Raw genomic sequence first — 72,089 nt, 5'->3', positions numbered from 1 at the left:
AAATATATAAACAGAGATAACAATGATGCGCGGAGCAAGAGGGGTTCAGGTCTCCCTATTAAAATAAATAAATAAAAGGTGCTCAGGTCAAGCTTTTGTCCAATGGATGGATAGTCACTAGCTAGCATTATGGCATATAGTCAATAATAGCCCTAACTCATTGGCGAAAGTTTTTCCCATCGTCTTTCCATCAATGACGAAGAGGCTGTTTGGTGACTTGGTCTCCTAGGCATTTTTTTAATACATTCTGCGATCTCTTAGCGTTTGGGTTGATAAATGTTTATTGGGTTTAAAATCAATGTTTGGTGTGATATTTTATTAAGAAAACACTAATAAATGTTTTTTCATCAATTTTCGTGAAATGAGACATTGGGGGGGAAGCGTTAAATTATCACTTCCCCCGATGGTTAGACGTTTCGTGAAATGCATAGCTGATGTGGTGCTGACGTGTAAGTTGGTGTGGCACTTTGAGGCATCCGATCCGATGCATTGCGGATCAACCATTCTACAAGAAAGACAACCTGTGGCGAACCCCATCAAGAGAGGATAGCCACTGACAGTCTAGTTGCAGAGAGAGTGCTCTTCTCGCACTGACCGGAGGCTGTGCATGCCAGTAAGTTCGCCATTGACACTATCAATCCTCCACCATGACGCCGGCAAGGTGCTTCATACTAACCACTCAGCCATTTTTCTGGCAGCTTTGTAACACCCCGCAATGTGCTTCATACGTCGTTAACCCCCTGCAAGCTTTTGTTATTGTTTCTTACTAATTTGAACGATATGTTTGTCGTCCCCTTCCTCTAAACGTTGAGCTTCATTTTCCAAATTTTTTGGATGTTTTCAGAGGCTATGACTTCTCGTGTTTGGTATTTCAGTCCATGCTTAATTTCTCATGTTTCTCTCTTGTTCATGTTCTCATCAGTAAAACAAGCATCATCTTCTTCATCTACAGCTGTGTATTTACCTCATGATCATTGCTATTCTAATGTTCTTGATGACTTTTTATCTTTTATTACTATAGAGAAAATAAATGGTAGTTTTGTAATTCTATTGTATTTTATTGTTCTTTCCTGTAATGTAATAAGTGTATACATTAGTGCACAACTCTTTTATTTTCTCTACAAGGACAATCTTATCCATTCACTTGAGTTTAATATAAATACATATTTTCCGGGTTGGTTTGATTAGATTGATCAACCCTAACAGATCTGGACTTGTGTTTCTCTTCTAGCTCTTCCATCTTCTCATGAACTTACATGCGATTAGAGCAGGCTGCTCTCTTATCCATTTCTCTTATTTCCTGAATCATTTTGAGGGCTATTATCATTGTCGATTGGTTATGGACTATTTTGATCTTTATATGGACCATTTCTCTGTGTTTTGTGCATCTAGTAAGAGAGATTTCATTAGATCTCTCTCATATGACATCAGTTTGTAGTAAGATTTGAAAGGAAGTGTTGCCCAACCCTCCTCATCATATTATGAAATTTTTATTGAGATTCGAGAAGCTTTGAGAGAGATTTATACATCTCCTTTGGGCGGCCGTATCGAAACTTTCTTTTTCTGGACTGTGTCTAGTTTCCTCCTATTGTTGGATCTTGGACAATTTCTTGTGACTATAAGAGGTTACTTTTCTTAATTTTAGACTCTCTTAAATTTGATTATTGCTTATCTTGCCTGCTTCTATCAATTTTTATTTCGTATTTTTTTCGACATGGCTTTGGAAAAGAATGAAATTATTTTTGTTAAGTTCGATGGAAGCAACTATGTTATCTAGAAGTTCATTTCCAGTACTTTGTTGAAGGAAAATGTATGTGGGGTTATATTGATGGTTCCACTTTCATGCCTAACGCAAGTGATGTTAAAGGGCTGAAACAGTGGAGAACTAAGAATGCTCAGGTTACTTCATGGTTACTTGGCTCTATTTCCATGGATGTCAATATTCCGAAGAGAGAGGTATCAAATCAGCCCATGACATGTTCGAGTATTTTGAAAAGGTATATCAGCAATCGAATATGTCTAGGCAGTATCAAATTGAAATTGATATCTTCTCCTATATCCAATGGGAGAAGTGAGTTAAGGAACACTATGCAGGGTTTGTGAATCTTTGGACTGAATACGAACTGACACATTTTGGGGATTTGTCTACAGATTGTTGTGTAAAGACTATGAAGAAATATCTCATCAAGAGAAATGCCATGCACTTTTTGATGTACATCGAACCCGATTATGAGATTCTACGCTCTATTATACTTAGTAGAGAGCCAATACTTGATTTTGATGCAATTCTTGGAGAGTTGTTAAGGGAGGAACCTGACTTCTTACCTTGTATGCACTTGATTAGAAAAGGGAACATGGGATTGATACAGTGTTTTTGGTTACCAAACAGAAAGGTAAGAAAAACTTCTCGAAAATGCAGTGTTATGAATGCAAAGAATATGATCATGTGGCATCCCACTATAAAAGAAAAACTTTTGTACCTATTACAAACAGCAGGGACACATTATAGTAGAATTTCCAAGTAGGCCTCCTAAGAAAGAACAACATAAGGCTTACCAGGCCTCGACTGAACCTGTTTCTACTGATACTATCACCTCATCATCAGCTCACAATTCAAATGCACAGGGAAATTTAACTGAAAAAAAAAAAAGATTCGTGAGCTCATGTCTTTAGTTATTTCCTTTGTTTTTTCTGCTCTTGGACTAATTGGTAAATCTACTTATTTGTGTTCATCTCCTTCTCACATGTGGATTATTGATTATGGAGCCTCAAATCACATGATTGGGGCCTCCTTGGTCAATCTCCTAAACCTTACACCTCTGTCAACTATATTATTACTGTTAATGGTGATTCTTTAGCTGTATCTAGTTGTGATGATTTATTTTTTTCCACTTCCAAGTCCAAACCCTTTAATCTTCCCAAAACCTTCTTTGTACCTAAATTGACTACTAATCTTATATTTGTTGAGCAACTTGTTGATGATGGTAATAATGTCTTATTTACTTGTGTTGATTGTTTTATCTAGGACCAATACACTAGGGAACTTAAGGGAGAGGGGTGTAGACTTAAAAGGTTATTTGCTCTAAGTTTGACAATAAGAGAGCTTTATCGGATTCCTGTTTGTTGTCTATTACTCTTAGTTTTTCTATTTCCTCCTGTAATAAAGTGTGGCACTTATGGCACAGACATTTGGGTCACACTCATGCAAAAAATTTGGATTATTTATTTTATTTTAATTGTTTGCCTATGACTAATTTCATTTAAGGATGTTGATAAATCCAATTTAATTTGTTCTTATAGTAAAAGTCATGTTTTACCTTTTTCATCTTCTACTGAACATGCATATACACCTTTTTACCTCATTCATAGTGATGTGTGGTCGTCTCCAGTTATTTCATGCTTGAGCTATAAGTATTTTGTGTTATTCATTGAAGAATGTACTCGATACACATGGGTTTATTTCCTTCGGAAAAAAAAAGAAGCTTTATCCATGTTTAAGAACTTTCATGCTATGGTAATGCTCTAATTTAAAAGTACTATAAGCATTTTGAGGTCAAATTCAGGGGGAGAGTATTATAATGGTGAGGATGGTGAGTTTCAAACATGTCTTAAACAACATGGTATTTGATGAAGCGAAATTTGGCCCGACTTCGCAATCACCCGACACGTGGCAAAGGCAAGCAACTCGGGACAGTAGAGCGCCCGAAGCGAACATCGGAAGCAAGTCCAAGCTCACTACCGAGCCCGAACTCCAGACCGCTCTACTGAGACCGAGCTCCTTACCAAGAGTCCGAGCTCCCTACTAGGAGCCCGAGCTCCCTGTTAAGAGCGAGCTCCCTGTTAAGGGTCCGAGCTCCCTAAATAAGAACCCGAGCTCCCTACTGGGAGCCCGAGCTCCCTACTGAGTCCGAGCTCCCTATTAAGAGCAAGCTCCCTACTGGGAGTCCGAGCTCCCTATTAAGAGCGAGCTCCCTACTGAGAACCCGAGCTCCCTGCAAGGAGCACGAACTATATTGGGCCCCAAGCCTCACAAAGCTGACCCGAGCTGGCCCATGGCAGCTCGGAACACTCCAAACCGAACTCAAGACACCTCGCTCGCCACTCCAACACTTCGCTTCCGAAACATCAGGCTGACCAAACGTACCCGACACCGAGGACGTCCGTATCCAAGGGCGACGCACCTGACTGATTTGGGATCTGACGCCTGACAACCGCACTTCAAACGGCCTCCTGCAACCGTCGTCACTAGCCGCAGAGACGGCTCCAACAAAAGGAGCAGTGGCGGTTCTGTCCGGCCAGAGGAAATGACATCCGAACTGGCAGGGGTTCAGAAGTAATCATGCCCGATCTGACGGAAGCCTGGAAGTGAGTGCGCGAGGTGGTTATAAAAGGCTCCTACCCCCCAGGAACGAGGTATGCTAACTTTTGCGCTATCTGGTCTATCTTGCCTTTGAAAGACTCTAACTTGAGCTTCGGAGCCCTTACGCCAGGTTCTCCCCGGAGCTCCTCTTCTCCTTCCGTTTCAGGTCCCTGCCACTCAGTTCAGAGGCAAGATCGTTAACAGCTAAGATCGGCTGGATTGTGCATCATCAATTGGCGCCGTCTGTGGGAACGCTTCAAAAGGCCTCCCTCCAAAACTTTCATACCCCTTTCTTCTCCTTTGAACAACTCAATACTCATGGCCTCCTCCAGCAACGCCGGACGCGGCACAGAGACAAACACCACCGGGGAACAGCCTCAAGTTCCCATGGTGTGTGTTGGACAGTTCACCATCCCCCTCTCGGTGGACGGAATTCCCAATCTGAATACGCCACAAGCAGTGGCGCCTGCAAACCTACCTGCCACAAAACATCCCCTTTCCTCTCCCCATCGAAACTACCCTCACTGAACCAACCGCCATCCCCCTGGCAGCTAGCCAAAATCGGTTGGACGACCTAATGCAGTGCATGCGGGCAATGCAAGCCCAGATGCAACAATTCCAGCAACACCAGCTTCACCAGCACCAAGTGTTGCACAACCTCTCCCAATATCACTATCAACAGCAGTTCCCCCAACTGCCACCGAACCAACCATTACTTCCACCTCGCCACCCTGCTCCGAAGCCGGTCAAGGCCTCTCTGCAGGATGGACGCTTCCACCAAGGAAAGGCCTCCAGGCCCCAGATCCCCCCAAACAGCCAGGCCTCGTCCCCAGGTCGGAGAGAGAGAAAAGTCATCCCCGCCTCGCAGCTCGCAGGCGGGTCAGGAACCTCGCCCGCGAGATCGGCACCTCGGGGCTCCAAACCGGAGTTCCCACTCACGGAAAACCGATTTGGCGCACTGGCAGCAGCGGACTACCAGCACTCCGAGCCCATCGAGCTCGGCAACACGGAGGCCAGCAGCGCCAGTACACGGCCCACTCAGCAGCGAAGGCGCCATCGAGGTCGACGAACCACCACCCGCGTCCTTTCAGATCTCAGAGGCAAAGGCGAGACGAGCTCGGACGAGGTAGGAGTTGCCCCGATTCTCTCAGTTCCTTCCCCCCTCGCGTCAGAACTCCTGGTAGTCCCCCAGCCCAGAGATTTCAAGTTCCCGCCTCTAGACAAGTATGACGGGTCCTTCGATCCCAACGACCACGTTGACGCTTTCCAGTCCCAAATGCACCTCGCCAGAGCCAGCGAATCATGCATGTGCGTGGCTTTCACCACCACCCTCAAGGGGGTAGCCCGCACTTGGTACAGGAACCTGGCCCCCGGGTCGATAAAGTGTTGGGCTCAGTTCGTGCAGGTCTTCACTGCACACTTTGTCACCAGCAAACGGTGCCCGAGAGCAGAGGAAAGCATCTTCGGGGTAGTCCAAAGGGAAGGAGAACCCATACGGGGCTACATCAAACGATTCAAGGAAGCATGCTTACAGATACCGCGGTTAGACCCCGCGGTGCAGCTCGCCGCAGCAAAAAGAGGGGTGACGCACAAGGAGTTCAAATGGCATATGGTAGCCAACCAGCCCACGACCGTGGCCGAGTTCCTCAAGCTCGTGGACAAGTTCATGAGAACGGAGGAGGAAATCAACCAGCGAACCGAGGGCGGGAACGAGAAAAGAAAGAGGGATGGCGAGCCCTCTAACTCAACTGATCGAAAAAACCCGGCCCGGGACCTGAAACCGAACCAGTCGTTCCGAACTCCCCTGCTAGTTCGGACGGATTACACGCCACTGAACACGAGGCGGACCGAGATCTTAATGACGATTAAGGACGCCCCGTACGTGAAATGGCCACCTCGCCTAAAGGGAAATTCGAACGAAAGAAACAAGAATTTGTATTGTAGTTTCCATAGGGACCATGGTCACAGTACCGAGCAGTGCAATAACCTCCGAGACGAAATAGAGGGGCTCATCCGTCGCGGATACTTAAGGAACTTTGTACAGCACAACAATAATGGCAATAAAGCGGATCGGCCAGGCGAGCACGAAAAGGACGCCCCCGAGACTAGCAGCAGGCCTGCCGAACCAATGCAGCGACAGCCTCCGGCAGAGAGGCCAATTCGGGGAACCATCCATGTAATTGTGGGAGGTTCGATGGTAGCGGGGTGCACATCGGCGGCAGCCCGGACTTCAGTTCGCGAAGCGGTCCTCGAGGAGCGGAACCCTCCGAAAAGGCCAAAGACCGAAGAGCCAATCCTCTTCACAGAAGACGACGCGCGAGGAGTTCGCTACCCTCACGATGACGCGCTTGTCATTAAACTAAGGATCAGCGACTTCGAGGTTAGGCGCGTGCTCGTAGATTCGGGCAGCTCGACGGACATCCTCTTCAAATCGGCGTTTGATCGGCTACAGCTGCCAAGGAGCGAACTAAAGCCCGCAAGCACTCCCCTAGTGGGCTTCAGCGGAGAGGAAGTCAGGCCCCTTGGAAAAATAATGGTACCCGTGGAAGTCGGCACGTGGCCTTGTGCGGTCAGACTCAATCACGACTTCCTGGTGGTCGCGACCCCCTCCCCATACAATGCCATAATAGGGCGGCCAATCACGCATATCCTGCGGGCAGTGGTCTCCACCTACTATTTGGCCATGAAGTTCCCTACGGACTTCGGTGTGGGGGTAGCGCGGGGCGACCAGCTCGAGTCCCGCAAGTGCTACGTTGCCGCCCTGAAGGGAAAGACCAAGGCGGCCGGCGACCTCGATCTGGAGCGGCCCGCGGAGCAAGGCGAAGAACGAGCCTCGCCCACAGAAGAAACAGTCGCGATCCCGACCTCGCCTACGGACCCAGCTCGCGCACTCCAGATTGGTGCTTCTGTCAAAGAACCCCTACGGGCCGAACTGGTAAGTTTTTTACTCCAAAATTTAGATATTTTTGCATGGTCCGCGGCCGATATGCCCGTTATTGACCCTGGTCTTATAACTCACAGACTTAACACTGACCCTTTAATCAGACCCGTTAGACAGAAGAAACGGAACTTAGCCCCAGAGCGCTGGAAAGCGGTCGACGAGGAAGTTGAGAAGCTCCTCGCGGCAGACTTCATAAGGGAAGTCCATTACCCGAGCTGGGTGGCCAACCCTGTGCTGGTGAAAAAGGCGAACGACAAGTGGCGCATGTGCGTCGACTACACCGACCTGAACCGAGCTTGCCCGAAAGACTGCTTCCCCCTTCCTAGGATCGACCGCCTAGTGGACGCAACCTCGGGACATGAATTGCTAAGCTTCTTGGATGCCTACTCAGGCTACAACCAAATCCGGATGGACCAATCCGACGAGGAAAAAACCAGCTTCATAACCGAGTTCGGTCTATACTGTTACAAGGTCATGCCCTTCGGGTTAAAAAATGCCGGGGTGACCTTTCGAAGACTTGTAAATAGGCTGTTTCGGCCCCTGATCGGCAAAAAGATAGAGTGCTATGTAGACGACATGGTCGTCAAAACACAGTTTTCACAAGAATTAATACAAGACTTAGATTCTGTCTTCCAAATCCTGTGTCAGTATAACATGAAATTGAACCCCAACAAATGTGTCTTTGGCGCCACCTCGGGCAAATTCCTGGGCTACGTTGTCAATCGACGCGGTATCGAGGCCAACCAGGACAAAATAAAAGTCATCCTAAATATGAGACCACCTCGGAAAATAAAAGAAGTCCAGAGGCTAAACGGCCGCATAGCCGCTCTAAGCCGCTTCATGTCCAAGTCGGCAGATCGTTGCCTACCCTTCTTCAAAGCAATCAAAGGCAAAGGGTTCGAATGGACCCAAGACTGTCAGCTCGCGTTTGACGAGCTAAAAGGCTACCTCGCCAGTGTGCCAACCTTAGCTAGGCCCGAGGAAGGCGAAGTCTTAGAACTGTACCTCTTGGCTAGCGACGAGGTGGTCAGTTCGGTACTAGTAAAGGAAGCAGACCGGGTCCAACGACCCATATATTATGTTAGTAAAATCTTGCAGGGAGCAGAGACAAGGTACCCGCAGATAGAAAAGCTAGCGTATGCACTGGTGGTAGTAGCATGGAAACTCCGCCCGTACTTCCAGGCTCACACCGTCATCGTCCTGACCGACAAACCTCTGAGACAAGTTTTACTCAAACCCGAGGTTTCCGGCCGGCTGACGAAGTGGGCCATCGAACTCAGCGAGTATGATCTCCAGTACAAGCCAAGAACTACCATTAAGGCCCAAGCCTTGGCAGATTTTATCGCAGAATGCACGTTTAGCCTCGAAGCCCCCGAGCCGGTCGAGCCCGAGATCCCCAGTTCGGGCGAACTCGGAGCTCCCAAGCCAAACGAGTCTGAACCCCGTGAAGTAGCAGCCAGTGTGGCATCCCTCCTGGTTAGACCAAGCGCGAACTGGGATAAGGAGCCCTGGATCCTTCACATAGATGGCTCCTCGAACCAACAAGGCAGCGGGGCTGGAATAGTGCTACGTGGCCCGAGCGGAACAAAACTGGAATACGCACTACGCTTTGAGTTCGTGGCGTCCAACAACGAGGCGGAATACGAGGCACTGATAGCCAGGCTAAACCTAGCGCACAAGGTCGGAGCAAAGCAAATGGTTATCTGTAGTGATTCCCAGCTCGTGGTCAACCAAGTTACAGGGGAATACGAAGCGCGCGAGCTCACAATGATTGCATATTTGGCAAAGGTAAAGGAGGCTCTGCTCAACTTCCAGTCACACTTCATCAAGCAAATCCCGAGGTCAGAGAACGCTGAGGCCGACGCCCTGTCCCGACTGGCTAGCACGAGCCACAACGCCAGGAGAACCGTGTACATAGAGGACTTACCTCGGCCCAGCATTCTCGGTGGGGCAGAAGAGGTCGCTCCCGTCACCGAAGCAGAGCCGAGCTGGATCGACCCACTCGCGAGCTTCCTGTTAGACGGAACCCTCCCCGCGGACCGCAACGCAGCCAAGAGGGTGCAGCGCCAGGCTGCCAAATACGTCATGATAGACGAACGGTTGTACCGACGATCCTACACACTCCCCTATCTGCGATGCTTGCGCCCAGCCGAAGCCGAGCTGGTACTCCGCGACATCCATGAAGGCTTGTGCGGCGGACACCTGGGGGCAGAGCCCTCGCCCAAATGGCACTTCGACAAGGATACTACTGGCCGACAATGAAGACAGAGGCAATCGAGTTCGTTAGAAAATGCGACAAGTGTCAGAAGCATGCCAGCATCCACCATCAACCTGCTGCCGACCTCAAATACCTCACCAGCCCATGGCCCTTCGCCCAATGGGGCATCGACCTCCTGGGGCCATTCCCACCAGCGACAAGCGGGAGAAAATTCCTAGTGGTGGCAGTAGATTACTTCACAAAGTGGATAGAAGCTGAACCCCTGGCAATAGTTACAGCCCGAAACATACAGAACTTCTTTTGGAAGAACATTGTATGTCGCTTCGGGCTACCTCGGGTACTGATCTCTGACAACGGCAAACAGTTCGAATATATCAAGTTCCAAGAATGGTGCCAAAGTATGGGAATTAGTCAGAACTTCACGTCGGTCGCACACCCGCAGGCAAATGGCCAAACAGAAGTAATGAACAGAGCCATCCTCCGCGGACTGAAACTTAGGCGCGAGCTCAAGATGTACAACAGTAGCAAGGACGCCCCCCCCCCCGCGCGCTATTTATATCCACAGCGGCCGGAAAGCGACGGCCCAGATCGAAGCCAATCCAACGGCCCACAGCCGCGCTAAACCGCACGTCTTCCGAGACCAATCAGCGCACGTCTTTCCGAAATTGACGAAGCATCGCGCACGTCTTGTCAGAGGACGGGAGTCAGCACGCACCTTCTCGAAACTGACGGGGTGTCGGCGCACGTCTCCTCGCAATAAAAGCGTATGCAGCCCAACTCTCGAACGACTGCCGTCACATCTCCCAAACGCGCGCCCTTTTTTGAAAGTCAAATTAAATCGAGCGCCCTCAGCACGGACCAAAACCCTCCTGCTACCTTACGAACTCCCCACGCCAAGACAGGACCCTTGTCGCAGGGAGTGGGGGGCAATTGATGAAGGGAAATTTGGCCCGACTTCGCAATCACCCGACACGTGGCAAAGGCAAGCAACTCGGGACAGTAGAGCGCCCGAAGCGAACATCGGAAGAAAGTCCAAGCTCACTACCGAGCCCGAACTCCAGACCGCTCTACTAAGTCCGAGCTCCCTACCAAGAGTCCGAGCTCCCTACTAGGAGCCCGAGCTCCCTGTTAAGAGCGAGCTCCCTATTAAGGGTCCGAGCTCCCTAAATAAGAACCCGAGCTCCCTACTGGGAGCCCGAGCTCCCTACTGACTCCAAGCTCCCTATTAAGAGCAAGCTCCCTACTGGGAGTCCGAGCTCCCTATTAAGAGCGAGCTCCCTACTGAGAACCCGAGCTCCCTGCAAGGAGCACAAACTATACTGGGCCCCAAGCCTCACAAAGCTGACCCGAGCTGGCCCATGGCAGCTCATAACACTCCAAACCGAACTCAAGACACCTCGCTCGCCACTCCAACACTTCGCTTCCGAAACATCAAGTTGACCAAACGTACCCGACACCGAGGACGTCCGTATCCAAGGGCGACGCACCTGACTGATTTGGGATCTGACGCCTGACAGCCGCACTTCAAACGGCCTCCTGCTACCGCCACCTGCAACCGTCGTCACTAGCCGCAGAGACGGCTCCGACAAAAGGAGTAGTGGCGGTTCTGTCCGGCCAGAGGAAATGACATCCGAACTGGCAGGGGTTCAGAAGTAATCATGCCCGATCTGACGGAAGCCTGGAAGTGAGTGCGCGAGGTGGTTATAAAAGGCTCCTACCCCCCAGGAACGAGGTATGCTAACTTTTGCGCTATCTGGTCTATCTTGCCTTTGAAAGACTCTAACTTGAGCTTCGGAGCCCTTACGCCGGGTTCTCCCCGGAGCTCCTCTTCTCCTTCCGTTTCAAGTCCCTGCCACTCAGTTCAGAGGCAAGATCGTTGACAGCTAAGATCGGCTGGATTGTGCATCATCAGTATTCAATCCCAAAGATCTTATCCTGATACTCCTTAACATAATGGAGTATCGGAGCGCAAGAATCACCACATTGTTAGTATTGAGAGATCCTTGATTCAAAACTCTCATGCTCCTATTACTTTTGCATCTTACATCCATTGAAGGGTTTAATTTGTTTGTTCAAACGTAGTGATCTTCTATTTTTAACTCATTATCTTGAATGTTTTATATTACTATAAAAGGTATCGTGTGATTTGATCTTATTAGATATGCATGTCTAATATCTTTCTCTTTACTATATAAATAGATAGTAATGACTCATGACATGTATTACAAATACTTTGTTTACCAAATACAATGTCCTATAGGAAAGACCGACAAGTTAAATAACTTTGTTGTAAGGCATAAATTATAGGGTTAAGTCTTATTGTTTGGTTTAAATTTGGCATTTATAGCTACGAGTTAAGAAATATAAGATCTTGAACCTTATTGAGCCAAATAAATTATATTGTGAAAAAGAAGACAATTGAATGCATTATTGTACAAATCTAAGAAATTAATGATCAAGGGAAAAAAAAAGATAAATATAAAAATAAGAATTGGTATAAGTCTCACTAACATCAACATTGACAAGTGACCTAAGGTTGTTTGTTAACTATGATTATTTTGGGATGACTTTGTCATGCTATTGAGTGTTACAATTCGAAGAAAAAAGTATTATCAACCTACTAATATTCATTGATTACTTTGTCATGCTAATATTTTAGAATTTTCAAATCTTTAAAAATTGTTCATTTTCATCATTTTGAAGATAAGGTCAGAGGACACATGATTTTCTGAAATTTGGCCATATTAGATAGAATTGTCATCAAATTTTAATTTACAATATATCTTCTGTTTCTTAGTGTTGTTTATAGTATTTATTATATTTGTTTTGTACTGAACTGTTTATACTGAGTATAATCATAAGTCATCTTATGTTGAAAACTTGAGATGGATTAGTCCTCTAGTTTGTTATGCCATACACCCTATCTCTTTGGCATCATTACCTCATACTTGTCAAGACTATTGTTAAGTTTTCTAAATGCATTTATATATAGTTTCATCATTTCATATTTACCACTCTTCCATATTTTCATATTTTTTATGTGGTTTGCACCATTTTTATCTGTTTCATATTTCTTTTTCAAATTTATTCACTTATTATAAGTAACATTTAGTTAAAGCTTTCATCTTTTTGTTTGTCTTTATTCCCCATTAACCTAATTTTATAACAAGTACACTTTAGGAAGATTTTCATTGTTTGTTATTTTCACTAGTAATATGACCTTCAACCTTTATACATTTTGCCTTCAAGTTATCAAAATTAGGTTATTGTACTTGACAAGTATAAAATCCTCTCATTTCCTAAGATCAAAGAGAAAAAATGTGAAATACATTATAAATTCAGTGTTGCATAGCATAATCTCATTAAGGGCAGTAATATTATTACTTCCATTTAAAAGGCATGAAGACACTATATGTTTAAAAAAATAAAGAATATTATACATTGAATTGATGTGATTTGAACAATGGAGTGTGTCATGTGTCGTATATGTTCAATAGTTTGCTGAAATGGGCTATGTTAAGAAATTTAGACCCGATTTGCGATATATAAGAGTGATTATTGTTTAGTCACTATTTGAGTTATGATTAGGGAGATAATTTTCATACATAATTCGTCGAATTCTACAAACAAAGCAATTTTATACTAATTTATCAAGGAAATTGTTCAAATTGATAGTGGTTGGTAGACTCCAAGTAATTAGGACCATGGCTGATATGAGGTTAGGATAAAAAAAGGATAATCCACATATAACATACATAATTATATATCAATTACACTTTGAGAATCTATACCACATATTTTGACTGTTGGATGTGGTTTGCACCCAAGATTTACTGTCGGTTCTCAAAATCAGCTATTGTGTGCAAGCATGGGCAATTTGGGCCATTGGAGCGACTCAATGGTTCCTGAATATAAACTGATAGTGTCACACTGAACCACCCATATGGTTGTTTCTTAAAAAACACCACCAAAAAGCCAACTATGAGGAAACATTTATTTTTGCTTAGTTGTAAAACAACTTTATGGATTGTTTTTTGAAATGCCCAAAAAAAGGCCCAACCAAACAAATGAGCAAGAAAAACTTAGTAACTGTTTTTCTAATAAACGTTTGTTGAAAAAACACCCCCAATAAATACCAATAATACCAAACATATATAAAATCAAGTACAAATATATTCTCAATACATGGATCAATGGGAGGTTGGTATGAGGTGTGCTCCATGGGAGAAAATTTGAATTCTTATAAATGACAGCATTGCATTTAGTGGTTGGTCTTCATAAAATAAAGATTGTTTATATGTTTAGAGCCCATTTGGGATGGTTTGGCTAAGTTTAAGACTCTAAGTGGGGGTTTGGTGTTTTTTTTTTGTTTTTGGTGTTTGGTGGTGTTGCGTTTGTTATGATTATGTATTAATGATACTTACATATTGTTTCATAGGTTGATCAAGTACAAACGTTTTGTAATGTTTTATACATTTTCTTGTCATGGATTATGTGAAACTCATTTTTAGAAGAAATGCCATATTGATGTTTCCATTTCATCAAGGTGGCACGTAATGGCATTGGTGTGTATTAAAACAACAAATATTGTTGCATCGCATTTCGTGCCTACAGCATTTTTTTTTAATTTCCAAACCATAAAAGCAAGAGACACATAATGCATCCATACCAAACATTGTCTAAGATGGTGTTTGGTTCTATTGCTTTTTATTTGAAAAATGACACCATGTCATTACCATATTGGCATTTATTCTAAAATGCTCTTTGGTAAAGCATTTATTAAATAAATGTTTGCCTTGTTTTGTGTGAGAGCTAACCATCGGGGGAAGCTTCATATTAATGTTTCCCCCAACATCAATGTGTTTATTTACTATTTAGCTTATGTGGCATTTAATGGCATCCCATTTTCGTTCTTTAAAGAAACGCTTTGTTAGCAATCATAAACCATCAAACTAGGTCTACAAAACCACTATCATAGATGTTTACTAGTAGATTATCATGGAAACTTATGCTGACATACATTAAGTCAATTATCCGTAGGTAAACATCTACACTAATGGTTTTGGAGACTTGGGTTGGTAGTTTGTAACCATCAACACAAAGTTTTTTTGAAAAATGAAAAATGAACAATGTAAAGCATTTCCAATTTGAAAAGAAATTATTTTTTAGGAAAAAAATGTTTGATTCGTAGTAATATTTTCTTATTCTACCCATTTTTACCCATTCTTGTTCACTTTAGAATATCATCTTAGGTAAGAATGAGAAAGATTGAGAGTTGACCCAAATATGGCCTAAGTTGTTTAGTTATTTGTTGAAGTAAAGAACCCTTTAAGCAATAGATTGACAATTGATTTGGGTTATTTGAGACTTTCACCAAATATATATAATTGATACATTGTCCAAATGGGTTGTGAATCAAGTCATTTGGAGGGTTTTCCACTTCTGCCTATTTGAATAGCTTATTTGAGTGTTGCAAAGCAACTATTTGAGATTTTCACTGAATATAAGTGATAGGCTATTCAAATGGGTAGTTAGTTGAGTCATTTGAAAGGTTGTCTACTTTTTCCACTTTGATACATTGTCTAAATGGGTTGTCAATCAAGTCATTTGAAGGGTTTTCCACTTCAGCCTATTTGAATAGCTTATTTGAGTGTTGCAAAGCAATTATTTGAGATTTTCACTGAATACAAGTGATAGGCTATTCAAATGGGTAGTTAGTTGAGTCATTTGAAAGGTTGTCTACTTCTTCCACTTTGAATAGCTTATTTGGAGTGCTTCAAATTAGTTGAATCTTCAACTTAGTCCTCCTAAATGGGCCCTTAGGGGTGTATCTTAGTTTTCATTGGCTAAGAGTGCCCTTTTTTTGTGTAAAAATGCTTTATTTCATACTAAGGCATAAATCTAAAAAAGATCACTTGTGGGGTACGCGATACAATAACAAGAGTCTACAAAATGCTTAACCAATTGATAATCCCAAGTGTTATATGCGAACTCCCCATGATGGGATGACATATTGACTGCAATGGAATAAACAAATACATTATATTTTTGCTTGATATGAGCGCATATTGGATTCTAGAGTTGCTTTAGCTTAGCTTTTTATATTAGCAATGATACATAAATGAGGGTGATGCTCTAGTCGAGACGAATCTGGCACCAACTGTACCACCTAGGGAGAATTAGAGTAGACCGCCAACATTGAGATCCCTAGAGAAATGGCTACAAACAAACCTTGTTGCACAATTCGAAGCTCAACCTCCAAAACAGAGGAATGGTTCCAAAAAACTTTTTGTTGAAAGAAACTTGCCACTAGCATCCCAAGCGATATAGCCCAATAAAGCTAAATATATAGTTGGAAGGGTTAAAACCAACATCACAAAAAGAAAGAAAAGGCCCCTTCCTATCACTAATAACAGGAGGGGGTTTGTAATCTTTGGATAGGGGCAGCTCGTAGCCATCCAAACATCACCAAATAGGTAGTAGCTCCTATGTAATACTTCAAAGGATCTTTGAGAGACATTATTGAATAGCCTATAATTACAAATTTTCCAGATGCTCCAAAGAGTAATAGCCATTAAAGAGATTCAATAACCCACCTCCTAATCAATGTGACTGCCATTTTCAAACCAAGATGGCACCCAATTTACCAGGGATTGAAATATACCCCGACCAAATGCTAAAGCAGATGCCATCCACACCACACAAGCAAAACAATAGGATATAAACAAGTTATCAATCAACATGTTCATCAGCTTTGTCACACATGGGACAACAATTATTGGTTTGAATACCTCTCAAAGTCAAATTGTTTTTTATTGCAATGTCATTGACATTAATCCGCCAAAGGAAGAATTTCATTTTAGGTGGAACTTTAGTCTTCCAAAGCTTTGGCTATAGGGCTTTACAAGGGCTTGCATGAGAAGTTAGACACATTCACAACCACTGCCCTTTTCAATGGTATTGCATCTACCCACTTGGTAAAATAGTTACTGGCCACTAGGATGAATCAGAGCTTTCTAGACGGTGGCGTGCTTTATTTACACAAATTAAATGGCAATCCATTCTCATATATCATTGTTTTAATTTCTCGATGAACTATATTTCTTTCTTCATTTTTCCAATGTACATTAAATGTAGTTTGTTTCTCAAACTGTCTACTAGCATTTTGACCATGAGCTACAAACTGGTCCATAAGGCTCTATACTTCTCTTGATGTACACCTCCACTGGATGTATTTCTTGATGCCATTTTATAATTAAATATTGTAGGTATCTCACCAATAGATTCTCTTAAAATAGCACATACTTGATGAACTTTTTCCATTTCCTCAACTTTTTTTGTGCTTTCTGAATTTCTTCAAAAATTCTCTAATTTCTTCAACAACTTAGGATGAGCTTTTCTATATGGGGCTATATTTTCACGAGTCCCTGCAAGATGTGCATTCATCCTTTTTTTACACCCCCAAAACTTGCTTTATACAAAAAATTACTATTATTTTTTGGCATTTTATAATGAATTAAAATATATAAACCTAAAACAAATTAATTAAAAAATATAATAAGAGTATTTTATGTGCAAATTTAGAATCTAATAGTAATTAAATTAAATTAAAACTTATAACAAAAAAAAAGAATTATGACAAATCAAATATACAATATGTAAATGCCTCTAAGACAAACACAAAGCAAGTAATATCTCATCAACTAGTAAGTAGTGAATTAAAAGAAATCTAACTTGGACATTTTCTAACTATTTATAGTATTAGATTAATAAAAATGTAACAACTAGACATTAGCCCAATAGTATTTGTAACCAAGTATTTTTTTATTCTCATTTTAGTTGCCTAAGTCCCCCCCCCCCCCCCCCCAAAATCTTTCACTCAACAAGTACTATTTATTGTATTGAGTTGTTGCATGTCTTCCTATAACTTTTTGCAACTCTTTGTTAGACTTTAGGAGTTTTCCTTTTGCTTTTTCAACCTATATGAAAAAAAATACATCTAGTGTAATTAAGATTTCAAATTGTACGTGGCCCTAGAGAAGGAATGTTTGGGGTCATTGTATAGAATTTGAGCTCAAGACACGTTCAAGGTATATATCGATCATAACTTTGTGACTTTGGCACTCGATTGAGGTCATTGGATCAGGATGACTTCCTTTTTACAGCTATCTTGGTTTCTATGATTGTCCCAATCTCTTTATCTCTTCCTCCAGACTGAGACATCTGACCTGTCTTTTTTCTAAGACTCTATGGTGTGCTTGGCATTTTAGGCATTGATGCATTTTTCTACTCAGAGTAGGAGGTTGGTTGTACAATGTAGTGGCTTCTTCACTAAGTAAAAGCTGAATTCCTTGTGTTTAACACCATACATGAGTGCGGCAATCACAAGGGATGAGTTAGGATCCCTTACTCCCAATGCCTTGTCGATTCTCTTTACATAGGCTTGGAGCGATTAATCCTTTTGCTAGATCACCATTTGGGATGCCGATGTCTATTGGTATTCGACATTATTGGTGAAATGACTCATGAACATGTGTTGAATTGCTCACACAACTTGTTCAGTTCTGGTAACAAGCCAAAAAACCACTATTGAGCTGCACCCAAAAAATGTGGTATAGAAGGCATAATAGATGATCATATTGGTGTACTCATGAGGTCCTTAGTGCCATCATAGGCTTTTATGCTCAGCATCTTGAAATTTGCTATAAGTGGCTCGTTCGGATGTCCACTATGAAAGGTAGGTATATGGATAGTTACCATCCACATTTAAATTGCAACTTCTTTCCCTCGACCATTGAGAGTTGAGCTTGCATATCTTTAAGCTCCTCCTTGGGGTTTGGCTTCCGTTCTGGTTTTGGTGACTAGCTATGCCCATTTGTAACTGAGTTAGTCATGGTCTTGTTTACCATCATAGGAGGGTTCATGTCGGATAACCCCTCCAATGGTGGGTTTTGAGCATCATGTAGGGATTGTTGGTACTATTGCTGATCATATTGAGATCTAGACAATGGACCCACTCACTCAAGGGCTGAGGATGGTGATGGTCATTCTGGCGTTGTTGTTTTGCTCAATTGTTGGGATGAGTGGTTGGGCCCCGACCTTGTTGCTAAGGCGCTCTACGGTTGTAGGTCAGGAGAGTGAGGAGGTCATTGAATCAACATTAGAGGATTTGGAATTGTTGTTGAACAATGAGTTAGGTTTCCTATGCCAGTTATTAAGGATTCGTTGGTGGAAATTGGTTGTTATGTTGCTTGTGGAGATTTGTTGAGAGAGATACTGATTTTGGGAGTCCTTGTGGGTATTAGTGCATGTTTTCAAATGCATGATGATATGACTTCTTTGCTCGTTTGTCAATTGTCACAAACAATGCTAATATGTGTCGCTAGGGGAGAACTTTCTGATGCTTAAGTCACTATGTGAGTAAAAAATTGTCAAACCGAGCAGGGGGAGGTTGGTTAGCGAGGAAGGTAAGAAAGCAATGAGGCTAGAGGGTGCAATATTATTTGTATTCTTTTTTTTGAGGATGCCATACCTATATATAGAGAAGATGATGTGATTGCCAAAGAGTCTTAGTTATGTTTGCATGATGGTTGTTTGGGCCAACCCAGGATTCTTAGTTACATGTCCTTATTTGACTACCTTATAGGTGGACAGGTTAAACTTGTTAGTTCGGTGGTTAGGGCTGGTTTGGATCACTGGGGAGCTTCTTAGTCAACCTGGGACACATGGTGGTAGCATCCTAGGCTGCACATATGGGCCTTGTTAAGAACAAAAATTCAAAAGCATGCAAAGCAATCCAATGTGATGTCTAGCTCATGGATCCCCACCTTTTATTAAAGATCAGAGAATAAATGGATTCTTTGCTAACGACATTTCTTTTCAAAATTTTATACGGTTATACCCTTTATTTTCTTTGTAGTCCTTTATTAGACGTTAATGGCAACCTCCCCAAGTTAGGGTTTTGTGAGTTCCTACCCTACCCTTTGTTGTCTTTTGAACGGGGCAATTTGTTTTCGTATTTACTTTTTTTAGTTTGAAAAACATGCCATTGAAAAATTAATGGGGTATATTGGTCCATGAAATGATTCACACATGTGAATGAGGTATCATATGAAGTATGACATGCCACTAGTGCACCTCATCATACACACAAAACCGAGTCTAGAAAATCCAAATTCTTTTTAAGAAGTTCGAATCTTGTCCCAATACAAAGAAAATTGATTCAGTCAGTGCAAGACTTGTTCAAACAACCTTTATAGCTGCACTGGGAATATCTCAACATGAAATAAAACACAAAAGTATGAAGATATTTCCAACACAAGGCTGTAAAGGTTGTTGGAATAGTGTTAGAACGGGTCTTGCATTGCCTAAAGCCGACCTCCAATATGAGTTCAACTTCCATTAGGGCAACGCCCGTTCGAGCAACATTTACATCCTTGTATTGGGAATATCTCCACACTCATGTGCTTTATTTCATGGTGAGATATTCCTGATGCAAGGTTGAAAGAGGCTATTGGGATGGTGTAAGCACGGGCTTGCCCTGACTGAAGCCGATCTCCTCCATTACAAAGTCGTAGCAATCATTGTACTGTGCATCAGGAACATCTCGCCATGAGAGACACGGGAGATGTTCCCGAGCTACTGGGAATGGGTTTGGATCTATTGACCAGAACACTTTGCTAGGCATATTCACCCTACTGTACATAGCATATATAACATCAATTGTACTTTACATCGGTGTTTGGCATCGATGCCGTTGCTCCAAAAAAATGGTGACACATCAGTGCCATGTTGGAAAAAATCGGTGCTCCAGAAAATGGTAACATGTTTGGAACCATTTTTTCCATAAAAGAAATGGTACTCCAAACCATGCCTTGGAAAATGAAAAGGCGTGATTTAGGGAAATGCCGAATTTGACATTTTCTCAATTTGGAGCTCGTTGTTGCAATCAAGTACATGATGTGGCAATGAGGTGGGTTTACTATAATGGGTACAGTACTGAAAACAGATTTGGAGCAGCGGTACCAAATAGAATGTGTTGCTGTTGCCCTATGAAATATCCTACATGGCAACAATATTTTCAAACAAAAAAACACCATTTTCTGCTTCCAACCCACACATATGCAGCACTATACAACATTGATACTAAACATATACTAAATATGTGTTTGATTTCGTTTACGTTTTTTCATTCAATGTTTATAATTTATTTGTTTGCAAAATTGAAAAAGACAATAATTACAACGTGTGTTATCATTTGTGGATGCTTTAAAAAATAACTTCCCACGTCTATCATTCTTGAAAAAGAACAATAGAGGAAAACCGTTGAAGTGGCACTTATATGGCAGCAGCGTTTATTGAATAAACGCCGACGGAACCAAAGACCGTGCACATCATCGATATTTTCGATGCGCGGCTGGATGAATGTAATCAGCAATTGTTGGCTTTGTAGATCCGGACTGGTTGGGAACTTTTGTCGGGAGGAGATCAAACTCAGGATTTCTCGTTATCTCGTATGGGTCATCACCGTAGGAAGGGACGATTCTGAAATTCGGGTCTCTAATCGCACTCTCGACCCGACGCGATAACGTTGCCAATAAACTATCTAAAGGCGCGTCATATTTAAACTACATCCGTAAACCCTAAATGCCTGCTGCCTTGCCGGTCCATCCGTTGCTGATACCCTGCACCACGAGCCCAAGCTTCCACTCCAAAACTCTAAACCACAAGTCCCACGGAGCTCGAAGGTCGATCACAAGCACCACTGAGATCTCATACTATTCCATGTCTTCCAAGCTCTGAACCCTGAAGTACATGCACAGCTAAAATGGGGATTCCTGGTTTCTATGGATGGCTGGTCCGAAAATACTCAGATGTTAAACAAAAAGTGCGTGAAGAATTCCCTGTCACCATTGATGGAGTTACAATTCCTGTCGATACTAGCATACCGAATCCGAATGGCATTGAGTTTGACAATCTGTATATTGATATGAATGGAGTTATTCATCCTTGTTTCCACCCAGAAGATCAGGTACCTCCTGAATAATTTCATTTTTATTTACTGTATTGTTTTTGCATATGAGAATTGATTTTATTTTTTCGTGTAATTTGTATCCAGCCTTCTCCCAAAACGTATGAAGAGGTTTTTAAGGCTATTTTTAAGTATATTGATCGCATTTTCTCATTAATTCGACCACGGAAACTTCTCTACCTTGCAATTGGTGAGTGCGATAAGGATTTCTAAAACCATTATGAGATTATGTATTTTGATATTGTTCGTACTGACCACGTACAGATGGCGTTGCACCGCGAGCAAAGATGAATCATCAGCGTTCGAGGAGATTCAGAGCTGCTAAAGATGCGGCAGAGAAAGTGAGTTTACTGGCTTCCATATTAGTTTGGTAATAGAAAAATAGTAGTGCTATCATAATTAGTTTTAATTTGCTTATTTTTCTAGTAATGCTACCAGCACTGTTTGACTCTCTCTACCAAGCACATTTTCAAACCCGCAATGGTTAATATTAGGCTGCCAGGATGGATGAGCTGAAAGATGTTGGATCAGATTTGGGAACTTCATCTGGTCTGGAGGAAAACAACAAAATGGATTCAAATGTAATCACACCTGGAACTGAATTCATGGCTTCACTTTCTTCAGCTCTTCGATACTACATACATTTGAGAATGAACTCGGATCCTGGATGGCGTAGTATCAAGGTAAACCTGAAGATCCCTGGTGCAACTATCTCTTGCTAATTGCTACTTCTTCTTCCCCCCTACTTTCTGCCTGTTTATGTGTGTATTGTCAAGGATTGTGAGTACCTTTTGGTTTGAATGAGAATGCAATTGGATTTTTAAGGTCATTCTGTCTGATGCAAGTGTGCCTGGGGAGGGAGAGCACAAGATTATGTCTTACATACGTTTGCAAAGAAACCTTCCGGGGTTTAACCCAAACACAAGACATTGTTTGTATGGTTTGGTAAGTATCTTTCCCCTTGTGGTGTATAGTTTTATAAACAATTTTATTGCCTAGTTCTCTTTGTCTAATAATATGCGATTATGCATTTGCACTCATTGTTTTAGGATGCTGACTTAATCATGCTTGCACTGGCTACTCATGAAGTACACTTTTCAATTCTCAGAGAGGTTTGCTCGTGTGGAGATTTTAGAACAGTCTCCTTTTTGAATTCTATTAGTTTATCTTCAATTATTAGAAACAAGTGGAAGAACTAGGTAGCTTATTTCAATTATTGTGCAGGTTGTACGCAAGCCTCACGTGAAAGGTAATAAAAGTGTGACAGATAGGAGAAAGAAAATACGAAAAAGAGGCAGAGTGCAGGACAAGAATAAAACTTCAAGGTTTGAGGTTGGTGCTTCTTCTTTTTCTATTTTTAAATTTTCCTTTTCCTTTGCCATAAGTGTTAAACTAAAATGTTGATATCGTGAAACTGCAATTCTTGGTTGGTGCTTTTTCTTTATTTCTTTCTTCTTTTTAATCTTTGTAATAATTTGTACTTTATATGAAGGTAAAATCATATTCATGAACAATAGATTGAATTATGCATAAATATACACATTGACAACAGAAGTAATACATTGTAGACAATTAATGTTAATGGTTGAGGTATACATCACCATTTTTCTATTAAAAAGTCTTTTTAACATAAGAGCTGAGAAAAACAAATATCTTGTTTTCTAGAGAGAGGGAAACTAAGGTGTTGTTGGTCTTGGTGCTGGGGTAGACTTTTACTTTGTGCTTTTGAAAGCGCAAAACAGGTTTCTATCGTTTTATTATCTGTTTTCTTCTGTGAAACACATTTGGCAAAGCAGGCATTCAAAACATGCTTTTCAAAGTAAAAGTAAAATGTAGCATTTGGATGCAACATGTTATACACACGTAATTTATCAAAAAAACATGTTATACACGTGTAATACCCTATATTTCACATGCCAAAATCTATGTTAAGAATTATTGACTGTTGCATACGCAATTGGTCTTCCTACACACATGTGTCACTGAATATATTGATGTATCAAATGCCATGTTGCAATTGTCTATGATGCCATGTGGCATTGATTTTTGGTGCCAATTGGCCAAACAATTAATAAGAAATATGATATTGATATTGAAAAAAAATGTCAAATGACATTCCCACTTCTGACTATTGACAATATCCAAATGACAAGTTTGCCACATGTGCCCTACATATCACCTATCACACAATTAAATCTCAACCATATTCATGTGTACCACTTAACTGTAAATCTAATAGCAATTACATGGAAGATAGGAGACAAATATTAAAACACAGTTGAAAAAGTTCAAGTAACATCTATAAATGAACTGGCTGTCGGTCACTATCAGTCAGCATTAGTGGTAATCCTCTTAGTCCTTGCCCCATACCTGAAAATCATCTTCTCTTAATCAATAACAGTATTCCTCCTTCGGTGCTTCCCTTTCTTTCTTCTTCTCCCACTCCTCCATTGCCCTCTTTATTGCAATTCATTAATTGCCTTTTATAGGCCTTCAAAGGTGGACTCTTGCTTAATGCCACCATGATTTGGTGAGTGAGTTCTCCTACTTCTAACCTGTGAAGGTTCAGCTCATTGGTGTTGTTATTCATATCTGCATGTGGGTAAGCTGATTTATTGGATTTCCACTTCTGTGAAGTTCAGAAAACTAAGCTTGTCTTATTTGTTTCAGTCTTGTTCCTGGTGGAGGTTGTAACCCCGGCTGCTTTCAGACTGCCTTCTTGGGTCTGATTTCAGTCTGTATTTGAGTTTTGATTTGAATAAAGTTTCATTACCTTTTACAAAAAAAAGTTATTCATATCTGCATGTGGTTGCCAACAAGGTTTTAAATATTGATATGATATGTCCGATACGAGGGATATTGTATTGGTATTGGTCAATGGTGGCGTAGGATACTTTGTGAATAGAAGCATATTCCGTGAGTTGTATGTATCAAATCGATACAGGTGTATATCAGTCTATATCACATTGTATTGATAGATGCACATCGATACATTGTGTTTACTTTCTATATTTTATGGAAGACATTGATTATGAATATATTTTTTTGTGGGCTCTTTCCATTGTCTTAGTTGAGTTTACACATTTTCTAATGTCTGCTCACATTTTAATTCTCTTTATTTTTTTTTTTTATTACAGTTCCTCAACATTTGGGTTCTTAAGAGCTGTATAGCGAGTGAAATGAGAATACCAAATGGAACCATTCAGGCTGACTTGGAACGTTTGATTGATGATTTTGTTTTGATCTCTTTATTTGTTGGAAACGATTTTTTACCACAACTTCCAGGCTTAGAAATCTCTAAGGTCTGTGCAATTAAGATGCTTATGCTTTACTGATTAAGTTGGTCATCTGAATGATTTTCACCTATGCTAGGAAACTGTGTACCTCTGAGACGGATAGATTGGTTTACACCATTCTTACTTTTATATGCCTATTTTTCCAATTCATTGAAAGTGGTCCTTGTATGTGGTATAGCTGTGTTTCTTGCGAAAAATGTCTTTATAGTTACTATCTTCGTGATAGGGGGCAATAGAACTACTTATGGCTGTTTATAAAGAAGAATTTGAACGAATGGGAGGCTACCTAACAAATTCTTTTGAGGTATGTAATAATGTGGCCTCTGGCCATTTAGTGGTTCATTGTGTTAGATGTTTATGGTGCTAAGTTGCAATGCCTAATTTTGTTGTTATTCTGTTCAATGATTAAAAATACACTTCTCTGTTAATATCTTCCTAATTTTCTCCATTTGATGCTCTCCTTTTAAGGTTTAATGTATAACCAGTAAAATGTTAAGCCATTTGCTAAAAAAATTGTTTATTAGTAATTTAGTACCACAAGTTGATCCATGGAGGAAGAAAAATTCAATATGTTATGGTGGTATTCAGATGTGTATGTATACTTTACTTTTTGTGTTTATTATATATAATATCGAATATTCCATTTTATTCTTTATTTTGTATTGGATTTTATTTGGTGTTATAATCTAGGATGCCTGGGTACCTGTAAAAGGGTGCCATATTATGTTGGATACTTGAATTTTTAGTGTAAATTTTATATCCTACACACAGTTTCTGGCCACATCCTTTCCTTGTCCTGGTAACATTGGTTTTAAGTTTTCTGTTTATCATTTTCTGACGTGGTTTGTTTCTTGTTCTTTACTGTAGGTAAATTTGAAACGTGTGGAACACTTCATACAAGCTGTTGGATCCCATGAGAGTGCCATTTTCAGCAAACGTATCAAGGTTCTAATTTCTAACTTTATGGTTCTCATTCAACTCATTGGGGTATCCTAGTCTTTCAAGACTGTGCTTATGAAAATAGAAATGTCTTAGTGCCCTTCCAGAATATCTGTGTTTGTTCTCCAACCATTTTCCTTTCAGTGAGTGTGACTTTATTAAGTAGGTTAGTAAATAATGCTTCAGAAGCAAGGTTCAAAATATCGGTAGGGGCATATCGGCCTGTATCTTCTCCAACTGGTTCAGAGGGGTTGATTTAAGGCCCTTCTAGCCCCTGAACCAGGTCAGACCCCAAAACACCCCCTGTAGGGATGTATCCGGAAGCTGCTGATATGATACATATCGGCCGCTACAGCCTGATATGTATTGAAATTTTGAATTTTGTTCAGCAGATGCTATATTTTATCTGGCTTGCTACTAATATACCACTGCAACAATCTCAATGTTGTTCTGGTGCAGAAAGCTCAGATGGCCCGCTTTCTGGAGTTGGCAAAGTCAAAGAGGAAACAACGTCGTAAGCCTGATAAATGGCTTAAATTTAAGCAAAAAGTGTCTTCTCAGTATTCCTGGTTATTGCCTAAGGTGTGGCTTAAACTTTTTGAGTCTCATAAAATGAGCCATTACATACCCATGTATTAATATAATTGGTGGCATATTTTTTTTGTTGTAATTGGTAGCATATTCATTTTATAGAAATCTATCAAGCACTGAAAATACTTGTACTGATAATGTTCTATTGATGCACCTCTCCAAAAAAATGTTCAAATGAAGCTACAGCCTGTTTCAAAAGAGATCCAGATCACCAACAACAATGCATCGGATGCTGCAAATACATTAATTGAGGTCTCAAATTTCAGATTTATGTTTTATCTACTTTAAAAGCATGTAGATCACTATTTGCAATCCTATGCGGGACTCAACCCTAGCTTCAACAGATTAACTTAGAAGAGGTTAACTTAGAAGAAGTAGGTTGCAAAGAAAGGTACTATGCCGAGAAATTTGAAGCAAAGACTAAAGATGACTATGTGCAAATTCGAAGTGACACGGTAATAATTATCAATTTGAATTTTTTCTTTTTATTCTGTTGTTTTTATGAATTCTTTCCTTAAATATGGGTTTGCCATGTTTTCAATTTTTTAATAATCAATAGTAAAGCTTACAATTTTTAAATTATATTGTCAGGTCTTCAAGTATATTGAAGGGATTTGCTGGGTCATGCACTATTACTATGAGGGAATATGCTCTTGGCAATGGTGTGAGAATAATTTTTTTCTTTATTTTTAATGTTTATTTTTCATATGCCACAGATTTCTCCTCTTGCAAGTTTTGATTTTGCTTTGTCATAGTTATCGTAATGGATGTTTAATGTGGGTTTCCTTATATTCTTGTTATGAGAAATATGATGATTCATTTAGGAAAGTAGGGATTATGGTTTACCAGTCTAGTAACTCTAGTTACAGCTGTGGAAATAAGCAGGTATTGAGGGAGGGGAACATAGACTGAATGGTGGCTAATGCTAAGATAAAATAAAATAAAATAAAACTTATCAGTGAAATGAAATAAAATAGTGATGAATAGTAAAAAGAAAAATATATGAGAACTTGTTCATTGACAAGCTTGGATGCAGTTGTATATGTCTAGTGTACTAGTATTATATGAAAGAGATGGAGGAAGACTTTATTGAGGAAGTTCAAGGCAAGGGCAATACTGTTTCTGTTCAAGGAGTTGAAAATTGAGAGGCATCCAAGCTTGAAGATTTGAGAAGCAAAGAAGGTAACATTTCTGTTTGTCGGTTTAGAGGTGATCAAGTAGCTGGAGAACTTTGTGTGGGAGGCAAGTTTGAAAGGAAAGCAAGTGGTGTGGAAGGAGCCAAGGTTTAAAATGTTGCAAAATTTTGGAAATGTCGCTCGACATATGTTGGTGTTGAGACCCACCAACATGAACTTTCACATGAATTAAAGAAATACAATATATCGGTCGACAAGACCCCCCTTTCAACTAATGCTATGCATCTTTATTCTTCTTAATATAAAAGTTTTTTATTAAAAATAAAGAAAAAATGAGATCCCCCCTTCCTCTTCATCCTCCTCCCTTTCCTCCTCCTAACCCTCCTCCTCTTAAGGAGGCTTACACCTCCTTGTGTTCAGGAAGCTTACGCCTCTTGCGTTCTGAACTACGCCCCATGCCTCTAGGTAGTGGAATGCCTCGTGTCATGCCTCCGTGTTTTAAAACATTGTCATTTAGATGGGCTGCTATTGTTAGAGTTAGGTTGATTTTTATATTAAAAGATAAAAGGACTATTATGTCCTTATTATACAAAAAATGCAAGGTTTAGAATTTCACGATGTATAAACGTGTAGAAATGGCCAATTTCATTCCTTTTCGTTCGTATCAGACTGTATTGGCTCTAAAATTCAAATTTTATTTCCCTCCCTCTCTCTCAATTAAACCACTCTTAATTGTCTTACAAAATCACTTTTAATCAAGTCTTAAATGCTATTAAAGGCAACACTCAATTTTGAAATTTGAATGAAATGCAACATTTAAGGCTACATTTAAGACAATATTCAAATTTGGATTTGAATTTGGCATGCCACTAAAGTAGCCCATTTAAAATCACAAATAAGAGGATAATATGATTCGAACCCTAGTTGTTAACTTATAATGATCACAATTTGACCACAACTCCATATCCTAATTGCTTATCATAATAATACACATTTTGATTCTTAAGTAACTTTTCTCCTCTTAATGGATGACTGTCAATAAATGCTAATATTGCTTATTAACATTTATAAATTAATATATATTAACACAAAGTATATTTATTTTCTACAAATTAAGATATATATATATATAATTATATATACACATTTTAGTTTTTCTCCATCAATTTTCAATGGTTACTAATTATGTCTCAAAAAACTCACACATCTCAAAATTCTCTTGTGGTTGGACAAATAATCCTTTGCTTCAATGGAGAAGATAGTATCATCTGCATATTGGAGGTGAGAGATCTAAATTTTCTCATGTCCCACTGAGAAGCCTTTTTTAGAGCTCCAGATCACCTGCTTTTTCAATAAGGCATCCAGAATTTCTGCTATCAGGGTAAATAACAGGGGGGATAGTGGACATCCAAGCCTCAATTCTCTAGAAGCCTTGAAATAATCAACAGGGGTCCCATTTATATGGATAGAGAACGAGCCTGAACAAATACAACCTTTCATCCAACTAATCCATGTTTCCCCAAACCTCTTAAGCTCCATAAACTTCCAAAGACAATTCCAGCTAACCCAGTCATAAGCTTTCTCCAAGTCTAGGGGTGTCAATTGGACCGAATTTGGTCCAATCCAATCTGGTCCAATATGAGTCCATTACAGATGGACTAGTTCCAATCCAATACGATGAATGCTCTGGACCATTTTGGACCAGTCCAATTCAATCTTGGGACCGCCCAATCTGTTCAAACTGGTTTTAATTTAGATTGGTTGCAAGTGAAACCTGGTCCATTGACACCTGCATTCTTATCTTTTATCAATGGACTGAATATTGGTTCAACCTGATCCAATCCAATATAAATCCATTATGGATTGACCAGGTCCAATCCAATGCAGTAAATACTTGGACCATTAAGTCTGGTCTGTCCAATTCAATATGTGTTATTGGTTTGTCCAATCTGTCCAAATTGATTTTGATTTTGACGGTGTGAAACCCAAAACCGGTCCATTAACACCCCTATCCAAGTCTATTTTACAAATCACCCCACTTGAATAATCAACAGGAGTCTACTGTGTTGTACGTCTTCACAAGTTATCTTGTTTCTCTCCGTCCAGATTGATCACAGCACAGCTGGTGGAATAACTCCCCGTCCAGATTGACAGACCGGCTAGATACCAGCACCATAGTTACTCCATCAGCTCTTTTGGGAAGCAGAACTGCACCCCAAACAACCCCAATGACTTCAGCCACAACTCGCTTGCATTTTTGCAATGTATGAATATATGTTCCACTCCTTCTGAATCTTCACAACACATTACACAGTTGTCAAGGTGATGCTAGGTGGCAAGGCGCCCTTGGAGTCTTGCCTTGCCTAATCACCAAGCAGTTTTGCACTTTCTATTATAAAATACTTTTTTTTTCTTTATTTCTTGAGATTATAATTATAAAATAGAGATTATTAAACTAAAATATTCATTTTGTGTTTGTATATACTAATGTCTTTATTATTTTCTTATTTGTTAGGGTCTAATCAACACAAACATTGCTAAATGCTGTATTGAACCCTCAAAGACTTCAAAACCTGAACCAATAAGGGTTCAGCCCCTATATATATTTGAATTTTCTTTCAGAATATGTTGATTTTCTATACTGTAGCACGAATGAACTCTATACTATTCTTATGGCAATTATGAATAATTATTAAGGAAATACGGTTATGGTACCTAGGGAAGTACCCTAGGATCTATATTTTTTACTTAAAATAATCCATTGCCTAGGCAACTAGGTGACAAGGCACCCCCGTCACCTAGCCTCACCTTGGTGCCTTGAACACTATGATTGCACATCTACTAGGCTCCACCATCATTCCTCTCTTCCCCAGAGTTTCAGTTGTTAAGCACTTCCCCATGATGCTATCCATGTAAAGAAGGGGGCTTTGGGAGGAGCTTCCAAATTCCAAACCCTGTTCACTGAAAACTCTCCCTCTTCAAAACAGTCTATTGTAAAAAGACTTCACTGTGAAGGAGCCAGACTTCTCCCATGCCCAAACCCATTTGTCACTTGATCTGTCCACCTTGAATAAGCTCAAGATTTGCATCAATTCTACCCATTGTTCTATTTCCCAGTCATTTAAATTCCTTGTGAAAGTGGAGCACCATTCTCCTACCTCTTGTTCCTGGGAGGAAAGCTTCGAAACTGAGCAAATTTGTCTTTGAGAGGTGACTATTGCCACAAAATGTATCTTGCCAGAACCTGATTCTTGTCCCATCTCCTACAACTGGTTTAGTTTCTTTCTTGAAATATCTTTCTGATTTCTGAATGCTTCTCCACATTGCACAAACATAGGAATAAAATAAAACATTCTTTTGATCAAAGTTAATTTTCCACCCTTTGGCAAATATCTTAGCTTCCAAGAAGCTAACTTCCTCTCAATTCTTTCCACCACTGGCTCCCAAATCGTTTTGGAAGTACATCTATCTCTAAGTGGCATCCCTAAATATTTAGCCAACAATTTCCTAACTTTGCATCCTACTACTTTAATACTTTTGCCAGTTCCTATGTTGGATCCATCATCCATCATCATTATTTTGCTTTTATGTAGGTTAACTTTTAGGCTGGAGACGGGTTCAAACCAAGTAAAAATTATTCTAATTATCTCCATATGTTTATGGGAAGCATTAGCAAAGAAGATTGTTTCATCCACATATGGTAGTAGAGCTATTTCCACACCATCTCCCTCCTTGGAACCCTCTAGGGCACCTCCCTCAACCACTCAAGACACCATTGTGCTGAGGGCCCCTGGAACTGTGAAACTTTCCTGCTGATCTGCCATTAATCAAGACTGAGAAGCTTGCTGTGGTATTGCAGATGTTCATCCAGTACCTCTACTTCCTACCAAAGTTAAACCTAATGAGCATGTAGTCTAGGAAATCCCAGTTTCCATGGTCAAAAGTTTTCTCTTCCCCACTTCTTTGCCTTGAATCAATTAACTTATTTGCTATTGAAATGCCATCAACAGACCTGGCAAAAAGTTGACCCAACCTGCGAACCCGACCCAACCCAACCTGAAAAAACAGGGTTAGGGTCTCATATTTCGCTACCCGAATTTGAGAATAACCCGACTAGACCCAACCCGGAAAAAACTAGGTTGGGTTGGGTCAACCCGCTGACCCGATTGTCAGGTCTAATTGGGACTATTTATGAATTGTTAGAAGTTTCCACTTTAATTTTTACTATCTAGTCTTTACTCTTTATTGTTTACTCCTTGAATTGTTAAATGTTCAAGTTTTTTTTTATTTTATTTTTCGAATTTTAAGGTTAATTTCTTTAATTTTGGCATTTTTCATGTATGTTCTCTTTATTTTTTAAAATTTCAGTTATTTTTGGGATGACCTGAATTGACCCATGGGTTAACCCTAACCCGAACATTTAGGGTTAGGGTCTAGCATTTGACAACCCAACCTGAAATTCAACCCAAAGTGTCTTGACCCAACCCAAACCCGACCTACCCAACCCAATTGCCAGGTCTATCCACCAATGATCTGTGTCTGCCTTCACCATCACTCTTTTCATCCTCTTTGGCAATACATTTGCATTAACTTTATTCACACTGCCGATTGGACTTGTTGGTCTGAAGTCTTTTAAACCTACCATGTCTTTCTTCTTAGGAATCAGAGTTAAGAAAGTGGAAATCATGGAAAACTTTCAATAGAAATCCATCTCCATAGAAAAGATGAAATTTAATCTTTTAAACCTACCACCTCTTTCTTTGGTCACACTAAGAATTTCTTCTTCATAGAAAACTGCCTTTAGTTGACCGACATCTTCTTGAGATCAATGTTTTAAAATGTGGAGTCGTCACGAGGCATTCCACTACCTAGAGGTGTGAGGCAGAAGAAAAGGAAGGAGGGTTTCATTTTTCTATATTTTTAATAAAACCTTTTATATTAAGAAGAATGAAGATGCATAGCACTAGTTGAAAAGGGGGGGGGGGGTCCTGTCGAAATTGGGCTGCATTGAATAGGGGGGCTGGGGGGTGTAGCCCCCCTGCCAAGGGGGCTTTGCCCCTGTCCCACTTAACTTCCACTTATCTTTTCTTTTCTTGTCTTCCCTTCCCGTTTTTCTTCTCTTTCTTTCTTTTTCTTTCCCTTTTCTTCTTTTCCTTTTCTTTCTATTTTTTTCCTTTTTTTGTCTTTTTATATGAGATGTGCATAAGGCACATGAGGCATACGCCTCTAGTATGCCTCATTAAAAAAGCATATGAGGCACACACCTTAGAGGTATCAACACCTCTGGCATACACCTCAGGGCATTTTGGGGATGCCACGCCTCCAGGCGTACGCCTCCCACGCCTTTTAAAACACTGCTTGAGATAAACTTCTAAATTTCAGCCCACCCAGCTTTGGTCTCCTTGTCCACCCCTACAGGGATTTTTATTGAAATTGATGAGTACATTTCTAATTCTTTCCTCCCCGTCAATTACCTCTTCCCCTTCTGTCTTCTCCTCCCATCCTTCTGGGTCTTAGTCACAGAAGGATATTCTGTCAGGTTGTTCATTACTTGTATGAGATTAGAGTCATCCTTTCTCTGTTTCTTACCCAAAACCGATGTTTCACAATAAGTGTGAGTCTTATGACAAGTTTTGTTCTTGTACATCCTCTTGTTTACACTCTTGTTATTGATGTATTCTGTTACTTGCTTCTCAAAAGAATAGAATTTGCATAATGTGAATCATATAAACCATAATATTCATGAATCAAATTGTAATGTGGACATGATAATTGTATCGTTTTCCACGGAAAGGATCAAATCAGGTTAGGACCGTAGGACCCTCCTTTGAGTGTCAGACCATTGGTTAGGGAAACCTCATTAAGGGTAGATGTCTAAACCAATGTTTTAAAACGTGGAGGTGTGACGCAAGGCGTTCCACTACCTAGAGGTGTGAGGCGTAGTTCAGAATGCAAGAGGCGTAAGCCTCCCGAACACAAGGAGGCTTACGCCTTCTTAAGAGGAGGGGGTTAGGAGGTGGATGAAGAGGAAGGGGGGATCTCATTTTTTCTTTATTTTTAATAAAAATCTTTTATATTAAGAAGAATAAAAATGCATAACATTAGTTGAAAGGGGGGGTCTTGTCGAAGCGGAGACTTTCTTTCTCCTTATCTTTTCTTCCCTTCTCTTTCCTTTCCTTTTCTTTCCTTTTCTCTTTTTTTCTTCTCTCTCTTTTTCTTTCCCTTCCCTTTCTTTTCCTTTCCTTTTTTTGTTTTTTTTTCTGTCTTTTTATATCAGACGTGCATGAGGCATACGCCTCTAGCATGCCTCATGGAAAAAGCACAAGAGGTGTACACCTCTTGCACCTGAGGCGTACGCCTCAGAGGTGTCAGCGCCTCTGGCATACGCCTCAGGGCGTTTTGGGAGCGCCTCGCCTGGAGTGCCTCCAGGCGTACACCTCCCACGCCTTTTAAAACACTGGTCTAAACGACTCATGCAGGCAAATTCCCAAATCCGTTAATTTCCTAGCTGAAAGTTTAGCCAGGGCAGGTGTTGCTAGGCAGTGGTGGCATTGGGAGATGCAAGGTTCAGGGTTGTGCTGAAAGTTTATGATTTTTATTTATTTATTAAGTATGGTCAGTTTTGTGCTGTTTCTTTGTAACGTGCCTGCTGTCTGTTAGGGCAGGTCAAGTCATTTTTTATGATCATTATTAGACATTGCTGTTAATTTCATAAAAAAAGTATGGCTAGGAATGGGAACCCTTGGGATAATGAATCATACTGTAAAATGTAAAGTTTTAATATTTATCAAAAAGATCGTAAAAGTTTACAAATATGGCTTTCATGTGTTGCAAATCTTGACCAGTGGAGGGAATGTCAATTATGTATTCCTTTCTAGATTCTTCATTTTGACGTACATAATTATATTGTCCCTGATTTTGATTGCATTGTATTCAATACATTTCTTTTGAGTGTGGGTTGGAATTCAAATGCTTTATTATTGTACTTGTTTTGTCCTTGATTCCATTGCATTTTATTCCAATCATTTAATTTGTAATTTTGCAGGTTTTATCCTTATCATTATGCTCCATTTGCTTCAGACTTTTACGCACTTGATCAATTGAATATCCACTTCACACTAGGGGAACCATTTAAGCCATTTGATCAATTAATGGGTGTATTGCCGGCTGCAAGGTTGACAATTTGGTTCATCTTTTTTTATTCTTTTATTTTTATTTAACAACTCTGTGTGTGATCCAATTTGTATATGTGTAGTGCACATGCACTCCCTATATTTTACAGGAAATTGATGACAGACCCATCGTCACCTATTATAGATTTTTATCCAACTGGTAGGATATACCTGTCTATTTCTGCTTTACATTAAATATTGCAAGTATTGATAAGAGCAATGGTGGTATTATATGGACTCTGAGGCATGATGCCTTAAAGCAACGAGGGGCAAGAGGGTTCTGTGTTTTGCCCTTTTGTGCTTTAAAGTCTCCATGCCAGTCCTGTGTTGATAATATCATTTTTTGTGATTACTCATTGTAGAAGCTAACATTGAGCTTGAATGGCAGATTTTGAGATTGATTTGAATGGAAAACGTTATGAGTGGCAGGTAATGGTTTGTTCTGTTTTAGTTTTATATTACATAGGTCAACTTTATCATCAAATATGTTTTCTTGTATGGCATTTTGTGAAACATCCTGAAAACTGGCATCTTTATGTTTGCTGATGAAATTATGAGATCCCCTATGAAAATCAAGACCTTCATGTCATACTTGTCAAAATCATATCGTAAATCGTAACCGTATCGTAAATCATAGGATTGTTTCTATTTTTTACAAACTTGTCAAAAATTAAATATATGTACTCAACACAATAGAAGTTATTTTTAGTATGTGAAAAGACTAAACATATATGGAAAAGAGTTTTTTAAGTCATTTCTAGCATATATGTACCTAATACAATAGAAGTCTAAGATGATATAATGGAGTTTGACTTGAAAGTCAAATAGCCCACATATAATGGCTCTTTATCCAACACATGACAGAAAACAAACTTAATATATAGTCTTAAATAATGTGAATAAATCAATTTCTAGTAAGGTCTTTAAAACAAGTCACCCTTGACAAAACTAAACATAAACAAAACAAAATGACAAAGTAGAGAACTAATTCTTAATTGAATTGATTTGAATCACAATGAATCACATGAATCATATAAATCATAAGATGTACGAATCAAATTGTAGGATTCAAACAAAAATCGTAACATTTTTGCATAAAATGATTCAGACATAAGATTCAAATCAAGACCCATGGGGTTCATGATTCAAATCGTGAATCGTAAGATTTTAACAACATTAGGCATGTAGTGATTTCAACGGATAGATCCAAAGCCCTTGAACCAGATGGCTTCACCATGGCTTTCTATCAAGATTGTTAGAATGTGGTAAGAGAAGACCTTTGTGCTGTGTTTTAGGAATTTGAAGTTAATAGCAAAGTAAGCCCTGGAGTTAATGCCACTTTAATAGCTCTAATCCCTAAGAGAAAAGAAGCAAAAAACCCTAAAGATTTTAGGCCGATTAGTTTGGTGACTAGCATTTACAAAATCCTGGCTAAAGTGTTATCCTTGAGGATTAAAGTAGTGCTACCTTCCATCATTAGTCAAGCACAGGGAGCTTTCGTGCAAGGGAGAAATAACAGATCAGATTCAATAGCGAATGAATGTGTGGAGGATATGAGAAAGTCTGGAAAGCATGGGTTTGTTTGTAAGCTGGACTTAGAAAAGGCTTATGATCTAGTGGATTGGAGCTTCTTACTAGAAATCCTAGGGTGTTGTGGGTTTGGAGTCAGATGGTGTAACTGGATAAAGAGATGCATAAGTTCTTGCCATTTTTCGGTCTTGGTTAATGGGGTAGTCAAGGATTTTTCCCAGCTCTTAGAGGTTTAAGGCAAGGTGACCCCCTTTCCCCTTTTCTTTTTACCCTAGTTGCAGATGTCTTTAGTAGCTTGATCTTGAAGGCAGACAGGGAATGTGTAGTGAGAGGCTGGAGGATAGGAAGGAATGGGATTAGGGTGACTCATTTACAGTTTGCTGACCTAATAATCTTTTGTGAAGGGGGTGATAGGGGAACAATAAGTAATCTCAAGTCTTTGATAGAGTGCTTTGAGAGAGTATCAAATCTGAAAATAAATTTGGAAAAGAATTGTGTGGTGGGAGTGAATCTGGATGAGAGGACCCTCGAGTCAGTGGCTGAGTCTTTAGGTTGTCGTATTTCCTATTGGCCTTTACAGTATTTAGGTCTTCCTCTTGGAGCCAACCCTAAAGAGAGCACATTTTGGGCCCCGGTTTTAGAAAAGTTTGGGAAAAGGTTAGCCTCGTGGAAAAGGAACTATATTTCTTCAGGGGGTAGAGTTACCTTATTGAGAGCTTCCTTAGCAAATCTAACGATTTATTATTCCTCTGTGTTTAGGATTCCGGTCAGGGAAGCCAAGAAACTAGAGAAATTTTCTATGGGAGCCAGGGGAGGAAAAAAAGGACCACATAATAAATTGGGGAATAGTGTGTAGGAGGAAAGAGGAAGGTGGATTGGGACTGGGGAATTTAGTTTTGAAGAATAAAGCACTCCTAGGAAAATGATTGTGGAGATGGCCCCTAGAACAGGAGGGACTTTGGCATGAGGTGATAGCTAGCATACATGGCAGTTTGGGCAATGGATGGGATGCTGGTGTATCGCGTCAAGCCACTGTGGCAACTCCTTGGAAAGCAATTCAGAGTATTCTTCCTCCTTTCCTCAACTGTATCAGGTATGATGTCGATTCTGGTACTTCTGTTTTGTTTTGGGAAGACATCTGGGTGGGCAATTCTGCCCTTAAGGACAGTTTCCCTTCTCGCTATTCCATTTCTTGCTACAAGGGTAAAACAATTTCTCATTTTCTCCCATCATCTAATACTCTATCTTCTTTGAGTCGGGACTTTGGGTTTCGTAGGGGTTTGAGGGATCATGAACTATCTTATGTGAGACTTTGGTGTCCAAACCCAAAAGGTTACTTCACATTTGCTTCCTTTTTCAAGTTCCTTTGCTCTCCCTCGGGACAAGTGGGGTTCCCAGCTAAGGAAATTTGGTCTAAACCTGTACCTCCTAAAATTACTATGTTCTGCTGGGAGGTTTTCTATAGGAAATTCAACACTTCAGATCTACTGCAGAAGAGAAGGCCTTCTATGTGTTTGTCTCCTAATTGGTGTGTACTTTGCAGGGCTAATGGTGAGGATTGCTCTCACTTACTTTTAACTTGCCCCTTTTCTGATGCTATTTGGGTTTGGATCTTTGCTTTGTTTGGTTGCAGATGGATTATGACTACAGCCATATATCAGATCTTTGATCCTTCCTTCTTTGTGTGGCCCACAAAAACTGTTTAAACAATGTGGAGAACCATTAGAGCTGCTGCTCTGTGGACAATTTGGGAAGAAAGAAATGCGAGGAACTGGAGGGCTGTGGCTAGTAGCAGTAACAGAAAGAACAGGGTACTAGATGTGTGGGTACTCCCTTCAGAAGACTGGACAAAGCTGAGTTTTGATGGTAGCAGCCAAGGAAATCCAGGGCCTTCAGGGATTGGTGGGGTGCTGAGAGATAAAGATAGTAACATTTTAGTTTTGTTCTCAGGCTCTGTGGGTATAGGAGACTCTATCAGAGCTGAGCTCCTAGCGGCAGTACAAGGCATTCAGGTTGCGGATCAGTTAGGAGTTCAGAATTTGATTATTGAAGGAGACTCCAAAGTTGTTGTGGGTTGGCTAAAATATCCAGATTCAGTGATCTGGTGCTACAGGGGTATTATGAGGAAAGCTAAATGGTTCTCAAGGAACATGAATGCTATTTTTCAGTGGGTGGGTAGAACAGCTTACACCATAGCGGATGGGTTAGCTAAACAAGGGGTATAAAGGGAACAGTTATTTTGGGCAGCTTTGTAAATTTTTGTTACTAGTCTGAGGTAGTACATTGTTGCTATTGTGGAGAGGTACCAGCTCATGCCCCTCCTTTGCTAACATTTTGTAAAAGCGTCCCACCAAACTAATTGGTCTGTAATCCTTTGGGTGTAAAGCTTCTTTCTTCTTGGGATTATTGCAATAAAAGTGGCATTTGTACCTTGATTTACTTTTCCTTCAAACCAAAATTCGTTAAAAACATCCAATAAGTCAGCGTTGATTAAATCCTAGCATTTTTGGTAGAAAACAATGTTTTTTTTTTGATAAATGATTAAAATTTTATTCAATAAAATCAATAGGATATTACAATACAGCCTTACCAGCTCATGCCCCTCCTTTGGGAAGGCTGTATTGTAATATCCTATTGATTTTATTGAATAAAATTTTAATCATTTATCAAAAAAAAACATTGTTTTCTACCAAAAATGCTAGGATTTAATCAACGCTGACTTATTGGATGTTTTTAACGAATTTTGGTTCGAAGGAAAAGTAAATCAAGGTACAAATGCCACTTTTATTGCAATAATCCCAAGAAGAAAGAAGCTTTACACCCAAAGGATTACAGACCAATTAGTTTGGTGGGACGCTTTTACAAAATGTTAGCAAAGGATTACAGACCAATTAATTGGGAGTTCCTTTTGGAGATTATGGAAAAGTTGGGTTTTGGAAAAAAGTTGATAAAAGGTTGCATAAGCTCATGCCACATATCTATCTTAATCAGCGGTGTATCAAGAGATTTCTTTACAAGCAAAGAGGGGATTGAGGCAAGGTGACCCTCTTTCTCCCTTGCTCTTCATGTTGGTAGCTGATGTGCTAAGTAGAATGATCTCAAAGGCAGATGAAAATAATGTTATAAGGGGTTGGAGAGTAGGGAGGCAAGAAGTAGATGTGACACACATCCTTTTTGCAAAATGATATTATCATCTTTTGTGAGGAAGTGGGGATTTGTGGAGAAATCTGAAAGAAATCATCTCTGCTTTTGAGTCTAGCTCCAGATTGAGAATAAACTTGGGGAAGAGTTATCTGGTAGGGGTAAATACACAAGAGGAAGAGGTAGAAGCTTTAGCTGATTGCTTGGGTGTCAACTAGACTCTTGGCTGTTAACCTACTTAGGTTTACCCTTGGGTGGAAACCCAAAATCTATTTTTTCTTTTTTTTGAAGCCAGTCTTGTAGAAGTTTACAAAGAAGCTTGCAGTCTAGAAGAGAAACTATATCTCTTTGGGGGGGAGGAAGGATTACTTTGATTAAATCGACCCTTGCAAATCTTCCAATTTATTTCCTCTCCACATTTTGAATCCCAACCAAAGTAGCATGGAAGCTAGAGAAAATCATGAAAGATTTTTCTTTCATGGAGGAGAATATGGAGTAAGCCTATTCCCCCAAAAGCCCAAGCCTTCTGTTGTGAAGTCTACCTGGGGAAGATAAATACCTGTGATATGCTCCAAAGAAGAAGGCCAAACAAATGCCTATCCCCCCATATGTGGATTTTATGTTAAGGCAAATGGTGAAACTACTCACCACTTACTACTATCCTGCTCTTTTGCAAATTCTGTTTGGTCGTGCATCTCTTCTCTGTTTGGTTGCAGGTGGGACCCTCCACAGGCCTGTGTGACACTTTTCAACCCAGCTTTCTTCAGGCAAGAAAAAAAGAGAGGAAGATTGCTATGGAAGACAGCAAGGACAGCAACATGGTCACCATGGGAGGAAAAAAAATAAAGATTGTTTAAAGACGAGGCAAGGAGCATGGAGGACATTATTGAAAGCATAAAGATCAAAACAGCAATCTGGGTAAATTCCTTGGAAGCTTCCAAATTGATGGGAGTAGATGATATTATTAAAGCCTGGTATGAAGTGGCAAATTCAGCAGCTGTGAAAGACGGAGTAGTCTTGCACTGGAAGCCTCTTCAACCAAACAGACTAAAGCTCAATTTTGATGGAAGCTCTCTAGGAAATCCTGGGCTGTCAGAAATAGGAGTGTTCAGGGGTGAAGCAGGGAAAGTGATAACTTATTTCAAGGCCTGAAACTAGAAAAACAGCGGGGTTTTAAGAATATAAAAATAGGTGGTTCAAAATTAGTAATTTCCTTATTTATCAAAGAAAATAGTAATTTCCTGGATGGATGACGATAATCCAGGTTGTGGAAGTTCAGAGTTCAGACATCTAATAAGAGAAATAAAGTGCTTAGCTAAGGATCTTGATGCAAGGTTCAAATGGGTCAAGAGAACAGCAAATGGGATGGCCAACACTTTGGCAAGGCAGGGGGGGGGTACATAGGGGGATCAACTATTCTGGGCAGACTTGGGATAACCTTGTAAATTGGAAAAAACTGTGCTTTTCTTTTGTCTAATTTTGATCTGAATCTGTATTCTCTTATCTCATAATGAAACGAAATACATTTGATTACGGATAAAAAAAAACAATTAATAAAATTTATCAAATTTCTTCTTTTCCTGTGAAATCTCTAAAATTTAGTGTCTTTGCTAGCTACAAAATGCTTCCTGGATTACTGATGCTGCTGCTTTCAAAATTAAGCTTTATTAGATTTAAATTGCTTCTACGAGATACCAAATGAGAAGCATGTTAAGTCCCTGAGGTAGAGAACATTGGAGCATTCTCTATCATCAATCAGTAAGTGCACGGTTCACATTTCATTATTGGTGGGCATTTTTCCATGCATATGGAAAAATTATAGAGATGGTCGTTAATTTCACTAAGATATTGGGAAAATCTAGAAACTCATGATTTTTTTTCTAAAAACATGGAATTAGTTTATAAATCTTCAAGGAATCTTTCAAAGAGAATGTTTTCTCTTTGTCTCTCTCCTTCAGTCTTTTAGCCATATTCACTAAATCAAATATGTCGCTTAGTTGCCAATTTGACTTTTGTCTATTAGGCAAGGTTCAAAATATCGATACAGCGGTCGGTCTAAGGCTGGTCTACCCCCTGAACCAGGTCACACCCCGATATAATCCCTGTAGGGGCATATCGTTAAGCCCCCGATACAATACGATATGCTCGATATGGGGCGTACGGTATCGAAATTATGAACCTTGCTTTTAGGTTATTGTGTTTTGATTAAATTGATAATAATCCCTTGTAATTATATGCATTGTCCTTTTTCTTTTGAATTATAGTGACTTGGTAAGTGAATCATATCAAATCTTTTAGGAAAGTATTTTTAAAAAATTATGATGATTTTAATGAAATATCGAAAGGCTTGTAAAATTTAAAACCTTAAATATATTGTCAAAATATAAAAAAATAGGAAAAACAGATTCCTGAATATTTTTGTATTGTTACCTAGAAAATTGGGGATATTTTGTGTAAATTTCACCAAATATCGCCAACATTGCATTAGAGACGACTTTTTGGATGAATACTTGACTATATTTTTTTGACGAAGGAATACTTGACTTGACTGTAGATTAACTAATAAATCTCCATAAGCAAATGAATATAGGAAGAAGAAAGAATGAATGGAGGAAGAGAGAAAAGAGGAAAAGAGATTCACATGTGAGATGTTCAAAATGGTTTTCTATGCCTCGCACGATCGTCACCTTGAAACATGAGGCTTGCACCTCTTTCTGACAAAGGCATAAGCTAATTCCAAAGATACGAGGCTTAAGCCTTGAGGCAAAATCTGAGAGCCTCTCCTCAAGGTGTAAGCCTTTCAAAACCATGCAGGCTGAGCGCCTGAGTGTAGATATTAAGGATGCCAAACCTTGCAAGTAAATAATTGAACTTAGGCTTAGCAAGTTCAATGTTGATCATGGTACTGGACTATGTGCCACGTAAATAATTGAACTTAGGCTTACCATTCTGATCATGGTAAACTGGATTTTGTGCCATGTAAGTTGTTGTTTGATTAGCACCATATGATTGTATAGACTATAGGCCCCTAAAAAATCTACTCTCAAATATGAAGAAGAGATTTCAGCCACAAAGCATTTTAAGCTGTAGCTTCACACTAGCTTTACAATATATATGACTACAATTGGCTGCTTTTTAGTTCTCCATGCTCATCTAATGTATCTGCCTAGTTTTACATAGATCGCCTTCTCGACTCTTACAACTATTTTCTTGTTTTGACAGACTATTTGTAAACTACCATTCATCAAGGAATCTCGCCTTCTTGCGGAGATTGCAAAGGTGGAACACACCTTAACGGTAATGTTTGAGTACTTTATGGTTGTTTGACTTTTTTTTTTTTTTTGGAACACTCCTTAACTGCCTTCAATTCTTGTTGTAGGATGAAGAAAAACAAAGAAACAATATAGGTTTGGATGTACTCTTTGTTCACACTGTACATCCTTTATCTGTGAAGATCTTCTCTTTCTATTGGAAAAAGAAAGATCATCCAAAGGTGTCTAAAGCTAAAGTCAAACAGAAAATTGATCCAGTATTGAGGTTTGTAAATCAAAACAATGCAAAATAAAATCCAAGTGTTGTCATTAAGGATGTAAACGGGTCGGGAACTTGGGATTCCATATGAATTTGATTCAACCTAAATCCAACCCACCCCACTCTATACCAAACCTCTCCATCCCCCAAATGCATCTATCTATACTCAACAAGGCTTTTTTCACAAATGTTTCAATCCCATTGGGGTAACAGATCATGTTCGTCATTGGTTAATCAACCCAAACCCAATCTTACATCTGATTAAGGTCAATCTTACCTTAGATCCAATAAGGTCAGATTAATATTCTTTTATCATTTATCCTGACCCACTGGTATCCCAAGTTGTGGCATGATATATTTTCATATTAGTCTAGAGATTTGTTCTTACAAGGGCCGAGCATGGGCCGGTTTGGTTTGTTTCCATGGCAGAACCTGGCACCTACCCTGTAGGGGTCAGTTCCAGGTTTTTGCAACCGGAACCTACCCTGTGAAGGTCGGGTTCCAGGGTTGGTTCTGGCCTTGGTGGTTCCGGGGTTGGTTCCAGGATCTGCCCGTGGAATCTGTTCTTTCTTTACTCTTCCCCCCTTTAAAAAAGGAAGCATGTTATTTAACAACTTTTTTTTCAATAAATATAATATATAGTTTAAAAAGTATATCATCTTTATTGATTAAATTGAGTAATTTAATGTGTATATTATCCATTATTGTTATATGGTTCAAAACTTATAACTTATATTTAAATTTTGTAAAGATTACCTTTTACATTACTTATTGTACTCATTCCAAATCAAGAGTTTGGAACCAGACCTTACCCTGTAACATATTGGGTAGTGTCGGTTCAAGGCCAATTCGAGGTCGGTTCCATTTGGTTCCAGGCAGACCCTACCTATTTGCTCACCCCTAGATTTGTTATTACTGTTACTGTACATTGTCATTGGTCAACCTTAACCCATATGTATATGTTTCTTCTATTTACATTTAATTATTTGATTTGTTATGAATTCACCATTACATATTTTATCTGAATGTTCAAAAACTAAATAACTTGAAGTTGTAGAGTACTTAAGCTGTCTTGGATCTGGCCCCCTCCTGCCACCACCCCCTGGAAAAAAAGAAAAACAAAATATACAGCTTTGCCTCAGTGATGTTGGGGTCATCTTCGTGTCTATTTTTTTGAACTGTGCCGACTATGATTTATTATTTTTCTAACAATATGGGGATTGCATGCAGTGGTGGAATGAATGGGTTCATGTGTATTTCTGATAAACCTGTTTGGTTTCTAGAAATTGATTCACCAATGGGAGACATGGAGAAAATAAGAAATAATAAAATTATGTAAGTTTCCTATTCATAGTTGTCTAGTTTTATTTCTTGAAATGCAAGTTATAAATTACCTTATTTTCTTTTGTGGTTGAGGGTTTTTTTTTTTTTTTGTTTCAGTTCTGTTTTCTACAAATGCCCTCGTTTTCACTGTCACATCCCTAGGCCTCCAAAAGGAGTTGTGTTTCCAAAGGTGTGTAGTGTCATTAATTCTTTTCTTCTACTTTCAGTTTTAATGATTCAATGCTTGAACATATGTAAAGTTAATGGCGGGCTTAACCAAGCCTCTAGCATCATTGTTAGCTTTAGTTAGCTAAATATAAGCTTTCAACAATTTTTTTTCTTTTACCGAAGTTTTAATGATTCAATGCCTGATATTTGTAAAGTGAACCACTTGCTAAAGCAATCCAGCTTTATCCCAGCTAGGGGTGTAATCGGGTTGAGTCGAGCCAAGTATTGAACTACTCGAGCTCAAGCTCGACTCGAGCCGATTATAAATAAATTAATATTATAAATTATAAATTAATCAATATCAGGTATATTAAAAATAAAAAAAGTATAAATAAATTAATATTATAAATAAAAATATATTTTAAAAATAAATTATAAATGTACTTATTTATTTTTTAAATAAGTTAATATAAAAAATTAATGTTTATTTATATTATAATTACAAAATATATTAAAAATATATTATTTTATTTTGATCTCGATTAGGCTCACAAGCCACTCGAGCCAGTTACTGTGAAGCTCGAACTCAATTGCTGCAAGCCATGTTGAGTATTTAGCGAGCCGAGCCCGAACAGCGCACAAGTATGCTCGGCTCACTTACACCCCTAATGCCAGCAGCCCTCTGAGCTTGAGCTTTCAAATGCTTGGACTAGAAAAATGAAAAATAAATAAATAAATAAATGCTGATTTACCCTCATCAGCTTACTAATTCATTCAATATGCACTCTCTTGGTTATTGTGTGGTTTTATTGCACAGTTGATAAAGAAGCAGGGTAAACTACCAGCAACAGTATTGTTACATGGGCAATCAGTTACACAGGGACCTATTTGTTCTGAAAGGTGAGAACTTCTAATGAAACCTCCTTTTACTTAAAAAGTACTTGCATGATCTTCCTGTATCCAGGGCACCTGTTTCGGTTTTGCTCCCTTAATTTTTTTCCTCTTATGCTTGTTAATATGTTTTTTCACGCAACCAGGTCCAGGTGCACCATTCTCAGTTCCAACTCAGACTCTGGTCAAGTAAAATTTGATCGTGAGTTCGTATTAGACCATCATACTGAAAAGCAGCAAAAAATCATGGGGCCTAGCCATGTCATGGCAGATGGCTCCTTCCATCTGTCGAACTCAAAAGAAGCAATTTGTGAGGAGATCGATGGTGGTATACAAAGTTCAAGTTGCATTACTGGCAACAAAATTCGAAAGAGAAAACGTGGAGAAAAGAAACAAGTGGACAATGGTTTTGATCTGGTAGGCATCATGGCAGATGGCTCTGTGTATCCGTCAAACTCGGAAAGAGATTGTGATGAAGAGATCAAAGACGGAAAACTAAGTTGCATGACTGACAGTGAAAATCAACAAAGGAAACAGGTGGACAATGGTTGTGAGCAGGTTGCCCAAGTCATTATCAAGAGTTCTGCATGTAAGCCAAACTCAACAGTGACAATTGGTGAGGAAATCCGTGATGATAAAGTAAGTCATATCATTGGCATCCAGTCTGAGAATAAGAAAAATAGGAAAAATGGTCTCGTAGAAGATGGCTGTTATCAGGTGGACCATGTCATGGGAAATGGCCCCGGATATCAATTGAACTCAAAGGAGACAGTTTGTGAGAAAGTGATAAATGATGGTGAAGCAAGCAGTACCACCGGCAGCCAGAATCTGAAAAGGAAGCGGAAGAAGAGGAAACAATTGAGCGATGGTTTTGATCAGGTGGCCCATGACATGACAGATGACTAGCGGAAAAGGAATAGTATGAAGAAACAAGTTGGTAATGGCTGCATAACTGAAAGGCTTCTGCATCTCACTGGCTACAAACTGAAGCAGAGATGGGAAAAGAAAACAGGTGGCCGATGATTGCGACCAGCAAAGCTTCACTATCGAGAAATAGAGTGAAGCGCAGTAAAACCCAATTTTGGTAGGGCAGGTGGATCGCATTTTTTATTACTTGGAATTTATTATAATTTATAACGAGTTCTCTCCGTCTCTGACCGGTGATTTTAATCATTGAGCATTGTTGACAAGCCATCCGGCAGGGTCAGGGTTTTGGTCTCCTCTGTTTCTATCAAGGTGGCAATTCTAAGAGATTGTACTGTGTTACTCTTTTGGATATGTATTGATATGTTAGGAAAACTCAAATAAATTTCAGAAAAATATGTATATCAATTACACTAATTATAAGATTCAGGTGACTATAAAAAAGGTATACACGTAAGAAAAATGATGTTTTAATATTGATTATGTGAAGACTTAATCATAATGACCCACTTTGTAAACGTTGAAAATTGATGTTTTAACTATATATTTTAGTTTTCCAAGATAAAACTAAAATATGCATGTCCATTTGTATATCCAATTTCTTACAAAATATAATTTGTAATTTTGTATTAATATTAGTATTTGTAAATACGAATTTTAGTAGTAATTGTTTTGACATTCATTAACAAAAGTTCAAAAGATAACTATGACAGTAATTAGAGCACGGCAAGGGATAGATTTGCTGCTGTAGTTTTCTACTTGAAGACTAATTGTGGGAATTGTGGTCTAAGTATAGAATTAATTAGGAGTTGCTGAGATGAGATTGAGTGAGGGTTCGACTGTCTAAGACAAACATGAATTCGCAGTGGGAAGGAATCTACTATTTTGGGTTGTAATTTTGCTGTTTGTATTTGAGAGAGTTAAGAGAGTTTATCTTTTCCTCTAATCCCCTTCACTTTCTTTATTATTATAATAAATCAGTTTTTGTAATTCATCAAAAAAAAAAAAACTAACGCTTTGGACCTTAAGGGTTATTTTTTGGAGTTCATCCATTTCAAAACATATTCAAATGCTGTTTATGGGTAAAACAGTAAACCATAAAAAAATGAAAAAATAAATCTTCTAGAAAACAGCTGCATTTCCTTATAATTCCAACTCCATTGCTTTGGTAGTTCAATTCGACGTCCAAAGCCATGAGAGCTTTCTGATTATTGTATGCTACTGATTTCAGTTGTGCTTGCTGCCCAATATTTCATTCAAGAACGAATAATGAATTCAATGGAAAAGGGGAGAGGAAAAAGATCTCTAAATGAGGGGAAGATAGTGTCTTAGAGGGCTTAAATCAAGAAAGTTGGTTAATGAAAACAATTAGTTGGAATGTAAGGGGTTTGGGTATTACTAGAAAAATGAGGCTGATTAAGGAGTTACTTAGGACAGAAAGACTTGATATCGTGATGCTACAAGAGTTCAATTAGTTGAACTGGATAGGAGGTGGGTCAAAGAGATTTGGAAAGTAAGAAGTGTGAGATGGTGCTTAGCTCCCTCGTGGGGAACTTCGGGGGGAATAGTAACTCTATGGAGGGAAGATGTCTTTACATGGGTGCTAATAAATGTGTATGGGCCAAATAATTATAGAGACACGAATGAATTATGGGAGGAGCTTCATGGTATCCAAGGTTTATGGGAAGGTCCCTAGTTCTTAGGGTGGACTTTAATGCAATAAGGTTCACAACTGCGTCAAATAATCCCAAACAGGCCATCACGACTAGTATGAGGAAATTTAATGACCATTAACTCTTGTGAGTTACGAGAGCTTCATTTACTACAAGTTATTTTCACTTAGTCCAACTTCCAAGAAAACCCAACTTGTTCGAATTTTGATAGGTTTATTTTCAATGAGGGTTGGGAGAGCCATTGGAGAGGTTTGGTGGCTAAGACCTTACGCAGGGTCACCTCTGACCATTACCCTATAAAAGTAGGGTAAGAGCCCTTTGGAAATGGACTTAGACCTTTCAGGTTTGAGAATATGTGGTTAATACTTCTGGATTTCTCATCTAAAGTTGTCGAATGGTGGAACAAAGAGATGAGGGGAGTGAAATGGAATGGGGTTAGATTCCACAAAAAAATTTAAAAAAGGTTGAGAGGTAAAATAAAAGAATGGAATAGGGATCAATTTGGAAGAGTGAAGGAAGCAAAAGCTAGCTTATTGACTCAGATTGAGGATTTAGGTGCAAAAGAATACCAAAGGATGATGAATGTGCAATATAAAGAACTGAGATGGAAACTAAAAAAGGAGTTAGAGAATGTTTTGTTAAGGGAGGAGATCTCATGGAGACAAAAGTCTAGGCACAAATGGATCGAGGAAGGGGATGGGAGTACTAAAATCTTTCATGCTATGGCTAATGGGAGAAGGAAAAATGTAATACTTAAGCTTGAGGTTGATGGAGTTGAAATAACCTCTCAAGAGGAGTCCGCAAGTAGGTTTGTAGCTCAGTTCAAATCAATCTTTTAGAGACCTTTGAAGAATTGGCTAAGAGTATGGGAGGACTAGCCAAATTTGAATAAAATAGATAGGGGATGGTTAGAAAGATTGATTGAGGAAGAGTCAATCAGCTCAGTGACTAGCATTTATTAGATTTTGGCAAAAGTACTCTCTAGGAGGATCAAAATAGATCTCCCTTCTCTCATTAGCCAAACATAAGGAGCTTTTTATTTAGGATAGACAAATTATAAATCAGATCTTCATTGCAAATGAAAGTGTTAAAGAGATGAGGAGATCTAGCAAAAAAAGCTTTGTCTGCAAATTGGACTTAGAAAAAGCTTATGACCTAGTGGACTAGAGTTTCTTGTTGGAGGTGTTAAGAAGGTGTGGATTTAGGAACAAATGGTGTAATTGGATAAGTGGATGTTAAATTCATGTCATTATTCTGTCTTAATTAATAGAGTGGTTAAGGATTTATTTCCAACCAAGAGTGGCTTAAGACAAGGTGACCCACTTTCTCCTTTCCCCTTTACACTTGTTGTTGATGTTCTCAATAGATTGATCTCCAAAGTAGACGAGGAGAGCTTAATAAAGGTTGGAGAATAAGGAGGAGAGGCATTTTAGTAACTCACCTTTAGTTTGCTAATAATGTTGTTTTCTATGAAGGGAATGATTTAAGCAAGGTGGACAACCTTACGAATTTAATAAGAGCCTTTAAGCTTGCCTCCAACTTGAAGATAAACTTTGATAAAAGTTGCATGGTTGGAGTAAACATGGAGGATTGGGAGGTAGAATCCATTACAAGGTGTTTAGGTTGCATCACCTCTTCTTGCCTTTGACCTATTTAGGTCTCCCCTTAGGAGCCAACCCTAAAGAAAGTGGTTTCTAGGCCCCTATTGCGGAGAAGTTTGATAAATGCTTGGTAGCTTGGAAAAATAGTTACATCTCAATAGAAGATAGGGTGACTTTAGTTAGGGATACACTTGCAAACCTTCTAACCTATTTTCTTTCAGTTTTTAGGATTCCCCTAGGGAGGCTAAGAAACTAGAGAATGTAATGAGGGATTTTCTATGGGAACTAGGAGAGGTGAAAAAGGACCATTTAGTTAGATGGGAGATAGTCAATAAATATGAGGAAGAAGGGGTCTTAGAGATAGGGAACTTAGCGTAGAAGAACGAAACCCTCCTAGGGAAGTGGTTATGGAGATGGCCTTGGGAGGGAGAGAAAGAGAGAATATGGCATGGAGATGGCCTTGAGATGCTAGAATATCTCGTCGAGCTACCCTCACAACACCTTAAAAAGGCTATACATGGCATTCTCCTTCGCTTCCTTAGGTTTATCAAGTATGATGCTTGTTCTGGTGATTCTATTTGGTTCTAGGAGGATGTTTGGGCAGGTAATCAACCCATCAAAGACCGATTCCCTTCGTTGTACTCTCTCCTTTCACAAAAATGAGCCAATTGCAATGTTTCTTCAAAACTTGTTTAATCCCTTGCCTTTAAACTGCAGCTTTGGATTTTGTAGGGGATTAAGGGATGGTGAGTTGACTTGTGTCACTGAGTTGCTTCATTTACTTGAGTCGACTTGTTTGGACCCCACATATTCTGATCAAAGAGTTTGGATTCCTCTTCCAGAAGGTACCTTTACTTGTGCTTCTTTTCTAAAATCCCTTAGCTCCTACCCTGGTTCCCAAGAGTTCCCTATTAAAGAAGTTTGGGTGCGACCTATTTCTTCAAAAATTGTTATATTCTATTGGGAAGTTTATTATGGGGAAATCAATACTTTGGAAAACTTGCAAAAAAAGAGACCTCTTTGTCTTTTCCTGAACTGGTATTCCTTATGTAAGGCACAAAATGAGGATTATTTCCATTTGTTGATCTTCTGCTCCTTTGCTATAGCCTTATGGAATTGGAGCCTTAGTTTATTTTTAATTTTTATTTTTTATAGTAAATGGAACTTTAGTTTATTTGGAGGTAAGTGGTATCTGCCTTCTAATGTGAATTTCTTATTTTTGTTGTTTGGCATATAAAAAGAGGCAAGATCATGTGGAAATGTATCAAGGCAGCCACCTTATGGACTCTTTGGGAGGAAAGGAACGCAAGTCTTTTTAGAGAAGAAGAGAAGCTTGGATGAAGTGGAGGACTATATCCTAACAAGAGCAATACATTGGCTAAAAAACTTGGATATTTTTAGTGGTTTCTCTTTTGATGACCTATGGAGGAATTGGTCAATAACAGCTAATACTTCTACCAAGAAGAATAGAAGTTTGGCAGAATGGAATCTACCTTCAAAAGGTGTCATCATCAAGTTAAATTTTGATGGGAGCAAACAAGGTAACCCTGGGCCTTCAGGTATGGGGGCGTTCTAAGGAATAAGGATAGAAACATCATCTCCTTATTCTCTAGATCAATGGGAGTGGGGGACTCTACGAGGGCAGAAATACTAGCAGTTGTACAAGGGATCCAATTGCCAACCAGCTTGGGGTGGAACATCTCCTAGTTAAAGGGGACTCAGGTGGTAACAGGGTGGCTTCTAAACCCAAATGCTATCATTTGGTGCTACAAAGATCTCATAAAAAAAGTAAAGTGGTTAACTAGTAATATGAGAATTGAGGTTAAATAGGTAAACAGGTCAACTAATACTATGGCTGATTTTTTGGCCAAATAGGGGGTTTCTAGGGAAGGTCTTTTTTGTGCTACATTGTAACTTGTTCTAGTATATTGGGAAGCTATACTTGATTAGCTTGGAGAGGTTGCATCTCGTGCCTCTCCTTGGGGACCTTGTACTAATTATCATTGATATTAATAAATTTCATTCAATTATCAAAAAAAAATCACTCAAGAACATTCTTATAAACAGAAGCAACCAACAGTAACAAAAGCTTCAGACACTTGACACCAATTCCAACTAGCAGAAGCTTCATACTAGACCTAACTCGGGACAAATCCAGCCACAGAAGTTGTCAGAGATCAGTCATCACTACAATACTTTTGTTAGGAACACCCTTTTTTGTAAAAGAAACCAAGGGAAAGAACTTAGGAGAGGAAAGGCAAGAAATGCAGATCCCACAAACACACCTTAACAATGTATCTCCTTTTGCAGCCATGCATTACAAACATTTCTGTAATTGTATGTTTCTATTCACGAGGGGATATTCCCAATGTACAGCTGCAAAGGCCTATGAGGACAGTTTTGTGAGGACCAAATTAGATTTCGTTTCAGAACCATCTTGGCCATTCATCCTACATTCCTACCTATCAAACAAAAAGCCGAAGCAACATCACTTTTTCATCTTTGCCTATTCATTATTATCAAAGGCTGCCACAAATTTCAACTGTAATTTTACTCGCCTTTGTAAGTTGATCCAACTGCGTCAGGCGGAGGGTTCGTTTCAATTTGTTAACTTAATTTTTTAATCAAAAGTAGTTGAAAAATCACATTCAAAAGCTCTTTCCTGCCGAGAGAATTGCTAATGTAACCCACATCTAACGTTTGATGAAACGGATGGACTTGAAGAGAAATTCCTTTATTAGTCCAAATGCACTGGATCCAAAGTATTCAGAGACCAGACCCCCTCTCAAGACATTTGCTGTTTAAAACTTAAAAAACTAAGGCTCAGTTTGGAAGGAGTACAAATGCAAATATGTAGAGTACAAAACCTTATATTTTATATTATTTTGTATACATTTGCACTGTACATATTTGCATTTGTACTCTTTCCAAACTGAGCCTAATGGTGTTTGCAAGATTACAATGACCCATTTCCACTCAAACTCCATTCTTTGAACCAAACATCCAAAAATATGCCCATCCATTCATTCAAATTTAAACTGTTGGTGGGTTATGAGATAAGTCAACATGTAATAGGCAATAAAATAGGGGAGAGAAATAAGCTAAGGTCATTTATCAGAAAATTAGTTAATAGGTTAAACTTAGTTTGTCAAAGGTTAGTTGTCATTAAAAAATAAAAAGTAGCACATGTGAATTGTATACCACTTTGTTATGGTCACTGATGTGAACCTCCAAAAGGCACAGTACTGGTGCATAACCTACTCCATCGGAGGCCCAACATTACTGGGACATTCTATCCCTCCAAAAGGCACAGGACTGGTGTATCTGAAGCCAACGACATAATAACCTTTTGTCCATACCCTTGTTTAACTAAGCCTCAACTCACAACTTGCTAATTTCTGACAATAATAGAAAAAATGACTCACCCACAATACATTTTATGCCAAAAAAACAGAAAAAAAAAAAAAGCTTTTCGTCATAAAAGTTCTATATAATGTTCTAAACGGATCTTACTACAAACCACACAAAAAAGTTCGATTCGACCAGCACAACAGTATTCTAATTGGTCTATTACCAGGTTCTTCAATATAGTCCACATTGCAGAAGGAATATTGCCATGCTGAAGAATCAACTAACTGTACCAAAGTGAAATACTGCATAAAGAGGAAGACAACCTTTACAGATGAGGCAAGGATTACAAACCAATAAAACAGGAAACATGGCAGAGATACGAGGATCCCTACCACATATATGCATCAACAGGAACATCCCCCAGATTGTGGCTGTGACTGTGATGCACCACCAGTGGTAGATTTCAGATTCACATCAACCATGTCTTCTTGCTTCGTCGAAGAAAGTGTTTCCATTCCTGGCAATGCAGCTGCAATCTTCCGGAAAAGTGCCTGTTGAAATAAATACATCAAAATCAATCAATAAATATGAAATAGTAACAGCAGGAAGTTGGAACGGATTTACAAGCGATGGCAGCGCAGTAAACCAAGTTCCTAGCAATTCATGCAGTGCAGGGTTTTTGAACCTGGTGTTCAATTGCTTCCAGAAAATTCTGCTCAGCCAAATCTTGAGTAGAAAATATGATCCTAAGGCTCAGTTTGGAAAGAGTACAAATACAAATATGTACAGAGTACAGTACAAATACATACAAAATAATACAAAATGCAAGGTTTTGCACTCTACATATTTGTACTTGTACTCCTTCCAAACTGAGGCTCAGTTAGGGAAGAGTGTGCAAATACAAACACTTGCAGTACAAAACCTTACATATGGTATTTCTAAACCTTGTATTTGCACTCTTGCCAAACTAAGCCTAAGCATTTTTCTCTTATCATTTGCTATCTTGTGTCTAGAATAATAATACATCACTGAATTAGGATCATTACATAAATGTAATGTTGGTCCATAAGAATGTTAGACCTCAATAACTAAAGGTGCGCTGATGCAACATTATGCTGTTCAACAGAGTCTTAGAAATCATTAAATCAAGAGGAAGAAAAATGAAATAAACTTAAGGGTTAACCTTGATATTGAAGCCGGCTTTTGCACTTGTTTCAATGAACATGACATTAAGATCACGGGCTTTGGCTTCTCCTTCCTCTATTGAAACTTGCCTGTTGGATCATCCACGACATTGAAGGTGAGACTAAATGATGACATAGAATATCCAACATATAAGGTTTGGTTAATCATGAAATACTGAAGTGTAAGTAGCAATGCAAATTCATTTGGTCTGTACTTAAACTTGCGTCAATATTTTAGTATATAGACATAAAAATGCCTTATGTGAGCATTTACCGAGGAAGAAAGATCCACAACGCTTGTTAAAAGATAGATGTTGATGTAAGGCACACTTGAGATCTGAGTAATACCAGAACATATGTCCCACATTAAAAACGTTTTTTTTTCTGATAAATAACAGTTCAATTTTCTGAGATATTAGCAGATCTGGAAGGGGGTACAAAGGACTAAAGATCTAAATGTCAATAAACTGATCATAGAAGGAGACTCCGAGACTGTAGTGAGCTGGCTAAAAGAAGACAATTCTAGGCTTTGGAACTACACAAATGAAAAGGGGAAATTTTTAAAATTTTTTGGATAAATAAAGAGGAAATTTAAATGTCTCTCTCTCTCTCTCTCTCTCTCTCGTCACTTCAATACCGAATTCAGATTCAGTACTCACAAAACAGTGCTACCACCATCCTCACAGCCACTTGCAACCGTGTATTGGGAATATCTCCATACTTGCATGTTTTTATTCATGGGGAGATATTCCCAATGCACAGCTGCAAGTGGCTGTGAGTACAGTGTGAACACCATTTCATGAGGATTGAATCCCATCTCTTCAATATCTCAGGTCAGCTGCCTGAATTTTTTAATCATTTTGTATTGCCATAAAGCTGCCTCCCCTTGCTGCAACCATCATGTTACCAATCTTGAATCACCTTCAACAACTAGTTTTTCCAAATTCAGATTTCTAGCCAGTTGCACTTCTCCATTACAGCCATGACTTCAGCCCTAGTGAGTCCCCTACTCTCACCGAACCTGCAAATAAAGCCATAATATGCCCACTCATTTCTGTAAACCCCTCCCATTCCTGATGACCCTGCATTGCCCCTACCACTTCCATCAAAATTCAGCTTCATGACTCATTCCTCTAGTGGAGCCCATTCTTGAGGTGTTGCATTAAAAATGTTGAATGGACCTATCCCTATTTTACTTTATTCTATTTATTGATTGATTAATAGATAAAGGAAAGGCTTCATTAAAGAGAGACCGAAAAATTACATAGAAGCAGGAGTTGGGAGGTGCAAACTCCCCTAAGAAACAACAAAAATGTATTTACAACTGAACTCAGAACAGGTTTTCCTTATCAATTCCTTGCTTAGCTAAAAGGTCTGCCAGACCATTGGCCAATCTCCTTTCCCATTGAATTCTTAATGTCATGTTACCCACTAATCCATTTAAACCTTTTTTTATTTCCTCCCTATAATTCCAAATTACTAGTTCTGGTTGCTGTCGCCATCCTATTACCACCTTGGAACCTTCAATCAAGGTTCAAAGTATCGACACGTATCAGCCCCTATCGGCCGATACGCCCCTACAGAGGGTGTATTGGGGTTCTGACCAGTTCAGGGGGTGGAGGAGCCTTAAACCAGCCCCCCTGAACCAGTTTTGAAAAAAAAAAGTACCGATATCGCCCGATACACCCCTACTGGCATATCGGGTGTATCGATATTTTGAACCTTGCCTTCGATAACCAACTTGTCAAAGCTCAATTATCTTGCTAAATTGTACCCCTTGAAGAACAGCAAGAATTTCAGCTCTTAAAAGAGTATAAAATCATTAAGAAACCTTCCCCTATTTGATGAGCTTTTTTCCACTGAAATCCAATTCCTCCATTCTTCTTCAATTAGTGCTCTCCCAACACCTAACTTCTAAAGAAATTACAGAACATTCATTCCCATAACATCAGCTTTAAAATGTCTAGATATGCATCAAACTGCTATAACCAAAATCCAAAGTTCCTGGAAAACAGTGAAGGAACACCTGACCGAAAACACGAAACAAATTAAATCAAACTACCTGAAGACACCCATTCTACTTCACAGACCCCACCCCATCCAAGATACCACCATAGATAGCATTGCTCTCATTTTAACCAAAAAAAAAGCAACCCTTACATATGCCATAAAGTTAAAAACCAACCAACATTATTTCATTATTAATCTTCAAGAAAATATAAATTTCTCTGCAATATCGATTGAGATAACCTCCACCCCTAGATAACTTTTTCCCATGAAAAGAAAAGGGACCAGGGGAAACCAAACCAAGAAGGTGAATATTACCTTTTGTCAACAAGGTCCGTTTTGTTTCCAACAAGGACAATAATAACATCACTGCCTCGTTCAGTGCGGACTTCTTCAATCCACTTTGAAGTGTTAAGAAAAGATTGCCGGCCTAAAACCACCAAAATGAAACAAAATATTCAGCACAATTATCATAGAGGGCAGAACAAAATTCAATTAGTGGTTATGATATGAAGATACAGAACAAGGATTAACTTGGATGCCAAGCTGGAACTTCAAGTACAGAACATTATGTTGAATGCTTGTAAAAGCTGAATTTACTTTCCAGGCTTATAAAATTATAAGCGCATGAGAATCAATGGAACAATGAATGAAGAATCATCCCAGATGTAAAAACAAAATAGAAGAGTTGCATACTTGCAACATCGTATACAATTACTGCAACAGATGAATCTCTAATGTAGCTTGGAATGAGACTCCTGAATCTTTCCTGTCCAGCTGTATCCCTATCAACACACAACAGAATTATAAGATAAACCTTCAAAAAGAGAGCAAAGTTTCAAGGAAATACATGAAAGGCAACATGGAAAAACAACCCTTGCGAAATTTCCTTGTCAAAAGAGTAAAACTGCATGTATTCAAAAGTTCTTTCATCAATTACTCTCTAGCTTCATGCATTGCCAATAATTTTCCCTTAATTAAGAACTATAAAAGCTAATGGTGGTTGTTTCAGTTGCATCTTGCATGGACTTTTTTTATCAGTATTTCAGTTGCATGGGCATTGCATTATATAAATGTTCAAATGTACACTTTCCAACCATTCTTATGCATATATACTTCGTATCAAGCATGGAACCTTTTAGTTTCTAAGCAATGTACAGTGGTATTATCTTGTTACAGAAGTTAGCCAAGACTGATTGCTTGGCAGTATGGCACAGCTGAGCAAGTCCAGTTGATCCAGTCTGATGGTGTTTATAGGGAAGGCTTTAGTCTTTCCTTTACCAGTCCTCAGTCCACTTTGCTTCGGAATGGCTCACTGCCACCATGGACAGCTGAGATTGTTAATTAACCAGTTCTTTTATCCTTGTTATCAAATATATGCACCATGTTAGATTTCCAAATGTCGGAAATTATGTATTTCAAGTGCACATCAAAGCCTTTCTCTTGTACAGTTGTACTATAACCTTTTTAATGTTAATGCATTTGCATTATTTTTATAGTCAGTCATTTTATTTAAGCTGCATTTACTTGTAACTAAGGTTCTCAGGTAATATTGTAGGGCATTAGGTATTTGAGTGAAACTCCTAAGGAGATCCAATGACTGAGCTCCTTGTAGAACTAAAACATCGCAGTTGAGGGCAATCAAATTAGATTATCAACACATTTATGGTACCAAAGAAGTGGAGACACCAGAGCTACATCCAGGTGTGGGGGGGACATACACTGATGTGATCCAGATGACTGAAACAATGATAAACATTCACTATAGATAGCTATGTCATCACACATGCAAAAGTGACATTAGCCCTTGAACCGGAGAAGTTTGCAGACTTAGGGTGCTAAGGTCATATCTGGCCAATAATTGTATGTGTTGGATGATTTGAAGGCGACCTTAGGGTTTGGTAATGTTTAAAAAGGAAATATATATCATTAGACAAGAGGAGAATATCATAGTTGAGGTTTCCCAAGTGAACTAACACTCTTGAATTGGTGACAAGTTAAAACCAAAATGACAATAAGAAAGTTCCCTGGTTGGACTAGAATTCTTGAAAAGGTTTCCTAAGTGAACTAGCACTCTTGAATCGGTGACAAGTTAAAATCAAAATGATAATAAGAAAGTTTCCTAGTTGGACTTAAATTCTTGAAAAGGTTTCCTAGTATGATTGGGACTCATAGAACACTTGGGTGGATAAATCAAAACTGTTCTTTGAAAATTTTTGAAGTTTATTTACTAAATATGAAAATATATATCTGCAGAATGTTTGTTATAATGCATTTTTACAAGAGTCCTAGCAATGGAAAGATTCTTTGGTAAACCATACTTGGTGGTGGCAAGGTTGGACAATGAAACATTACAGTTTCCCAACCATAATGATTGTTGTCTAGAAGAACTGAGCTATCATTTAGTATTGCATGAAAGGGTTTCTCCAGAATTTTTTTAAGGCTTAGGGGTGTGATTGTAAATGTGTTATTGAGCCCCCCTTGCAGTTAAAGGAAAACATATCTAATCCTCAGTGCATTTAAAAATGTCAATTCAAGGGTTGTGAGAAGAGTTTTCTCAAGCTATACTTACACTAACCCTAGTTACTAAAAACCCTAATATGGACTTCTCACCCCCTAGGCATCTGTTATGTGGCTTTTTATATGATGGAAAATCCAGCCACTCCGAGTGGATCAAAAAAACAAAAGAAAATTAAAAAAAAAAAAGGTGTTTTCTACAAATACTCTCAACTTTGGAAGCTGAGAATAGGGGTGCAAATGGATCCTATTTGGTCGAATTCGGGTTGCCCCAATTCGGGTCTTTGGATTGGATAATAGTGTCCAATCAGAATCCGGATTAGGATCGTCCCCTGTCCAATCCGATATATGTTATATATCTATTTATATAAATATATATAATACATATATGTGTTATTTATTTATAAATATATTATTTATATTGTAATTTTGTAAATTTGTTATATTATTTATTTTTTATAAAAAAACATGTATATATATGATGAAAATAATTAAAAAATACTTGTATTTTTTGTTTTTCTTTATTTAAATTGGTATATTTTATTTTTTAGTAATTTATTAATTTTTAAAGAAAACAAATCGGATTGAATCAGATCCGAATATCCGACTTACCAATCGGATTCGAATTCAGATCGTGGCCTATCAGATCCGCTTGGATCTACAATGAACATTGTCGTATCGGATTCAGATATACCCTTATTCGAATCTGATCCGATTCATTTGCATCCCTAGTTGAGAACACGGAAAACAATGGGGCAGTCAGATTCCAAGGAATTAGAGCTTCAGATCTGAAGGATATGTAAGTGTATACCAGGTATAGAATATTGTTCTGATTAATTTGATTAAAAAATATTGTTCTGATTAATATGATCCTAATAAAACCATACAGAGTACATGCAATTTTCCTGGAAATAGTTCATCAGTCTGCCAAATCTCCTATTACTATCACCAAAAGATCATTTGTTGGGAGTGAAGGAAGCCTTAGTCTCATTGACAAAAACAAAGACACCTTTACATCACAAGGAAAAGAAGAGACTCAAGTCAAAGTCAAATTAAGCCAAAGATGCTGACAAGCAAGTACAAATTAAAGGAAGGTCCAGAGGAGCCCTAAAGTTTGTGATAAAAGGTAAAAGAAGAGCAGGGAGAAGTAACGTTATTACAGATTTGAAGTGCATTCCAAGCCTTGGACATGGCTGGAGACCTCCTTTCTATCAGTTACTAGAGCTTTTAAAATTTCCATCTACAAGGACGTGTTGCAGCAGAATGACTGCAAATCCCTCTATTCTGACATTAGAATTAACAAAGGATCCTGGAAAGAAATAACATTTATTAATCTTTTTTATCATGAGGTAAAGAATTGTTCTCCCAAAATTAGGGAAAAAGGAACCAGTACAAGGGGCTCATGGCTAACACCCACAGTTTTGTTATTCCTTCCCAGACATGGTTTTCTCCAAACCTAATCAGATCTAGTAATTCCTTCCCTAGCCAGAAAATTGGCAAGGCTGTTTGCCCACCAGGGGTTCCACATGAGGTCTTGAACAAGAATACATCTTTGTAGTCAATGTATTTACCTCTTATTAGTTCACCTTTCCATTTGTTTGGTGTTTCTTATATTTCCCCTTTGCATTTGTAAGGCTTTCAAGGGCCACTTCCTAGTCCAACTTCCCATGTTGTTTCCCACACCTCTTTCCAACTATGAGAGTATGAGTGCCATAGAAGAAACCTTTTGGAAAGCACATTGAAGATAATGACCTTATAAAAGATGCTTCCTTGGAGATTACTGGACATACTTGGAACCTTTCCTTTTTTTTTCCTTTGTACTTTTGTTTCTCACAGTTACTAAACTAAAAAGTAAAAAAGGCCCTAGAGACTGATCCAAACACACCCAAGAAGCAAATACTAGTCTCCAAGCAGAAGCAGCCCTGTCCCCTATGCAACTTGAAAAAAATTTACACACATAATGGAAATAAACAACTTGGATGGTTTTACACTGACCCAGCAACCTTATTATAAATAATTAATAATAAAAATAATGTACATGTTTTTTGTGGTTACTACAAATAAACAACTAAAGGGGTCATTGCTTGGTGTAATGAAAAAACCCCAGCCTCACAAGTGTGAGGATGCAGGTTTGAGTCTGAGAGATGACATTGCATGTTGTCTGGTTAAGCCCATAACAAGTTCACCCCTCCCAACATTGGGATAATCATAATGGGCTTGACAAAGAAACAACTTCCTTTGTGGCAACACTACTGTCGTTTGGCCATTATTGGATGAGCTTGGGAAGGGCTTGATTGGCCATTACTGGATGACGAGGCAGTTTGGTGGCTGGAAAGGTTTTTTTATTGAAAATTGTAACTTTCATTCATATATTAAAATAAAACAGTGTATAACCGTCAAGCACCCAAGATAAGGTGTTGACCCCTCCAAGTAGCTCACTATTATAATACAGCCCAAGACAATTCCTCCCTAGTAGAGTCCTTCATTTTTCTAGGGTGTCAGCCAGTCTATTTACTGACCTTCTAACCCACCTAAAACTTGCCCCAATTTCCCTTCTTGGGCATTTGATATCCCTCACAATCCGTCTATGGGTCCAGATCCCCAAGCTATTTGTTTGCATCCACCCTATTACCAACTTCCACCTCAATATGTTAGAAGCCTAGCTGTTTATCCAATCTCAAGCCTTGGAGAAGGGCCACCACTTCAGCTATTAGTGAGTTTCCTACCCCCTTTGGTCCTGAGAATAAAGCCATCACTTTTCCTTCTCCATCTCTTAAAACTCCTCCAATACTTGAAGGGCCAAGGTTACCTAAAGAGCTCCCATCAAATTTCAACTTCACCCCTTGCTGTTATGAAGGGGTCCAGCTTTCCTGAAAAGTAAGGTTTGTAGAAGAAGAATATCTTTTCAATGAGAACTCCTTAAATAATCAATGGCTTGCTGTTATGAAGGGGTCCAGCTTTCCTGAAAAGTAAGCTTTGTAGAAGAAGAAGATCTTTTCAATGAGAACTCCTTAAATAATCAATGGCTTGAAAGAAAATTTGAAGAGGAAGAAATAAGGAAGGCCATCTCAATGGACAAATCTAAAGCCTTGGGACCAAATGATTTCACAATGGCCTTTTTATCAAGGTTGTTGGGGAATTGTGAAGGATGAATTGTATGCAGGGATTAATGCAACCTTTTTAGTCATTATCCCTAAGAAGCCTGAGACTAGTCACCCAAAGGATTATAGACCAATTAGTTTAGTGACTAGTATCTATAAAATAATAGCCAAGATTATTTCCCTAAGGATTAAAGTGGTTCTTCCTTCATTAATCAATAAACATCAAGGGGCTTTCATTCGGGAGAGGCAGAAAATTGATCAAATACTTGTTTCTAATGAAAGTGTGTAGGAGATGAGAAGATCGTGAAGTAAAAGGTTTTGTTTGTAAGTTGGACATAAAGAATGCCTACGACCTGGTGGACTGGACTCTTATATTTGAGGTATTGGAAACTGTGGTTTTGGAGAAAGATGGTGCAAGTGGACGTTTGGGTGCATAAAATCGTATCACTACATCTTTGTTTGTTAACAGGGTGGTTAGAGTTGATGTCTTTAGTAGGCTAATTTCCAAGATTGATAGGGAGAAGGAGATTAAAGGGTGGAGAGTAGGTAGAAATAACATTCAATTACCCACCTTTAGTTTGTTGATGATATAATATTTTTTTTGTGAAGGTGGAAATTAGAGATTGATGAAGAATTTGAAAGAACTTGTGAAGAAGTTCGAAGTTGTTTCCAACCTGAAAATCATTCTTGAGAAGAGTTGTATTGTGGGGATTGATATAGAGGAAGAGAGATAAATGCTTTAGTGACTATTCTGGAGTGTTCCACCACTAGTTGGCATTTTTAACTTAGGTCTTCCTTTAGGAACAAACCCCAAGGAAAATAGGTTCTAGAACCCAATTTTAGAGAAATGTGCAAAGAGGTTGGCAGCTTTGAAAAGGAATTATATCTCACTAGGAAGTAGAATCACATTGATAAAATCTACATTTGCCAATTTATTATCTCTCGATCTTTAGGATCCTACAAAAGGAGGCAAAAACGATGGACAAAGTAACAAGGCATTTCTTGTGAAAGTTGGGTGAAGGGAAGAAAGCCATTTAGTTAGATGAGAAGTAGTCATGGGCTGGAGCACAATGGATGGGACGCTGAAATCAGAGCTAGGATCACAAGCAATTCTCCTTGGAAAGCCATTCATGACCTGCTACCAGTTTCCATTCCTAATATCAGGTATGACTTGAATTCCGGTAACTCCATAAAGTTTTGGGAACAAACCTGGGTGGGGAGCGCCCCTCTAAAGGATCGGTTTCCGTCTTTGTATGCCCTTTCTGATTTGAAAAATGAGCCGATCTCGTCTTTCACCACCCCGTCCTCTTCCATTTCTGGGATTGGGTGGAACTTGGGTCTAAGAAGGGATTTGAGGGACTCGAACTTCGACTGTATTTCGAGCCTTCTTACACTTCTTGATAACGTTGTCTTAGACCCCACTAAGGCGGATTCTAGAATTTGGACACCTACCCCCAATGGCATTTTCTCTTGTGCTTCGTTCTTCAAAGTCTTAAGTCAGTCCACCAGTCCTACCTTGTCCCCTTTCCCTGTTGGTGAGGTTTGGTGCAGAGCTATACCTCCTAGGGTTGGTAGTTTTTGTTGGGAAGCCTATTTGGAAAGAATCAACACTGGTGATCTACTCCAAAAGAAGAGACCCAATACTTGCTTGTCACCTCAGTGGTGTGTTCTGTGTAAAGCAGATGGGGAGACTGGTTTTCACCTAATGGTGTCTTGCCACTTCGCGAGGTCATTGTGGGATTGGGCTTTCTCCTTATTTGGATGCAGCTAGAATCCCCCATCAGACATGCAGGGCCTTTTCTCCCCTTCCTTTTTCAGGTGGTGGTTAAAAAGGGGAAGGACAATGTGGAGAGGACTAAGGGCTGTAGTATGTTGGACACTGTGGGAAGAAAGAAACTCCAGGATATTCTCAGAAACTCGGAGAGGGCCAGCAGATCTGAGGGCTATCATACACTTTAGGGCGGTACAGTGGCTGAAATCTTTGGAAATATTCACAGATCACACTATGGATGACATGTTGAGGAAGTGGGGTGAAATTGCAAATTGCACGCAGACCAAGTCAGTAATGAATGTGGCTTAGACCCCCCCACCTAGTGGATTCATGAAATTAAACTTTGATGGATGCAGTAGGGGAAACCCGGGACAATCGGGGATCGGGGGTGTTTTTAGAGATGATAATGGGGTCATCTCTGCTATGTTCTCAGGCCCAATTGGAGTGGGTTACTCCCTTAGAGCTGAGATATGTGCAGTTATGGAAGGAGCCCAGGAAAGCTAAGGAATTGAACATCAGGAAACTTATAATTGAAGGGGATTCAAAAGTGGTGATAGGGTGGCTGACTAAAGATCAAAATGATTTATGGAAGTACAATAATGAGAAGAGGAAATTCAAATGGCTGGTGCGGGAGATGGAAGTTAAGACATGTTGGATTAAAAGATCAGCTAATTCCTTAGCTGACGGGTTAGCAAAACAAGGGGCGGAAAGGGATTCTTTGTTTTGGGCTAAGCTGTAACGGTAGTGTCTTTGTATCTTTGTATTTTTTCCTTTCTTGAAGTTCTTTGTGACTTTTGGAAGATAAGTGTGTTTGTCTTCCACTTGTAAATTTTCTACTGATGAATTAATGAAAGTGTTATTGATCAAAAAAAAAAAAAGTAGTTCGTGAAAGTGTTCAAGAAGGCAGTCTGGGTGTTGGTAATGTAGGTAAGAAATGAAGAATATGGCTCTACTAGGGAAATGGTTGTGGAGATGGCCATTGGTGAAGGAGAGATTGTGGATGAGGTTATGGCTAGTATACATGGTAAGTTGGGAACTTGATGGGATGTAGGTGTACCACATTGGGCTACTTTGGTGTCATCACAGAAGGCTATTCATAACATCCTTCATCAATTACTCAGTCATGATATTTGTTCTAGAGATTTAGTTAGGTTTTGGGAAGATGTTTGGGTTGGCTCCTCTCCACAAAAGGGCATTTTTCCTTCCTTGTGCTATGTTACTTTGTACAAAAAATGAGTTTTTTTTTTTAATTCATTGCTCTTTCATTACTTCCTGTGGGTTGTGGATCACAATTGGTAAGTTGGGTTCTGAAGAGGTCTACTGAATGATGAATTAGTGCCCTAACAGTAGGGCTATCAATGGGCCAGGTCCACCCATGGACCCAAACTGACTAAACCAATTATACCAGTTCGGGTTCCATGAGAAAGGAGATCAGCAAATGCCTAAGCCAAGCATGGGATGAATAGAAATCAATTGTACTAGACATGTACTTTGTATTTGTTGGAGAGGAAGCATCTAATGCCTCTCTTCTATTATGGTGTTGATTTAATAATAGTTCAAGGTACTTATTAAAAAAAATTGCTACTGTTACTGTCGCAAGAAAAAAGAAAGAACAAAAATGCATTGACCTAGAGGATCAACAAGAACTATTACTACCAGCTGATACAACAAAAGTGCTGCAATGTTTGAACATAAATGTACATCTGAAGCAGAAGTCATCAGTATGGTGGTTGGAACACTTGCAGATTGGTTGTCTATTCATAATGTATTTATAAGATGACATTTTTGTTGTTTCTTTTTTGAGGTCCTTATATGGATTATACATGTACAGCAACACATTGTACAAAGGATCATATGCTTTTGGTTCAATAAAGTGCCAAAAGAGCTGTGGAATGAAATCCAAATATTCATTTCTTGGCATTCTTCCTCTCTTTTTTTTTTTCATTAAGTCAATCTACCAACTTGGCACCTTGATCATGGTTATGAAATTCCAATATATAGTCCAATCGGGCCACTTATATTCTAATGCCAACTGTGTTTGCTTGTTTGTAAGTTCTGTTTCTTTTCTTTTTTAAGTAGATAAATAATACATTTAGGTGTAATAGAGGTTGAATCTGATCTGTACTTTCAAGATATTCCTTGTCAGTTTGTTTGAGGTCCAGGGAGATTCTTCCAACATCACCGATACATGATCTTTAGTAAGTTCATGATAATTGATAAAGGTCAGTTTGGAGGTGATATGAAAATGGTTTGACAAAGTGATTAGAATAAAGCAGATCACTTTCTTGAAAAGTTCAAGATTCTTTAGAATTCATTCTCAGATTCCTTGAGGTCAAAGAAGAGACCACAGTCCATATCAGTTTCAAAATGAAAATTGAAATAATAGTAAAATATAAGAGTACAGCCTATTAACATATGGTTAGACCCCCTATATAGATGGCCTGCTCATAACCCCCTCTCCTTTTAAGCCATTGGCTGGTGCATCTTTTAGCACTCATATGCCAAAACATTTGCCAACTTCCCATTCTAGGATAACAATATCAAGAGGGGATCCACATAAAAATAATAAGAATAACATTTTTTTATCAATAACAACATTACATTAATTAATCACAAGAGTAATTACATGGAGGAAGATAAACTTTCTTATCTTCCAATTGGAGCTTGAGCTCCCAAGAATAGAAAATTGAGAAAATTACACTTGTGCCCAAAACAATGACTCCCTCCCGACTCCCTACTTAGCTAACCCATTAGCAACTGATCTTTTCGCCCAACTGATCTTAACTTCCATCTCTTGAACCAGCCACCTGAATTTCCTCCTCTCATTATTGTACATCCATAACCTGCCATCTTCTTTATTTAGCCACCCTACCACCACCTCCGAGTCCCCTCCAATGATGAGTTTTCTTATATTCATCTCCTTAGCTCTTTGGACTCCTTTCAAAACTGCTAAGATCTCAGCCTTGAGAGAGTCACCCACTCCAATTGGGCCTGAAAACATGGATGAAACAAACCCATTCTCATCCCTAAACACACCTCCAATCCCTAATTGCCCAGGATTCCCCCAGTTACTCCCATCAAAGTTTAGTTTTAAAAAACCAGCCAGTGGGGGGTCCAAGACACACTCAATACTGTTTTTGGTCTGGGTGCAATTAGCAATCTCACCCCACTTCCTCAACAAGTCATCCACTGTGAAGTCTATAAACAACTTTGACAATTTCAGCCACTATACTACCCTTATATGGATCAGTCCTCTCAGTACTTCATTGCCTCTCTCTACTTCAGAGAAGATCCTGGAATTTCTTTCCTCCCACAAAGCCCAGCATAATGCAGCCCTCAAACATCTCCACATGGACCTTCCCCTTTTCAATCAGCACCTGAAGAAGGCAGGGGAAAAAAAGCATTGCAAATTTGATGGAGGATCCCATCTACACCCAAAGAGGGATAATGCCCACACCCAAATGGACTTGGCAAACTGGCAAGTCATCAATCTCCCCATCCGCTTTACAAAGAACACACCTGTGAGGAGATAAACATGTCTTGGGTCTCTTTTTTTGGAGCATATCACCAGCATTGATTCTTCCCAAAAAAGCTTCCCAACAAAAACTACCAACTCTAGGGGGAATTGGTCTGCACCAAACCACATTAACCGGGAAGGGAGGGGCAGCAAGACTAGGGGGCTGACTAAAGACTTTGAAAAAAGAGGCACAAGAAAATGAGCCAGTGGGGGTGGGGGTCCAAATTCTAGAATCCAACTTAGTAGGGTCCAAGAAAACATTATCAAGGATACCAAGGAGGCTCAAGATACTATCCAAGTCTATATCTCTCATAGCCCTTCTCAAACCCAATTTCCACCCAAACCCAGAAGAGAAAGATGAAGGGGTAATGGAAGAAGAAACTAGCTCATTTTTTAATTCAAAAAGGGCATACAAAGAAGGAAACAGGTCCTTAAGAGGGTCATTCCCCACCCAAGTTTGTTCCTAGAATTTTTTGGAGTTACTTGAGTTCAAATCATACCTGATAAGAGGGGAGAAAGATGGAAGCAAATCATGAATGGCTTTCCAAGGTGAGGCACTTGTGGTCCTAGCTTGGATCCCAGCATCCCATCCATTTTGCTCTAGTCCATGTATGCTTACCACAACTTTAGCCCAGAGTCTCTCCTTTTCTATTGGGAGTCTCCACAACCATTTCCCTAGAAGAGCCAAATTCCTTTTCCTAAGGTTCCCAAGCCCCAAGCCACTTAGATTTTTGCTTCTGGTCACAACCTCCCAACTCACCCTATGGTCCCTTTTCTCCTCACCCGGCTCCCATAGGAAATCTCTCATCATCTTCTCCAATCTGTTAGCTACCTTTGCTAGGATTTTGAACACTGAAAGGAAATAAATAGGTAAGTTAGCTAAAGTAGCCTTAATCAGTGTAATCCTCCCTCCAAGTGAAAGGTAATTCTTCTTCCAAGAGGCAAGTCTCCTTTCAAATCTTTCCACCACCGGGTTCTAGAAACCCTCTTTCTTTGGGTTATCACCCAAAGGCATCCCTAGATTCAATTGATCAGAAAATCTTGATAGTTCTTTTTGGTAATAAATAAAAAAAAATATTGACAAGAGAAACAAAAGTACATTAGGAGGGTGATGAGAGATCATCAAAAGAGAATATACAAAGCAAAACAGAAAAGATGAACAGAACTTTTACAAGAGAAACAAGAGAAAAAATAGTTCAATTCAAGAGGTCTCCAGAAACCAACGCCAAGGAGTTGTGTCATATTTGTTAAGATTTAGGATCTAGATGATAAGGGATGCCATCTTGCTAGCCAAAGAGGTTACAAATATGTTGGCACATTGTATTTGGATTCTTGGAGAACACATCCCTAATAATGAATTATATTATACCATAATGTCTAAGGGCATTTACTTTACAAGTAGAACCAAGCCAAAGAGAAGAGATACTTCCACATTCAACCCATCCAACAGCTAAGGATTTTCAAATAACCATAAATCATTGATGGCATGCCCCTTAAATCAAGCATGCATGTCATCAAAACCGATTGCAAAAATAGTTCATTACTACATGGTATCTAATCCAAAAGTTCACACCATATCTAAACATCATTAAGGAAAATCAACATACCCTAGGAATAACATCATCCCTGGATTTCACAACTAGTCCTAGTAAACCTACCCCTTAAATTGCACCTTTTCCTTACCTGTGAAACCTACAAATTCTTGGAGCTCATTTATCATACATGTTAATACACGGATAAGGATCTCGCATATACAGATGCATAATTTGGAAAAACAGACAGAAATAAAATAACAAATAAAGCTAAAATATCAATTTCCGATGCATAGATTTGACACATCAAGAATTACTGATCTTACCAGAGCTGCAAGCGGACTGTTCTATCTTCAAGGTACATTGTCTTTGATAGAAAGTCAATACCAATTGTAGCCTGATCATCAAGTTACAACAGAACTAAATTTGGTTAGATGAATAAGAAAAAACACTGCATAAAAGCTAAAAAGCTTTTGTTTGCTAGAAAGTCAATAACAAGCATGAACTGATCATCTAGTTATCAACTTGTAATGTAAGTGAGCTCAGGTAGAATAAATGAAACAAACCCATAGTATAATGCTAAAAGTTTGTACTTTTGCTACATAAAGCTGTAAAAAACCCAATGCACTAGTACAACAATTCTGCAATGAAAAATGGACATAGCATGAAAGACCTATGCAAGCATCCAGGTGTTACAGTTTTCACTATGACTAGCCATACAATACCAGCTCCCCCTCATTACAAATGGTGGGAAATGCCAATGAGTTGGAACTAAAAAGCTTGTGTGATTTTTTTTTTTTTTGATAAGTGGTAAAAAGATTGGGCCTTAAACAATTTTTTTTTGGTAAAATATAAGGGAGCTAAATACAATGGGGGGTTTTTTCTACACTGTATGTTTTTCTTAGCCTAGGATAACAATCACCTTCCAGAAAACATAACAGAGGCAGTGGGTTTTTCTCTACACTTTAGGTTTTTCTAAGCACCATCATTTCTTTTTAATAAGAGAGCTTTCCCAATTTGTGCCTACTATAACCCACTATTGCATTGACAGGACATGGGAAATTGGAATCCAACGCCTGTCCAAGAGTCTGACTAGGAAGACTATAAAACTTGGACTTATAGGTACATCTAAAGAAAAATATATACTATAAAATGGTTCATAATTTGGAACTTCTAACGTTAAATACATCTAAAAAAGGGTCTAAAATGTTATCATTGTTAATAATTAACCTTTTGTTGGAAAAAATGGCAGTCATCATGTAAACGAACTATTCACCCGCGTAAAATAAGTAGAAGAAAAAGGAAAATGTTAGTAGAAGTGTCGATCAAGAATCCATAGACTGTCGGAATCTGATCCATAGGAGCAGGTTTCGTTAGTGAACCAATTGCCACATCATATAACAAAAATGCAGGGAAAACATTACATCATATGCAGTGACCCAGAACTTCAACCAGAGTCTACCCTGATACGAAGGATTCCTTTTACTACTTTGCAAATGATAGCATTCACTAATAAATCGTAATCCAAAACAGGACCGTCCTTCCAACCTAACTTCATGATCAAGAAAGAAAACAAAATAAGAAGAATTAAAAGACTTATATCATAATCAATTTATCAACCAGAAGTGAAACGGACTCCAACAATTCGAGGTCCATATCAGCCAAAATCAACGAAAAATATCATCAACAACAGAAATAGATGAGTAAAAGTGCGACACGGATCAAGATCCTACCATTCCTGAAAACCTAAACCATTCATTCAACACCAAAACAACATACGAATAATGAAAAAAAGAAAAAACAGCATGGCACCAATAGATCTGTCATTCCGAAGAAACTCCTAATATGATCTCCATCATAGAAACAGAATAAAAATTAAATTTTCAAAGATCTATTACATGGCGATCTATTTCTCTCAGTCTTACCTGGTATGTGTTATCGAATTTATCGTACATGAAGCGAGTGATGATACTTGTCTTCCCAACGGATTGATCCCCCAAGAACACAAGCTTGTACTTTGCGAGAGCAGAAACTGGAGCCATTACAGAGATCTGTCTCGACAAACCTGAGAAACCAAACAAAGAATCTAAATCGGGATCACCAACCGCCTATTGAAATCTCGCCGGAAAACCTACGGGAATGTCGCCGGAAAATTCGAGGAGATGCCTATGCAATCAAAGAAAAGTTCGATTTGGTCCTGCTCTACTTCACCCTCAGAGGGATCCGGCTCGAAGAAGGATGTATCGAAATATAGATAGATGACTTGTCACATTGTTTTTAATGTGTTTCCAGCTTTCCGCGTTAGATGGTTTAAAGAGATTTCGTAGAAAACTTGTTTGCGCCGATACCATCCGATACGAAATAAGTCAATAACTTATAACTTGCGCATTTTCTTCGTTTCGTCTCTTATCGTAACGGTTATTTCTCAATCATTTCTTCTTCGGTCTTTTTTTTTTGTCTTTTTTCAAAAGATTCTTGTGCGACTGTTTAAATTCTTTTAAATCCCCATATTACCCTTTTCCAGTGGTTTTTTAGCATTTTTTCGATTTTCATTTGTTATTAGTTTTTTATAAATAAAATAAAATTATAATTAAGAAAGATTAACAAAAGATAGTTCAACCAGTCCGGAGTAATATCCCCGTAACAAAATAAGTCATTAGTTTTAGCCCTTTGAGCTACCAAAGTGAGCAGCATAGGTCTCTTGAGTCTGGATTGAGGTCGAGGTCAAGCTTAATCTTTTCAATCCGAGCCTAGCTCATTGATGCATTTGGGTTGGTCAATAAACTTGTTTTACATTTTATGCAAAGTCCGGGCCCAACCTAAAAAAATAAAGAATCAGGGCCCGAGCCCAATCTAATGATCGAAAATTCAAGTCCAAACCATGTAAAATTTTGAGCTAGGCCAATTTGGGCTCGAATTGGACCCACCCAAGTTGCACCCTTGGTTTGTTGTAATTCCAAATTGTTAGAGATCTGTTTTGGGTTTTTGTTACAATTTTCATTTGTAGAAATTTCTCAAGTGAGTGTTTTGATAACTTTAACTTCTTTATTCAACTTAATGGAGAGGGATGTCTTTATTAGAATCTGAAAGTTTTAGGGGTCTTCTTCATATACCTTATAGCGTATGTTCGGCATCATTGTCGTTGCTCCAGAAAACGGTGGCACATCAGCGTCACGTCAAAAAAAAGAACAATGCTCCAAGAAATGTCTATTTGTTTGGAACCGTTTTTCCATAAAAAAATGGTGCTCCAAGCCATGCCTTAGAAACGAGAAGGCGTGGTTTGGAGTAATGTCAAATTTGACGTTTCTTGGAGGTACAGCCCGTTGCTGCCAACAAGGACATGAGGTGGCAGTGACAAGGACATGATGTGGCACTGGATAATAGGTACCAGTGCTGACTATTGAAAATGTTTCATGGAAAAATTGATAGCAAACTGAAAACGTTGTGGTTGTTTCAAGAAACGTCCTACCTGGCAGCAACATTTCCAAACAAAAAAGAAAAGCACTATTTTCTCAAAAAAGAGAGAAGTCTACATTCTCTCCTTTCATTGCCTTTGGTCAATGATTGAATTTTAGTTTTCCAACTTTATCCTTATAAACCATCGATTCTCCTCCCTCTCTCTATGGTCACTTTCGCTTGTCTC

At 39.0% G+C, this 72,089-nt stretch overlaps 2 protein-coding genes across 12 annotated transcripts; one reads left to right on the top strand and one right to left on the bottom strand.

Moving 5' to 3' along the window:
• The first annotated feature begins 20,886 nt into the window (after positions 1 to 20,886).
• On the top strand, positions 20,887 to 46,609 carry LOC104606419 (5'-3' exoribonuclease 4-like). 9 transcript variants are annotated; one of them, XM_088890215.1, is made up of 23 exons: positions 20,887 to 21,550; positions 21,638 to 21,740; positions 21,815 to 21,891; positions 22,045 to 22,233; positions 22,376 to 22,495; positions 22,600 to 22,662; positions 22,775 to 22,882; positions 24,688 to 24,852; positions 25,073 to 25,150; positions 25,714 to 25,791; positions 26,245 to 26,367; positions 26,563 to 26,628; positions 26,736 to 26,831; positions 26,968 to 27,038; positions 34,558 to 34,686; positions 34,768 to 34,844; positions 35,073 to 35,113; positions 42,578 to 42,652; positions 42,735 to 42,892; positions 44,117 to 44,221; positions 44,327 to 44,399; positions 45,195 to 45,277; positions 45,415 to 46,609. In XM_088890215.1, the coding sequence occupies exons 1-23, from the start codon at positions 21,347 to 21,349 to the stop codon at positions 46,172 to 46,174; spliced, it is 3,042 nt and encodes a 1,013-aa protein (XP_088746341.1). In that variant the 5' UTR covers positions 20,887 to 21,346; the 3' UTR covers positions 46,175 to 46,609. The 9 variants fall into 9 exon arrangements, with proteins under 9 accessions (XP_088746341.1, XP_010269900.1, XP_088746339.1 ...); XM_010271598.3 differs by having other exon boundaries at positions 26,721 to 26,831; XM_088890213.1 differs by having other exon boundaries at positions 26,557 to 26,628.
• A 6,326-nt stretch (positions 46,610 to 52,935) lies between these two features.
• Positions 52,936 to 70,749, bottom strand: LOC104606418 (ras-related protein RABH1b). Of its 3 annotated transcripts, none has more exons than XM_010271595.3 (7): positions 70,372 to 70,749; positions 68,773 to 68,843; positions 56,705 to 56,793; positions 56,327 to 56,438; positions 54,001 to 54,091; positions 53,210 to 53,368; positions 52,936 to 53,119 (listed from the first exon to the last, which is right to left on the bottom strand). In XM_010271595.3, the coding sequence occupies exons 1-6, from the start codon at positions 70,486 to 70,488 to the stop codon at positions 53,222 to 53,224; spliced, it is 627 nt and encodes a 208-aa protein (XP_010269897.1). In that variant the 5' UTR covers positions 70,489 to 70,749; the 3' UTR covers positions 52,936 to 53,119; positions 53,210 to 53,221. The 3 variants fall into 3 exon arrangements, with proteins under 3 accessions (XP_010269897.1, XP_010269898.1, XP_088745703.1); XM_010271596.3 differs by having other exon boundaries at positions 52,936 to 53,368; positions 70,372 to 70,511; positions 70,582 to 70,720; XM_088889577.1 differs by having other exon boundaries at positions 52,936 to 53,368; positions 70,372 to 70,746.
• Between the last annotated feature and the right edge of the window lie 1,340 nt (positions 70,750 to 72,089).

Source organism: Nelumbo nucifera, chromosome 6 (genome assembly GCF_055504915.1).
Source record: "Nelumbo nucifera cultivar China Antique chromosome 6, China Antique-T2T, whole genome shotgun sequence".
Lineage (NCBI taxonomy): Eukaryota > Viridiplantae > Streptophyta > Magnoliopsida > Proteales > Nelumbonaceae > Nelumbo > Nelumbo nucifera.
Note: the sequence above shows the minus strand (reverse complement) of the source record. Positions and strands in the feature narration are given on the sequence as shown.

Coding starts and splice junctions, on each gene's coding strand:
- LOC104606419 (XM_010271597.3), top strand. CDS start 21,347: ATGGGGATTCCTGGTTTCTATGGATGGCTGGTCCGAAAATACTCAGAT. Junction 34,845..35,072: donor TATAGATTTTTATCCAACTG/GTAGGATATACC, acceptor CTTGAATGGCAG/ATTTTGAGATTGATTTGAAT. Junction 44,400..45,194: donor AAGGAGTTGTGTTTCCAAAG/GTGTGTAGTGTC, acceptor TTTATTGCACAG/TTGATAAAGAAGCAGGGTAA.
- LOC104606418 (XM_010271595.3), bottom strand. CDS start 70,488: ATGGCTCCAGTTTCTGCTCTCGCAAAGTACAAGCTTGTGTTCTTGGGG. Junction 68,844..70,371: donor AATTCGATAACACATACCAG/GTAAGACTGAGA, acceptor CTTGATGATCAG/GCTACAATTGGTATTGACTT. Junction 54,092..56,326: donor ACGGACCTTGTTGACAAAAG/GTAATATTCACC, acceptor ATGATCCAACAG/GCAAGTTTCAATAGAGGAAG.